At 39.4% G+C, this 72,089-nt stretch overlaps 1 protein-coding gene across 1 annotated transcript; it reads right to left on the bottom strand.

Moving 5' to 3' along the window:
• Positions 1–27,476: 27,476 nt before the first annotated feature.
• Positions 27,477–48,088, bottom strand: LOC145105086 (uncharacterized). The gene is made up of 2 exons (XM_079042224.1): positions 47,489–48,088; positions 27,477–27,866 (listed from the first exon to the last, which is right to left on the bottom strand). Exons 1-2 carry the CDS (start codon positions 48,086–48,088, stop codon positions 27,477–27,479), a joined length of 990 nt encoding a protein of 329 aa, XP_078898350.1.
• Between the last annotated feature and the right edge of the window lie 24,001 nt (positions 48,089–72,089).

Raw genomic sequence — 72,089 nt, 5'->3', positions numbered from 1 at the left:
AATGATATTACAAAGCATTCCATTGGAGATTGGTTACAAAAATAATTCCATGGAAATGAAGTCTTACCTTCAAAGAGCATTCCTTGAACATCCTTCTTGCATTAAAGTTACTAATCTTACACACTGATCTCAATAACCAACTCCCACTATGGAAATATTTCCATATTCCCATATGACTATCAATTTTGAACAAGAGTTACCTCCATTCATAACATGTCAATATGGTCCTTCCAAAATTATACTATACTTCCCACTGTCCACAAGTAACCAATCTTTGGTAAACCTCAGATTGTCCTTGACAGTTGTTTAACAACTTTAGTCATATCCGATTCTAGTCATTTTCCCTCTTAATTCCCTAGGCATGTGGAAAATCAGAACGAGTGAATATTATAGCATATGCGATCAATCCTATATCTGAAGCATATGGGATTTGATACATAATGTCTCACATAAAGACATGATACTTGATCAGTCTCTTGCTATAATATTTCCATATATTGAATTTCCTATGTTGAATCATTTCAACATGATATTCATATATGTTCATGACTAAGTTCTATTAGATCCTTCAATCTAAACTTTTAGATTTGAAATGAAGTATACGTGCTCTCTCCCCTATAACTTTCTATAGCGAAACAACTTCCAAACTTTGCAACTTGCAAATTTGTAACCTTTATTTCCTACAACCAACATTTCCTACTTGCAACACTTAGTATACTAATTATGCTCCCACTAGCATAACAACTATACTCTTTCTAACATAACAATTATGCTCCCACTAGCTTTGGCATGTACCCAGAAATCAGTTGGACTTCTAGAAATCAATACCTATTGACTTTCTTACCAAAGTTCAGATTTCTGATATGTGGTGCTTCGATAAGTATTTATCTAGACTTCTCAAGCTCATACACATTTCATTAGATAGCTTATGTGTGTGTCTAAACTTTCTCAGAACTTATAGCATCAAGTCCCGAATGTTCAAACTATTTGCCATTTCTGACAATTCGAACTATGAAAAGGGATGCCGTAATCATACTCGAATTTGAGAACGCAATTATCACAACTGCTAACTCTAATGATGTTAATCAATCCTTTAAAATCCATAAGTGAAAGCGTTTCCTCACAATCATTTCCATGAAGTAGAAAGAAACCTCTTTCCACTTAGATTTTATGGTGTATGTGTTCCTATCCATGTGAATTTGTCATTTCCAACCACTATCATAAGACAAGGTTTATGACAAATTGAAACTCATATGTACTGAACTTGCTTATCTTAATATCTTGCCATCCGGTAGCACAAGGGCCTACCAACGCTTCCAAGTTATTGATCACCTCACCCATACATATCAATGTACTTTCACTGATCAAGGTGCTTTGCCTTATGCAGTCAAATGAAAAACATAAAACTCATAAGCATTGCCAACTCAACTGGAATGGGCACAGAAACAAGAATGTGTCAACACGATAGTTATCAACCTCAGGTCGTGTGCTAGTGATTACTAAAAGGTTTATTCTCAATTATATATAGAAACTTTTCAAGATCAACAAGACTCCCACTGACTTCTTGACATATAAGATTCCCTGTCAAGGAACATTCCTCATCAAACAAATATTCAAGAGTTAGTGTGGGTTCTTATCAAGAAACACTTCATATAATTGGACTTAGTTGGTCTTTGTTTTAACCAAAACATCACACCTACCAAATTCAAATGTGTTGGAGTAAGAAACATTTCTACTCCACATTTCATGAGGTGTTATAAACCTACTTAGAACATATTACTCAAGGTACAACTTGGAGTAACTAGAGTATGACTCTAAAACTTGATTTTGGAATGAAGTATGACCCATCTTCTTGATTTAACCATTTCAACAATATCCGATTCCTCTTCTTAGTCATATAATTGAACTAAGGTATCCTTAGAGGATTAATTGTGACATGGTTCCATAATCATTAGGATGATCATAAAACATGATACTAAAGTACTCTCCTTTCCTTTCAGATTGGAGAAACCTTTATCTTTCTGCCCAATGGATTCTTCTTGATCGTTCTGCTATACCTTGAACCTTTTCAAGGTATCAGAATTATACTTAATCTTAAAAGCATAACCATATTTACTGAATAAACAGTAAATCATGACGAATAGTCTATATTGTCCTTTGTGGTAAATCTAACCACATCAATGTGTACTAGATCCTTTGGTCTTTCACTTGACTCACATATACATATGAACAAGGAATTAATCCTAATTTCCTAAGGATCAAGATTCTCATACATCACACAATTCAAATCGCACGACTCCAAGTTTCTTTCCAATTAAAACTTGGGTGATGAGAATCCTTCCTCACTTGGTAAATTATGACACTACCACAAGCGATATAACTAAGAATCAAATCCATTTTAAACATTGCTAATAATAGAAATATAAACACTAATTTTCATAAATTCCATTGCAAGTAATCATAAAGCAAATAAGATAAAACCAAAATTTACTTTATTGATAATGTGTGGAAAACTTGTCCTTACAAGTCAAATACATATGAAAACTATGTTTCTAGATATTCCTAAGCAATCTATCAATCTATCATAACTCCTAAGCAACAACTCAAACATCTGATCGTCGAACCATGCGACCGAAATCCATTTCTCACGATCAGACTCAAATTACTCCTCTTGTAAGCTTCATTCTTTCTCTTCGATCCTACAAAACATCAAAATGTGATTATCACATAATGTAATAAGAATCTATAAATAGGAACTTAATAGAGTTAGATAGTGGACGTACCCGAAATAGAGTCATATCATTTGATTTCACTTTCTCTAAGATCTCTCAGGTAGTCTGGGCAGCTTTGCTTCCAATGTCCCTTCAATTAGCAGTAGATGAAAATGGACTCTTCAGGAATGGGAATGGCACATGGGACTATCTCAGAACTATCTTTTCTCTTTACCATACGGTCAAACAGTTTGACCTCGGTCGATCCCTTTCTATTGGGAAGAAAAACCATTTCTGGACTACCAACGTTGCCATTGTTAAGGTCCATGGAAATTTGGGAGATTGATCCTTCAAGCACATTTGCTTGACCATTGCACTTTATCATTTCTGCTTCAGCATTAATAAGAAAATATGTCAGATCAATAAGGATCACGTCGTTGTCAGTCATATAGTAGTCTTTAACAAACTGACTATATGACTCAGGAAGCAAGTGAAGAACCAAGTCAACAGCCAGCTCCTCTGGGAAAACGACACCCAACATTCCTAATCTTTCAATGTGCAACTTTATGTTTAGTACACGTACACACACAAAATTTCCATCCAGGTGTTTGCATGCCAATAGGGCTTGAGTAATATCGAACTTTTCAATTTGACGAAAACGTGGGTCGGGGAGAATCACTCGAGGTGGTGGAGGAAGAGTTAGAGAAGTATGATTTCCAGTTCCACCATTTAAAGAAAGGGAACATTCTTCCACCTCGATCAACTTGTGGAAGATCATCTTCAGATTGAGAAGGAAAACTATTTCTAGAAGGATTAGGAAGACCATTGTTGTCTTGACTCGACATCTATAAAGGGAGAAAATTCAAGTTAGTTGATTTAGATCCTTAATACAACACCCAAATGAAATATTAAGGCTAGGACCCAACATAATAATTCACAATTCAGAAGAAGGATGCCATAATCTAGTTGTAAATTATTTGAAGCTAGGTAAATGACGATTTACCAATTTCACCACGAAAACGAAATTTAAAATTGAATTAGGTTTTGGATGAAATTCCTAGATCTTTTGAGATTCGTTGAACTATTAAATGGCATGTTTAATCTCGATTATGCTCTCACTTTGTGACTGGGATGCCGATGATCACACACAAGATGTGAATAACTATGCAAATTAGCTTGGTATTCTCGATGTCATCTATCACCCAATAAATGTGCCGGTTAACCACACACGCTCCATTGACTCAACGATAATTTACGATACACCCATTGCCAACAATATTGGTCCCATATTAGTGTGCCGGTTAACCACACACGCTACACTAATAACCAATAAGGTGCAATGTGAAATTTCATGGGTTAGCATCAAATTCACATTTTTCCTAAAGTAACTAAGATTTGGGAATTTTATAAAAGCGTTTAGTTACTTTATAATTCATTATACTTTTAATGAGAGTTTAATGTCCTATCCTACTCGTTCGGCTAACGACCCTCCACTAGTCAAGAGTGTGGTGGGTAAGTGTAACATCCCAAAATTCAAGACCAAAAATTTCATTTTTAAATAAGTTATTATAAAACCAACAGTATAAAAACATTCATATTAATATCTCATGTCAAAACCAAAGTGTCAATAATCAAAACATGTTATCATAGTGTGATGCGCTGCGATCAAGCCGACTCCTTTCCTTTGAAAACGAGTACCTGAAACAAAAACTGTAAACCGTAAGCACAAAGCTTAGTGAGTTCCCCCATCATACCACATACCATATAATCATATAACATACATATACTGTCAGGCATATCTGGGTGCCCGACCTACCCCTTCGGTCCTCTCGACCGGATACTACCTAGCATATCTGGGTGCTGGGCTCCCCTTCGGTCCTCTCGACCGGATACTGCCTAGCATATCTGGGTGCTGGGCTCCCCGTCGGTCCTCTCGACCGGATACTGGGGACTATTTCTTCCCCTACCACTACCACATAAAACCCTAGCATATAAACATAAATCACATACTGCCTAGTATATCTGGGTGTTGGTCTACCCCTTCGGTCCTGTCGACCGGTAACCGGGGACTATTTCACCCCCTACTACTACTACTACTACTACATAATATCATAGCATATAAACACAAATCACATACTGCCTAGCATATCTGGGTGCTGGCCTCCCCTTCGGTCCTCTCGACCGGATACTGGGGACTATCTCCCCTACTGCTAACATCATAACATACTAGCACATAACATATCAGGTAGTAGCAAACCTAGATGAATATCACAAAGACAATCATCTAACATACAACTCCTACTGGTGGGCCGGCATTGTGGCCGTAGACCCACCGCTACTGGAAGGTAACTCACCTCACACTGCTGAAGTCCCGTAGACACAATCCCACACTGCTGAAGTCCCGCAGACTCAACCCCAACTGCTGGATGACAGATTCTCGAACTGTCAATAACAAACATCACCCAATTAATAATTGGGTTCCACTACATAACCATAAGTACGTACTTGGGGTCATTACTACATTACCCCATGCTTGGCTTTATTCAAGCCCAAGGCCCAATCCATAGGCCCAAAAGTCAATTATGAGTCAAAGCCCATCATATGGCCCAATTTTCCAAATTGGGCCCAAACCCTTACAAGGTTTTACCATAAGGCCCAACCATTTAGTCCAGTCCAACATTCAACATTCTAATGGCCCATTATCACATAATCATAAAAGCCCAAACTATGACCACATCTATGGCCCAATTTTCCAAATTGGGCCCAACTCCTCACATGGGCCTTACCCTAGGCCCATTAAATTATTCTAGTCTAATTGCTTGACTTTGGATGGTCCATTAGTAACCCAATCATCAAGGCCCAATAAAGAGACCCAACAATAAACCCAAGTGAGATTAGGGTTAAGTTTCCTACTTAACCCATTAAGGACTTAATCCATTAAGTCCCATATTGCTTAGACTAATTTTTGCCAATGATTATTATTTAATATTTCAAGTTATTAAATAATTCTCGTGTGTATCCCGATTAATTCTCAAAATTAGGGTTTTATTGGCATTAGGGTTTTCCAAACCCTAATTAGGGTTTCCAACCCAAATACTAGCCCATTTATCATTTTTTTGGGCTTTTAGGTCAATTAGGGCTTTATTGGGCCTATTAGGCCCACTAGAATATCATTAAGCCCATTAGGGTTTTATTGGGTCAATTAGGGTCCATTAGGGCTTACAAGGCCCATTAGGGTTTCAAGCACCCTAAACGAATTGAACTCAACGAGGCAAGCACACCGCCACCCGACACGGCGGCCGGTGGCGGCAGGAGGCGGCAGCCACCACCCTAAGGTGGTGGTTTGATTTTTCTTTTTCATTATTCCAATTTATGATTACATTTTACAAACTCTAATCCCAAAATAAACACACTAAACAAACTAATCACACACATACAACCACCTTGTGGTGGCCGGCGGCGGCAGATGGTGGCAACCACCACCTCACGGTGGTGGCAGCGGGGTTTTCTTCCAATCTTCGACCATGAAACGATCCTCCAGACCTCACTAGTGAAACACACGTATACAATCATTGGATCACACTCACAGCCGCCCATACACGGCGGCATGTGGCGCTTGGATGACATGGAGGCATCGGAACAACGGCTGGAGCGGCAGTGGCGGCGTAGCAACAACACAGAATGGAGCAGAGAGGAGAGTAGATCCGTCACCGGGAGCAGTGGAGGAAGAACCAAACGACGGCGACAGCAGCCTCCGACTTCGTCATCGTCGGCGGCGGTTGAGCAAACGACACCAGCCACGATGTCGAGCTTCGATCCCTTCGTCGGAGTCGTGATGGCAGTCGCTCTTGGCTCACTGGAGTGTTACGAAGGCGACGCCGGAGGTGAGTGAAGGAAGGGTGGCGGCTGGTGTGGAGGGAGGCATAAGGGGTGACGGCTGGAAGGGTTTTGCTAGGTTTAGGGTTTCATATTCTATATATACCAAGGGGTGACGGGTTCCCACCTGGTGATGCATCTTCCCCATAATTACAACTTCGGTCCGTCCTTCCCCCTTCCTTTCAATATGAGACCAAATTTACCATTTAAACCCTGAATCCATAAATTTCTTTCATAATAAGTCCGGATTTACGAAACAACCCCTATCTTCTAAAATCTTTACAAAACTAATCCAGAATTTACAAAACCGCCCCTTGCTTGACAAATTCTTTTTAATTAAGGTCCAGAATTTACCCTTCAGCCCTCAACTTCTAAATTTACGACAATTAGCCCCTCGAGACCATCCTTTGATATATATAATTATATATTTTAAGGATACTATTCGTTCATTATTTTATTTATTTATTTAATAAATAAACGGGTGTTACAACTCTCCCCCACTTAAATTAGATTTCGTCCTCGAAATCACTCCTTACTTTTTCTTGTATGCCAAACCACTTCTAGTAACATGGTCATCCTTCTGGGCACACCCTAGCCTTCCCAGGGTAGCTGTGACCAATCTTCGCAAAGCCCTAATATCCTCATATGAACGAATTCCTCGCAACAGGATCACATCTACTTCGTCTGAATCTACTATCTCGAGATGGTCTGATTCCCTGACCGACCACTCATACTGAATCATCATCGACGAAACCAGTGTGTTTATCCCTCAACTGTCTACTCAACTTTTGATAGTTCGAGGTTCCCCATATAAAACTGAAATCACCGACCTGATTATCCCTGCGGGTCATTTAGCATAACCCAAGCAATCTGTTATTCCGTCCGTACTTGCGACCCAAAACACAATTACTAATACTGCCCAAACACTAAAACTGCTCAAACACTGAACTTCCTAAAACAGTATGTTGCCGCATGGTTGCTTTCAAAAATCTAATGAGACCTCCCTGGTCTCTATTCGTTCACCAATTATCTGAAATATCGGGTTCGTGCCCGGCTGCGGAGCCAATGAACTCCCACTTAGTCGCCTCACACGACTTCTGAACGAAATCCTTCTCTAGAACTAGTTTCCACAAGTTATCATGTCACTATGGCTTTTAATAACCTCCCGATCCAACCGATCGGGTTCGTGTGTCGAATCCTGACGTCGTCAAATCCAAGACTAAAAGTGGTTGCTACCTAACCAGTGGTAGCCTTATATCACAAACGACCTTAAGCAGTCCATTGCTTCCCTGATCTCATAACTGTAGTGACGTCCCTACAGTCTCATTACTGGCTTAACCAGATCTAATCCATTTGGGTAAATCTGAAATCCAATCCGTGGATTTTCCATATCCTCACTGCTACACCCGAACTGGTGGGTACTACTGTTCCTTTTGCGTCCTAACAACGCACTCATGCTATCTACCAACCTAGTGAACGCTACGGCTACACCCACAGACTTACAACACTCTATTGCTATCTGGCTGCTAATGAATGCTACGGCTACACCCGCAGACTTACAACACTCTAACACTATCTGGCTCCTAGTGAATGCTACGGCTACACCCGCAGACTTACAACACTCTAATACTATCTGACTGCTAGTGAATGCTATGGCTACACCCGCGGTCTTACAACACTTTCCAAACTATCTGAATGCTAGTGAATGCTACGGCTACCCCCATAGTCTTACAACACTTTCCAAACTGGGTCGAACATGCACTCGACCTAACACACAATTGAACTTGATTCCTAACCGGAACTCTAACCTGGTTCCCGAAACCTGCTATCACGTGACCCCATTGTATCAGTACCGCACCCATGCCCGTGATCAAAGCGTCACAGTAAACCACGAAATCATCTACACCCTCTGGCAGGGTGAGAATCGGTGCCTCGCACATCCGCTGTCTGAGAGTTTCGAAGGCTGCGTGCTGCTCAGGCCCCCAGTGAAAGGCCACCGACTTCTTGGTCAGTCGGGTCAAAGGAACCTCAATCTTGTAGAAGTCCCGTATAAATCTCCGGTAATAACCCGCTAGACCCAGGGAATTCCGAATCTCAGATGGAGACCTCGGAATTTCCCACTGCATCACGGCCTCTATCTTGACCGGATCAACTAGAATACCCTTCTGGTTGACAAGGTGCCCAAGATATTGCACCCCGCGCAACCAGAACTCACATTTGGAGAACTTTATAAAAAGTCTCTCCCCTACTTAGATTCGACTAAGTCTTCACAGCGCACGAGAATTGAAGGATTCCCAATCCTTCTCGCTTTCTAATATCCCACTGATGACAACCTGTGCCTGCCAATGCTAGCCTTTAATCACTGATTAAACCTTGAGATCTCCCATCCTCGGAAATCTTGATGAGTACTATTGAAATCTGATCCAGTCTGACACCTCAATCCATCTTACATGCTGTCAATTGAAGACCTTAATCTTCACTCTAGCTGACGAATCCTCGTTCCCACTCCCAATCTTGTAGTACCGCTGAACTCTAACCGAACACAACCCATGTGAAAACACAATTCTCTTGAACATCCGATGACCAATTACTTAAGCACCTAACACCCGCAACTGACACTGCCCTTTTCCTGTCACCAGCTCTGTCCTACCAACGGTAGTGCCTTGAACTCCAAAGTTCATCCATAGACAATTACCGACCATACCTGAACAATGATAGAATCCCTGAACGCTGACTTCACTGGAGAACTATCACTCCAACCCTGATCGAGTATCCTCTAAATAATACTCCTGCATGGATCCCGACAAGGATCCAGAATGATAACGGTACACGTGGAACCCGCTCCGCAAGGTACGTCCCTCTGTGTGTTCATCAAGGACCTTTCGGCATGCAGGATGGCATATATGATCCTTGATAATACAGACACTAGCAGAAAACCGACCCGAGGTCTCACTTATCCAAACTCACTCACAATTCCAAAGCGATGCGTATTCCCAACATCCATCTAGTAGCAGTAGAAGATGAGATACACGCAACATCTGGAGGAATACTAACCACCTTCTGCTGACATGACCAACCCCGCTACCCTGTAGTAGCCTAAACCCTTGGAGCGACAAACTCCCTTGTGCACTGTCCTGCACGCGTTGCACTGACTCTGGCCCTGCTGGCCCTTCACCCGATGATCAGAAGTCATGGGTCTCTTCCTGGGATCCTCTACTATACGCACCTGGCACAACCCTCTCTTTCCAGGGTGCTCCAAATTGATCTCGCATCTGCAACTTCTTGGAAATCATATCCTTCAGGGTCTGACACCCTGCCACGCTCACTATCTCGCTTGGCAATGGCTAAGCTACAACAACTGGAACATCCTCTGTCCCCAAACTGGGTCACGAACTCTTCCCTGAATCTTCTTAGATTCTCCAAGACTCTCACTGATTCGAGTATGGATCCTGTGATTTCAGTAGTACGAGCCCAATACTACCTTCCACACCTATCCATACTTCCCTCAGCAATCCTCCCGAATCCTCCAAGTCACTTCCTCAAACTGGTACACCCAAGTCTCACTGAACCTCACTACTAACCCACTGAACATATCCTAGGCTTTCCTAGGTTCCCGTACCCACCCAGTCCTCAGCTGCTAAAGATTCCCAGTAATGTCAACTAGCTACCTCATGAATATAGCCACATGCAATAGAGATCAGATAATCCTTCGAGTAAAAGACCCATCCCTAGAACGGTTGGACTCAAACAAGAGCTGCGCAATAGGGTCAAATCCATCACTCTGAGATTATCCAGCCTATGCCACATGTGACTTAGCATATTCACTTAATAGCTAGCTCACATTACTAAGAGTCCCACAAAGCACAAAGCAAGCAACATTCAGACAATGGAAACTCTAACCATCATATTGCAATCAAATCATTTTATCCTCTAATCAGGAATCTATACATGCAATTCAAAGGCTCATACAATCAGACATAACCTAAACAGGCTATCCTATTACTGACTGATCAGTACTAGCATGCAAATCTACAAGCACATACAATAGGCATATAAGGCATCCTCCTAGATCCTCAGCCCTAATCTAGCATGCAGTTCTCATAACGATATCATAACATAACATAACGTAACATGTAGGGGTATCTTGGGGAAAACTTACTTGAGCTCGGCTGATTGCACGCATCACAAACTTTGTTCTTTTCAAAGTTCTTCTCTCTTTTCAAATTCTTTTCAAACTTCTTTTTATAAAAGAGTTTTTACTTTTGAAAATTTTCATACCAAGTCCTTAGTTTGAGTCCAAACACACCCCAAAGTGTGCCCGAATCCCTAAACCAAGGCTCTGATACCAACTTGTAACATCCCAAAATTCAAGACCAAAAATTTCATTTTTAAATAAGTTATTATAAAACCAACAGTATAAAAACATTCATATTAATATCTCATGTCAAAACCAAAGTGTCAATAATCAAAACATATTATCATAAAACCATATCAGAGTGTAATCCCAAAGATCTCGTGTGTGGAAAACATAGTGTGATGCGCTGCGATCAAGCCGGCTCCTTTCCTTTGAAAACGAGTACCTGAAACCAAAACTGTAAACCGTAAGCACAAAGCTTAGTGAGTTCCCCCATCATACCACATACCATACAATCATATAACATACATATACTGTCAGGCATATCTGGGTGCCCGACCTACCCCTTCGGTCCTCTCGACCGGATACTGTCTAGCATATCTGGGTGCTGGGCTCCCCTTCGGTCCTCTCGACCGGATACTGCCTAGCATATCTAGGTGCTGGGCTCCCCTTCGGTCCTCTCGACCGGATACTGGGGACTATTTAACCCCCTACCACTACCACATAAAACCCTAGCATATAAACATAAATCACATACTGCCTAGTATATCTGGGTGCTGGTCTACCCCTTCGGTCCTGTCGACCGGTAACCGGTGACTATTTCACCCCCTACTACTACTACATAATATCATAGCATATAAACACAAATCACATACTGCCTAGCATATCTGGGTGCTGGCCTCCCCTTCGGTTCTCTCGACCGGATACTGGAGACTATCTCCCCCACTGCTAACATCATAGCATACTAGCACATTACATATCAGGTAGTAGCAAACCTAGATGAATATCACAACGACAATCATCTAACATACAACTCCTACTGGTGGGCCGGCATTGTGGCCGTAGACCCACCGCTATTGGAAGGTAACTCACCTCACACTGCTGAAGTCCCGTAGACACAATCCCACACTACTGAAGTCCCGCAAACTCAACCCCAACTGCTGGATGACAGATTCTCGAACTGTCAACAACAAACATCACCCAATTAATAATTGGGTTCCATTACATAACCATAAGTACGTACTTGGGGTCATTACTACATTACCCCATGCTTGGTTGTATTCAAGACCAAGGCCCAATCCATAGGCCCAAAAGTCAACTATGAGTCAAAGCCCATCATATGGCCTAATTTTCCAAATTGGGTCCAAACCCTTACAAGGTCTTACCATAAGGCCCAACCATTTAGTCCAGTCCAACATTCAACATTCTAATGGCCCATTATCACATAATCATAAAGGCCCAAACTATGACCCATCTATGGCCCAATTTTCCAAATTAAGCCCAACTCCTCACATGGGCCTTACCCTAGGCCCATTAAATTATTCTAGTCTAATTGCTTGACTTTGGATGGTCTATTAGTAACCCAATCATCAAGGCCCAATAAAGAGACCCAACAATAAACCCAAGTGAAATTAGGGTTTCACATAAAATGACGATTAGGGTTAAGTTTCCTACTTAACCCATTAAGGACTTAATCCATTAAGTCCCATATTGCTTAGATTAATTTTTGCCAATGATTATTATTTAATATTTCAAGTTATTAAATAATTCTCGTGTGTGTCCCGATTAATTATCAAAATTAGGGTTTTATTGGCATTAGGGTTTTCCAAACCCTAATTAGGGTTTCCAACCCAAATACTAGCCCATTTATCAATTTTTTGGGCTTTTAGGTCAATTAGGGCTTTATTGGGCCTATTAGGCCCACTAGAATATCGTTAAGCCCATTAGGGTTTTATTGGGTCAATTAGGGTCCATTAGGGCTTACAAGGCCCATTAGGGTTTCAAGCACCCTAAACCAATCGAACTCAACGAGGCAAACACACCGCCACCCAACACGGCGGCCGGTGGCGGCAGCCACCACCCTAAGGTGGTGGTTTGATTTTTCTTTTTCATTATTCCAATTTATGATTACATTTTACAAACTCTAATCCCAAAATAAACACACTAAACAAACTAATCACACACATACAGCCACTTTGTGGTGGCCGGCGGCGTCAGATGGTGGCAGCCACCACCTCATGGTGGTGGCAGCGGGGTTTTCTTCCAATCTTCGACCATGAAACGATCCTCGAGACCTCACTAGTGAAACACACGTATACAAACATTGGATCACACTCACAGCCGCCCATACACGGCGGCATGTGGCGCTTGGATGACATGGAGGCATCGGAACAACGGCTGGAGCGGAAGTGGCGGCGTAGCAACAACACAGAATGGAGCGGAGAGGAGAGGAGATCCGTCGCCGGGAGCAGTGGAGGAAGAACCAAACGACGGCGACAGCGGCCTCCGACTTCGTCGTCGTCGGCGGCGGTTGAGCAAACGACATCAGCCACGATGTCGAGCTTCGATCCCTTCGTCAGAGTCGTGATAGCAGTCGCTCTTGGCTCACTGGAGTGTTACGAAGGCGATGCTGGAGGTGAGTGAAGGAGGGGTGGCGGCTGGTGTGGAGGGAGGCATAAGGGGTGACGGCTGGAAGGGTTTTGCTAGGTTTAGGGTTTCATATTCTATATATACCAAGGGGTGACGGGTTCCCACCTGGTGATGCATCTTCCCCATAATTACAACTTCGGTCCTTCCTTCCCCCTTCCTTTCAATATGAGACCAATATTTACCATTTAAACCCTGAATCTATAAATTTCTTTCATAATAAGTCCGGATTTACTAAACAGCCCCTATCTTCTAAAATCTTTACAAAACTAATCCAGAATTTACAAAACCGCCCATTGCTTGACAAATTCTTTTTAATTAAGGTCCAGAATTTACCCTGCAGCCCTCAACTTCTAAATTTACGACAATTAGCCCCTTGAGACCATCCTTTGATATATATAATTATATATTTTAAGGCTACTATTCGTTCATTATTTTATTTATTTATTTAATAAATAAACGGGTGATACAGTAAGAATGGATACCCAATGGCGGTTATTTTATAGGCCGCTTCCTTAAACACCCTTATAGACCAACTTCGTGAATGAGGCCTACTAACGGTAAGACTGACTATTCTTATACATATATAATATTAGACTTTTAATTTTTTATAGTATAAGAGTGTATTTTAAACATTTAAAAGACTAAAGGTTTTAATCATTTAATAAATTAAACTTTTAATTTAATTAAATTTAAACAGCACATGGATTTATTAATTGTCTTTTAGTTAATCTTTTAATTAAATTATTAATAAAATCCACAAGGATATCTTCTAGCGTTTTCCATTTAAATTTACAAAATTAAACTTTTAATTCCAAATTTAAATTATAAAACCAAAAGGGTGTATTTTAAAACTTTTCAAAATACTAGGTTAAATTTTAAATAGGAAAATAATCTTATCATTATCCAAATTTAAGCAAATCCTTTAATTAAGATAAGGATATCATATTAACTTTCTGAAAATTCAGTTTTAGGCATGAAAAACGAATTAAGGCAATTATCCTAATCAAACGAAGATAGCAAAAACGAAAAATGGCAAGTCAACTCGTCGAGTTCAAGGCAGTGAACTCGTTGAGTAGGACCAACTCGTCGAGTTCATCATTGAACTCGTCGAGTTCCTAAAACAGACAACAAGAACAATTTGCTTCTTCTTTGGACAGTTCGCTATTGCATCAAATTCAATTGAAAAACATCCTAGGCTCTGATACCACTGAAGGGTTATGAGCATAACAACATCCTATGTGATCATGCAGCTCTAATTGCTTTGGATCTAAGTTTTTTCACTAATTAAACATGCAAATAGAATACCAAAGAAATAATCCTAGAAACTAGCATACAAATCGAAATTCATGTATAAATTAGGGTTAGAAGATTACCTTACTTTTTATGTAGTAATAACAAGAACAACCTTGAAGATCCTTAACTCTTGAAAGCTTAGTGCCCCAAATTTTGCACCTCTAGTGGTTCAGAAACACTCTATGTAAGAGGATGAGAGGAGAGTCTTAGAAAATCGGCTAGGGTTAGGAGCCATATGCTTAGGCCGAAATTCTAAGGGTCTGGGAGGCTTTATATAGGGCTAGGTTGATTAGTCTTAAAGCTAGACTTGAATAAGGAAACCCTAGTTCCCATCCAAAACCCTAAGCAATCCATGGACCTCTTAAGGAAGCCCTTGGACGAAATCTTATAGGGTCACCCTATAAATTTTGTCCACTCCTTTCCAAGGATCCTTTAAGCCCAGTTTCACAACTATCAATGATTTGCAAAACAGCCCCTCCATTATTAATCAATTCCTTTTAATCACAAAATTAATCCCAGATTAATTTCTGATTAATTACTAATTAATAATATGATTTCTAATTAATATATTATTTTCATAATACATTAATAAACCAATTATTCCAATTTATTATTCCATATAATAAATTCAACCTCTCTCTCCAAAAGTTATCCTGTCAAGTTGCATGAGTGAAGGCAACCCAAAAGGACCATGCTACTATCAAATCAAGTACATACCAATTATAGTTATGGGCTTAGACACCTAATCCAACACCTTCATCCGCTAAACACAGTGAGGAAACTCACCTCAATCCGTTGAGAATCAAATAACTGCTCGGGTCGCTGAACCGGATAACCTCACACCAACTTGAGAAGGTAGATCAAGATGCATAAAGGCTGGATCCAAAAGCTCCAACCAATCCCACACTTCTCCAAGAAGATCCTTCTTCTTCAATGATCACCAAAATGCATGAAAACACTCCAAAAGCTCAAGAACCACACCAATGGAGGCTAAGGTTTCGTTCCAGGGGTTAGAGGGAATGGAAACTGAAGATACTAGGGTTTGGTGTTGAGTAAAGGAGCTTAAATAGGGCCAAGACCCTAAATTAGGGTTTAGGTCTGGCTAGAATACGCCATGCGTAACTATGGTACGCCCAACGTACTCCAAGGAGCAACCGTGATCCTTCTCCCTAGTACGCCCAATGTACTCCCTTTGTACGCCCCGCGTACTAGGTTTGGCCTTAAACCCACCATCTTCCGAAGGCCATAACTTCTTCGTTCTAAATCCGTTTTCGACGATCCTTATATACACGGAAAGGTAACGAGAATTTCTACACTTCTATCAAGTCATCATTGCGTTAAAACTTTCCGAACTAAAATACAAAATTCATAAAAAGCCCCAACTGACACTTTACCGATATACCCTTTGGCTCCAAAACACAAACCGAACTTCCGGATCATCAAATCTACATTACCCACACCCACATGGATCTAAATCTCTCTTTCTTAAAGGCCCTAAGCCATATGATAACCGATCTTTGGGTCACATTCCCGAATTTGGAAACGATTCGGTACAGGGTGTTACAACTCTCCCCCACTTAAATTAGATTTTGTCCTGGAAATCACTCCTTACCACTCTCTTGGAAAACAAATCTCCGAACAAAACCTCCTAATGCTGAACAAGTTACTGATCCTTTAACTGTTGAACCAATACGTTACCGCTATAGTTCTGAAGCCCCACGACTTTCCTGACCTCCATACAGGTAGAACTATTCCGAAACACAATCACAAGGGCCTTTTTCTACCATGAAAACTAAAAACATCCTTTTGAACCTGAACCTTCCAACTAATATACTGGGCATACAGATTCCCTAATCCATAACTTGCTGAAGTGAAAATCTTGCATATACACACTAACGACTCCCAACTCGATTCTCGACCCGAAATCCAACTCAGTACATAACTCATAACCTGAGATCCAAGGATTTGCACTTGCATTTCACCTAAAATATTCTGATTCATGGCGACCTTTCACTAAACTGGGATATAAAAATCCCCAATCTACCGTTGAAACTGCCAGTCTCACACCTTGTCCAGCCACCAGGTACCTAAGAGTCCAACTGATAAGGCTACTCTAGCCTATGCATCACTATCATGTCACTCACTGATCACATAGTCATCCCACTTTAACCATGATCCAATACCTTGACCCAACCGGTCCCTACCAGGTGCCACCTGCACTGCCATAACTGAAGGGTTTTGAGCATATCTACATTCCTATGTGCACATGCAACCCTATTTGCTTTGGATCTAGGTTTTTCTCAAGTTATACATGCAAATTAATTTTCCAAAGCAAGAACCCTAGATCTACTATATAAAATCGAAATCTATACATGTTAGGCTTTAGAAGAATACCTTTATTGTTAGCTAGTAGTAATAAGTAATCATTCTTTAATTCCTTGACCTTCGAAAGCCTAGTGCCTCAAGTGTTGCACCTCTAATGGAGTCACAAACACCACAAGCAAGGAATAAGGGAGAAGGAGTAAGAAAGCGGCTAGGGTTTCTCTTAGGAATCAAGTGACTGATTTCTAGAGGCTAAGGGGTCTATATATACTTGTGACTGCTAAGGTTTAGGTGGAAACCCTAATCTAACTGCTTAAGCCTTAAGCAGTCCATGGAAACCTTCCACAAGGCCCCCTTGGACGAAATCTTTTATGGGCTTCCCATAGATTTCGTCCAACCCTTCCAAGGTGATCCAACAACCCATTTTGCAACTATCAATGATTTGCAAAACCAGTCCCCGTACTTTTAATCAGTTCCTTTAATCCCAAAATTAATTCCAAATTAATTTCTGATTAACACTAATTAAGTAATATGATTTCTCAATTAATATATTATTCTTATAATATACTAATAAACCATTAATTAACCTGTTTCTCCAAAACTCGTCATGTCCAGGTGTTATGGTGAAGGCACCCAAAAGGACCATGCTACAATCAAATCAAGTACAAACCAAATATAGTTATGGGCTTAGACACCTAGTCCAACAGTCTCCCACTTGGATAAGTCTAATAACTATAATTGCAAGTATGGATTCAACATCTGATCAACAATCGTAGCTTTCATAAGCCGTTGTCGAACTCTGACTCAATCAATGAGGTGTCCTTTAGATAAGGGATCATATAATCCTCCGTTCTGTAAGATATCGTGTGGACGAAGACATGGAATAAAGTCATACTCAATGTCCAACAGTTTGTTTTCCGATTTCTGATTTGTTTGACAACGAACTTAATTGAACACATCAATTCAGTCCTGACCGGGCCAGACACATAAGTCAACACAAAATCATCGAGGGGCCTAAGATATCGCTTTTACCTTTTTAGGTAAAAGGAACAGATAAACTTTGAATTATATGCTTGTACTTTTTGCTCATCAAATCGTACACAACAACATGTTTTATAACATCATGTTACTGATGCGTTTACGCATTATCAATGCACAACCAACTCACAAACAACAACTCATATATCTCGGTTTAATGATTATACGATATTATCGTCTCAAAATCACTCGTGATAAATTCCATGAAGTGATTCAAATGAGCATGGTTTTAATCCAATACTCAAATCCTATTTCCGGAGCACACATGAATGTTGCAGCAAACCTTTGCTATGTCTAAGCACTTAGACAATCTACAAGCCAATTCATGACAGTCTTCATTCAATACTTACTTCCAAAGTATGATCGACTGTGGATAGTTTGAATAATCTTATTATCCAGGAAGTAAAACATGCAAAAGTGAAACAATAGTAAACAATCGGCACAAGATAGAATACAATACTTATCTATAAATCTCCATTATATAATCACTAAATGTCAATTGCATTTATCTATTACAAGTTTTTAAACATCTATCTAATCACTAAAACTAATATCGTCCTTCAGACCAATGATCCTTGCATGTTGAACGTGCTTAGTCCTTCTCAGACCCTTTGTGAGGGGATCTGCAGGATTCTCTTCTGATGATACCCTTTTGACGACGAGGAGTCCTTCTGCTACCTGATTTCTAATGAAGTGGTATTTTCTGTCGATGTGTCTGGATCTACCATGATCCATTGGTTCCTTGATTAAGGCAACCGCCCCTTCATTATCACAGAAAATCTCCATGGGAACCTTTATGGTTGGTACAACTCCAAGGTATCCAATGAAGCTCTTTAACCATATAGCCTCCTTCGACGCTTCGATCGCTACTATGTACTCTGATTCGCATGTTGAATCAGCCACGGTCTCCTGCTTGGAACTTTTCCAAGTAACTGCTCCTCCATTCAGGGTAAATACCCAGCCCGACTGAGAGCGGAAGTTATCTATGTCGGTCTAAAAACCGGCGTCACTATAACCTGTCACTCTCAAGTCTTCACTTCCACCAAGTACAAGGACCTAGTCCTTAATCCTTTGCAGATACTTAAGAATGTTCTTAACTGCTGTCCAGTGAGCTCTAGCAGGGTTCCCTTGATATCGGCTAACCATGCTCAGCCTAAAAGCCACATTAGGCCGAGTACATGTCATAACATACATGATTGAGCCAACGACGAAAGCATATGGAACTCGACTCATTTCCGCCATCTCTGCATCGCTACTCGAACTCTGAGTCTTACTCAGTTTGGTATTGCTCTGGATAGGTAGCTCCCCTTTCTTGGAATTCTGCCTGCTAAACCGTTTTAGCAATCGAATCATTAGTCTTTTACTCCTATTTCTCAAGATCCTTATCCCCAGAATATAAGCAGCTTCCCCTAGATCCTTCATAGCGAAACACTACCCAAGCCAGGTCTTAACCTCCTTCAAAGTTGGGACGTCGTTTCCTATGAGTAGTATGTCATCAACATACAATACTAGAAAGCTAACTATACTCCCACTAGCTTTGACATACACACATGACTCATCCTCACTTCTAGAGAAGCCAAACTCTTTGACTTTCTCATCGAAGCAAAGATTCCATCTGCGAGATGCTTGCTTCAATTCATAAATGGATTTCTCAAGCTTGCACAATCTATTGGGGTATTTAGCATTTACAAAACCTTCTGGCTGACACATGTAAACATCTTCATCTAGCTTCCCATTAAGGAAAGCGGTTTTGACATCCATCTGCCAGATTTCATAATCATGAAACGCAGCGATAGCTAACATCACCCTAATAGACTTGATCTTGGCCACTGGTGGGAAGGTCTCATCATAGTCAACCCATGGGGTTTGAGTAAAGCCCTTCGTTACCAGTCATGCGTTGAATGTATGCACCTTTCCATCCATGTCGGTCTTCTTCTTGAAGATCCCTTTACACCCAGCTGTCTTTCGAGATGGTACATTGTCAACCAAGTTCCAAACTTGATTGTCATACATGGACTGGATCTTGCTGTCTATCGCCTCTTTCCATTTAGCAGAATCAGGGCCCACCATAGTTTCCTTGTAGTTATTAGGTTCATCCAACTTTATCAGTGTACTATCACTGATAAACGTATCCCCTTCTGTAGTTATATGGAAACCATACAATAAAGGTGGAACGCTAACTCTACTGGAACGCCTGAGAGGTAATGATTCGTCAACCGGTTCAACATGAATCTCTTCCTCAGGTTATTCGCTAGTGTTTGAGGTTCCTTCACCGCTTGATTCTTGAATCTCTTCAAGATCAATTTTCCTCTCATTGTCCTCTTGGCATATGAGTGCCCTCTCGCGGAAAACCCCCCTCCTCGCTACAAAGACCACGTTGTCACTAGGTCTGTAGAAAAGATATCCAAAGGATTTCTGTGGGTAGCCGATGAAAATACATCGCTCAATTCAAGGTTACAGCTTGTCGTGAGTCTCTCGTCTTACGAAAGCTTCACAACCCCAAACCTTGATATGTGCCAACGAAGGAGCCTTCCCTGTCCACATCTCGTGAGGTGTTTTGGCAACCTTCTTAGTTGGGACTAAATTAAGGATATGGGCGACAGTATCTAAGGCATACCCCCAGAATGAGATTAGTAGTGAAGCTCGATTCATAAAGGAACGAACCATGTCCAACAAGGTTCGATTGCGTCTCTCAGCCACACCATTAAGTTGTGGTGTCCTAGGAGGCGTTAACTGTGAAACAATTCCACATTCCTTAAGATAGTCGTGGAACTCGATGCTAAGATACTCACCACCCCTATCGGATCTGAACATCTTGATCTTCCTGCCCAATTAATTCTCCACTTCTTGCTTAAACTCTTTGAATTTTTCAAAGGTTTCTGACTTGTGCTTGATCAAGTAGATATATCCATATCTGCTATAATCATCGGTAAAAGTCACATATAAGCGGTTTGCATCCCTTGTGGTGGATATGAAGGGCCCACACACATCTGTGTGTATGAGATCCAACAATCCCTCATCTCTTTCACAAGTACCAGTGGAAGGTGATTTAGTCATCTTTCCAAGCAAACAAGATTCGCACGTGTCATCTGACTTTAGGTCAAATGATTCCAACACTCCATCCTTTTGGAGTTGGGCAATGCGCTTCTTGTTGACATGTCCAAGACGACAATGCCACAAGCATGCCTTGTTTAAATCATTAGATGAATCAATATGCAACACATTATTTCCTAAGTTATCTACAACCATCACAGTTTCATATACACCATTACAAGGAAATGCTTCAAAATAAAAAGTACCATTATAATAAGCATTAATAGAACCATTTTCATTGTTAAATGAATATCTAAAACCTTGTCTGTACAAACCATGAAAATAAATAATATTCCTCGTTATTTCTGACGAGTAGCAACAATCATTCAGATCTAATCCTAACCCACTATTAAGCACTAAAGAGTAAACTCCGATCTTGGTGACATGCGACAATTTCTTATTCCCTATTATCAGGTTCATCTTCCCATCCTCTACATCCCTACTTCTTCTTAGTCCCTGCAAATCAGAGCAAATGTGAAAACCACATCCTGTATCAAGGACCCAAGAACTAGCATGTGATGCGTTATTAGACAGAATAGTATAAATACCTACAAAGGAGGGCTTTATCTTCCCGTCCTTGATGTCCTGCAAGTACTTCGGGCAACTTCTCTTCCAATGCCCCTTCTCATGGTAGTAGAAGCACATTGCTTCTTTTGGATCGGAGGCGGGAGGGACAGAACCGGTTTTTGCTTTGTATCCACGTGAAGAAGATCCATCATTAGACTTTCCTTTCCATTTCTTCGAGGGAGCTTTCCTCTTTTTCCCTTTCCCATGTCCAATTGACAGGACTGGGGCAGCAGCAGGAGTGGAGTCGACAGCTTTTCCTTTCATTCCTATTTCAGCAGTTCTTAACAAACCTTGAAGTTTGCTCAAGGACACTTCCTCCTTGCTCAGATGATAATTCATCTTGAACTGATCATAGCAGGGAGGCAAAGAGTGTAGAACTATGTCTATAGCCAACTTTTCATGAAAGTTGACATTCAACTTGAGCAAACGGTCCACATACCTCTGCATCCTTTGCAGGTGGGTCGTGATGGACTCTCCATCCTTCATTTTGGTTGTTATGAACGAGGTGACTATCTCGTACTTCACTTGACGTGCTCTATGATGGTACTTTTCCATCAGGTCCTGGCACATCTCGTAAGGCCAGTAGTCCTCGTAGAAGCACTGGAGTTCTGGAGTTATAGTGTCCACGATAATGCACGACACTTTGGTCGCTTCTTTGCATTTGGCCCTATACTCAGCCACTTCTTGAGGAGTAGTAGTTTCTTCATTTACCTCGACGAGTTCCTTGTCGAGAATATCTTCCTTATCCTCGTATCGTAGAGATATTCTGATGTTTCTGATCCAATCATTAAAGTTGGATCCATCAAATGCGACCCTCCCACAAATGTTAAGGAGCGAGAGTGGGTTCGAGGAGTTGGAGTTTGAGCCAGAAGTGTTGTTTGGGCTAGACATCTGAAAAGAAGAACAAGTTTTAATTAGATATCAATTCCTTAATATAACACCCAAATGAAATATCAAGGCTAGGACCTAACACAATTGTAACATCCATTGTTTTAAATAAATAAATAGATAAAATTTAAATGAGTAGTAGCCCTAATGTGGAATAATTTAGCAAGGCGTTGGTCTTCGGGAGTTAAAGTCATAACTGGAAGTTTGGGGGTTAAAATGTAACTTTCAGATTAATTTGTAAAGATTTTGGAAGGTTGAGGGATGTTTAGTAAGTTAAGGGTCTATTTTGAAAAGGATTTCAGAAGTTAAGGTGGATTTGGTAAATTATGGACTTATTATGAAAGACTTTATGGAGGCAGGGGCTAAAGTGTAAGTTTTGGATTTAATTTGAAATGTTTTGGTGGAGGAGGGGCTGAACTCGAATAATATGAAAGAAGCTTGAAGGGTACTGGTGAACCCGTCACCCTAGTGTGAAGCCTCCATATTTAAACAATGCAAACCCTAACCCTAGCAGTCCCCCACCAGCCGCCACCCTTATGCCTCCCTCTTCCAGCCGCTGCCACCACCAACACTATCGAGTAGCCTTGTCACCGGCAACATCGAAGATCAGCGGGAAATGGGAGTGAAGCTGCACCGAATCCCCATTGAAACACCACCAGACATTGTGATCAGCCGAGAGAGAGAGAGAGAGAGAGAGAGAGAGAGATAACCGCCGGAGACCGGAGTCGGAACTATGATCGCGGATGCATGGTTTGAGAACGATGGGGGAGCTGTGGTCGTTGTACCGCTTCAGTGAGACGGAAACCGCCGCGGCGTCGCGACTCCAGCAATGTCGACTTCTCCTTTCTGCCAACAATGAAGACCGAGCGGGTGCCTTCTGCCACTGTTTCCGTCGCTCTCAGTTCCACCATTCTCCTCCTTCCACCAGTGATACGTTCCAGCCTTGAACACCGTCATGACCGCTGTTGCTGCCGCCGGACGCTGTGATTGATGTCGCTGCCGTTCGATGAACGCCACTAGGTGGGTGGCTGCTTTCGGATCTTGAGCGATGTGTGTGTGTGTTGTGTGTAGGGTTGTTGGCCAAAAAACCGAGAATAGCCACCACCACCACCGTGAGGTGGTGGCTGCCACCATGTGCCACCGCCGGCCACCATTAGGGTGGCTGTGTGTGTGTTTGTATTAGTGTGTGTGTGTGTTATTTGGGTTTTTGCTTTGTAATATTGTAACTGATGCTAGAATAATAAAAGAAACTCATAACCACCACCGTGAGGTGGTGGCCGCCGCTGTGAACCGCCGTTGACCACCACTACCCGAGGTGGTAGTGGGTGGTGCTCGACTAATGAAACCCTAATGGGACTTATGAGACCCTAGTGGGCCTAATGAACCCTAAATTGATCTATGGACTTAGTATTGGGCCTATTGGGCTATGATTGGGTTGGAAACCCTAATTAGGGTTTAGAAAACCCTAATATTGGATATATGGGTTTTGGACTGTCGGGACTCGCATTTTGGATGACCAGATTAGGATTATGTATTAAGCCCGACCACACTATATGATTGACCCAATATATTGATGGACTTAATGGATTAAGTCCTGAATTGGTTAAGTGAGAAACACTTAACCCTACTTGTCATTTTATGTGAAACCCTAATTTCACTTGGGCTTTGAGTTGGGCCTTCCTATTGGGCTAATAATGGGCCATCCAAGAACAAGCAAATGGACTAGAATAATTTAATGGGCTTTAGGGTAAGGCCCATGTGAGGGGTTTGGGCCCAATTTGGAAAATTAGGCAATAGATGGGCCATAATTGGGCCTCCATGATTATGAGATATTGGGCCATTAGAAATGCTAAATGTTGGACTCGACTAAATGGTTGGGCCTTAAGGTGAGACCATGTAGAGGTTTGGGCCCAATTTGGAAAATTAGGCCATATGTTGGGCTTTGATTCATAGTTTAAATTTTGGGCCTTTGGATTGGCCCTTGAGTTTGGATCAAGCTAAGACAGGGGTAAAGCAGTCTTTTACCTAAAGCATGGACTTGTGGTTAGGTGTTGGAACCCAATTATTAATTGGGTATTGTTTTGATATTGACAGTTCGGGAAGCTGTCATCCAGTAGCCAGGGTTTTGTCAGAGGGACTTCAGCAGTGTGAGGTGAGTTTTCTCCTGTAAGAACGAGTCTACGGCCACAATGCCGGCCTGTTTAGATGTTAGTAGTTCCGGACTATAGTCCGATGCCAGGGTGGTCCCGAGAAGCGTTTATGTATGCTTGATGTCTTTGTGATTCTTGCATGTTATGTGTTATGTGTTCTGGGCTACGGTCCGATGTCGGGGCGAGCCTGATGTATGTTAGTTTATATGTTATTTGTTATGAGTTCCGGGCTTCGGTCCGATGCCAGGGAAAGCCCGATGTGTGATAGCTTATATGTTATGTGTTATGCGTGCCGGACTTCGGTCCGATGCCGGGGCAATCCCGATGAATGGCTATATGCTTATGTTATGTTTTATGATATATTATAGGTTATATATATGTCGGGGAAAGCCCGATGTCGGACGGGGTCCGATGCCAGACGCGGTCTGATGCCGGGCAGGGCTCGATTCCGGGTAAGCCGATGCCGGGTTCGTCCCGATGCAGCTGGGCGGAGTCCCAAGTTATGTTTATGTTATGAGCATTGTTGATATGTTTATATTTTTACCGGATCTCGGTCTGATGCCGGGTGGGGCCCGATGTAGTGGGCTAGGCCCAAGTTATGTGATTATGTGTATGATATGTGGTAGTTTGAGGAGAGTCACTAAGCTTCGTGCTTATAGTTTTCAGTTTTGGTTTCAGGTACTTTGGTTTCAAAAGAGGAGCTCGAGATGATTGCAATGCACACACCATTTGTTCAGTCTGGGATGTTTTCACTCTGATATTTTGACACATGATTTTGATACAATATTTTGTTATGATGATTTGAGATACATGACTTATGATCTTTACTGTGATGTTTGATGAATTATGGTTTTCTTAAATGATTTTAAAACGAAAATTTTGGTTTGTATTTTAGGGATGTTTCAACAATAGTTCAAAATTAGAAGAGGGATGCCGTAATCAAATCATAAATTATTATGAAGGTAGGTAAATGATGATTTACCAATTCCACCACGAAAAACAAAATAACGAATTAGGTTTTAAATGAAATGAAATTCTTAGATTCTTTTGAGATTCATTGAACCTTTCAATGACATGTTTAATCTCGATTATGCCCTTCAAGTTTGTGACTGGGATACCGAGGATCACAAACAAGGTGTGAATAACCATGCAAATTAGCTTGACACTCTTGATGTCATTTACCAACTAATCAATGTGCCGGTTAACCACACACGCTTCATTGATCTATGATAATTCTCGAGCTACCCTTTGCTACCCTTGTTAGTCCAAGTTAGTGTGACGGTTAACCACACACGCTCCACTAACGACTTGGCAAGATGCAAAGTGTAATTTCATGGACTAGCATCATTTTCACATTTTCCCTAAAGTAACTAAGATTGGGAATTTATAAAACATTTAGTTACTTTATATTTTATCATTATACTTATCAATTTAATGTCCTATCCTACCCGTTCGGCTAACGAACCTCCACTAGTCAAGAGTACAGTGGGTAAGAGTAGATACCCAATGGCGGTCATTTTACAGGCCGCTTCCTTAAACACCCCTTATAGACCAGCTTCGTGAATGAGGCCTACTAACGGTAAGACTGAATCATCTTATACATATATACATATTAATCTCTTAATATTATAATAGTATAAGGGTTCTATTTTAAACTTTTAAAACACTAGGGTTTTAGAATTTAATATTTCAAAATTAAAACTTTTAATCAAATTTTAAATTCCAAAACTTGAGAGCAAATTTTGAAACTTTTCAAAAACTTCTAGATCAAATTTTAAACAATTAAACTAATCATATAATTTTGTAATTATCTTAAAATTTGACCTAATCCATCTTATTTGGTAAGGAAATTGGATTACCATTCAAAAAATTCAATTTATAGTGATAAAGACGATTTATGGTAATTATCCCAAACCAAACAAGATAAGGAAATCGAAAAATCAGCTATCTGATGAGTCAACTCGTCGAGTTCATCAGATAGATTGCAAAATCTGTTTTCTTCCAGCTTTGAACAAATTACAATTGCATCAAATATAACAGAATTATAGCGACAATCATTGATAAGAGGTTGTGGGTAGGAGTGTTGGCTAATTTCGATGTTCATATGGTGGAGAAGCGGTAAAGTCAGCCAACAATAAACCAAATGGGAGATTTTTGGGTCATATTTAAGTGGTTTATGTTGGGCTTATAGTTTATTATTGTATTTGGGCTTAGGAATGTGGGCTTATGGTGTTTTCGGTTATGGGGACCGAAATCGCTATGGTGATTTCGGTCAGTTTGGGATGGGCATGTTAAGGCTTTGTACTAGGTTACTATGTATTGCTTTTCAGCCGTTTAGGAGCTAGTTGTTGATCATTATTGTGGTATTCAACTGTTAAGAGTTTCCTTGTGTACCAGATGATTTCATCTAATAAATCGTGTGCATTAAGAGTTATTTGTGTGTTCTTGAATCACTATCTGATTTATATTCCACATTCTTTAGATAGTTTGATTGATATCATATTGATCTAAGTGTTTTGGGACTTACACGGGCCCTGGGGCTTTTGCATTGCCACAAGCCCACACCGCCGTTTTGATTTCTGATAAATTAATATGGGCTTCCAATAGAATTGCATCCATCATAGAGATGAACTTGAATCTTGAGCTTATTAGTTTGGGGCGAGAGGACCATTATTCCTTGAATTTCTTTTTGAAGAACTGTAAAACTTCACCCTTCACCTACGCCACATCTGAAGTCCATCTACCATTTATCATTTATCCTTGTATCTTATTATTCCTGTCTCTGCTATTGATATATCCATGAAATAACCGAGTATTTTCATCACCATCAATAGTCCATTTGATTTTGGATTTCTGTTTGAGGTCAAGAACTGCAAGTTTTTCCAATTCCACAATCTTTTGAAGTCCTTGTGCTCGAGTCGCCAATTCATTTGCAGTTAAGATTCTTGATTCAGCTTCCAATTCCAATTGTGCTTCACTGTTTTGACATCTTAAAATCTCCCGATGTTCTTTTTTCGATTTAGCATTCCTCCACTTCTTGATTTCTCCTTTCAGGTATCTAAGTTTCACAGCAATATAAGCATCATTGTTACCAAAGCCATTAAAATTAACCCAAGACTTGATGACCATTGAATCAAAGCCATCCTTTATTAACCAAGAATTAAATAATCTATGTAAGTCCCAAATCTGCTTGAGTATCAATCAGATCCGTTCGATGGTGCGGAATCCCAATCAAACGGATGATGCCAGATCTAAATGAAGAAGAAGGAGAAGAAGAAGAATATGAATCTATGATGTATTCAAGATTGGAATGATGAACAATACACAAGATTCACACACACACTTGCACCTTCTCTCCTTTCTCTCTCTAGAACACCTTAAAATACACACACTTAAGCTCCTCTAGCCGTACACTCCTCCAACACTCCTCACCCCTAAAACCTATATATATATATATATATATATATATATATATATATATATATATATATATATATATATATATATATATATATATATATATATATATATATATATATATATATACTTGGGGAACAAGGGCCGTAAAAGGGTTCACGGCCGTGAACCAGTTCACGGCCGTAAACACCCATTGGGCGGAAAACACACCCGTGAACACATCTAACCGCAATCACCAAGGATGTTTACGGTCCTAGACTAAAAAATACAATTGCCTAGAAAAGCAAAGTATAAACCATAATTTTAGACCCAACAATCTCCCCCTTGGTTTATAGCTTTCTTTTCTAACTGAACCAACAAACTCCCCCTAAAAAGGTAGCTGGCTTTTCTTGTTAATCTTCATTGGGATCTTGGCTTCAACGTGTCACACCCCAAAACCGAGAACGGCGGAATACGTTCTGGGGTGGAGGACGTCATGTACAGTATCATAACAAAGCATAATAGTAAAGACAAGCAACAACATCCATTGCATTAAGATAATAATTGTATTACAAACGTGTTTAGTACAAATGTTAGACACAAAAATACAATCAAAATAAAGTGGAGTCTTATATGTGCTCCGTCTTCTCAAAAGCTGCATCCATACCTGTCTACTGATGACCTGAGAATACAAGTTATTTTGAAAACGTTTATCAGCATAAAGCTGGTGAGTTCATAAGTATTTAGTGTCATTTCCTGTATAAAAATATTCACAATTATACATTGTAAAAGTAAGTTTCGGTGTTCGAAAATAGCATGGGCCCTAGAAAACCCTATGTTTTCCAGAAAAAGTAGTCTTCACCAAGACCCGATGGTTTGTTTGTTACTTTGATAATGTACAAGTTTTCCCAGTAGTTATTAGTTTGAAAATATAGTTTGACTTTATCCATGTATAGTAATGAGAAAAATGTTTTACCCCAACAGTATCACTGTCGGCCATATGTAATGAAATGCAGGCTCCAGGTAGTATTAAATGTACAATACTCCTCAGGGAGTCTGTTGCCTTTAATTTTTAAAGTATTAATTAAAGGTTTGAATGTGAACTCGTACGTAACCATGCTGATTGACGATCGAATCCCTTTGACCCTCCGAGTCATATGTAGATGTGACATTTTGTCACCCCTGGGCCTAGACGGGTCGGACTGTAGCTAGCAGTCGGGATGTGGGAGTGTCTGTCCCGTATAGATCTATACACATAATGCCCGCTCTCCCTCCAGGAGACTCTGGTTACGCGGTGATAGCACAAAGATGTGTCGTATCGAGAAATAGTATGTCACATTCTATTTTAGTAAGTTCTCTTGTATAGTATGTAGTGTTCTCTTTGTATAGTATATAATGTTCTCCTTGTATAGTATATAGTGTTCTCTTTGTATAGTATATAATGTTCTCCTTGTATAGTATATAGTGTTCTCTTGTATAGTACATAACATATATTGACTCACAACTGAACTGACTCTGGTAGTTGTCATGGCAATAGTAGCATTGAGTAGTATCCCTTAACTATACCTATTATAGTTAAATAGTATTGTTGGTTGCATGTCTTTGATATCCAAAGGCATTGAACTGATATGAAAACTTTTATATCTGACACAAATATACAAGATATATAACTAAGAATTCAACGAGAGTTGGACTAATAACAAAATACCCTAAGCCCACAATCAAACAAGAACAGGAAGTAAGGTGAGTTATTAGTCCTAAGTCCTTCAAGTCTTACTTATATAAATATATTGGTGTAGATATGGTTTGGGAATAAAAATAGTTTAAAAGAATTTTCGAAAATAGTTTTATAGTGATTTAACACGAAAATGAATTTGGTAAGCATTTGAAAACAGTTTAGTTGACAATTTAGTTGAAAATATAGAAAATCCCTTCTTGGTGGTAAAAACAGTTAATAGTGTAGAAAATCCTTTTGGTTGCAAGTTATAATTCACATGCGGTTGTTACTATAACTTATTTGGTTCAACTTGTATTCCCCCCCATAAAACAGTTAAAAACATTTAAAAAGGTTCATTTAGGGGTATGAACTCACCTGTAGTGAGTGAAGTGGATGGAAACGCCGGGTAGGATGCTAGGTGTCAAGTGAGGACTTGAACACACACACGGATCCTATGTAACATGTAGTGATGTATAAAGTATCTAATTAGTTGTGTAATCACTAATTAAATGAGTAAATGTACTTTAATGTATGCAAACACTTTGTTTCAAGTGTTAGAAGTGCTAAAGGTTGCATCTAAGGAGTGTATGGCCTCACTATGGAGTTTACACTTCACTTGGCCACACTTAAGTGTGTTTACGGTTGGGAGACCATTTCCCCCATGAGTTTACGACCGTAAACTCATGGAAATGGTGAGTTTGTGTGTCTAAAGGTCTCATGCATCACAAGGAAGGCTTTTAGGATCAATTCAAAGGCTTGGGAAGTGATTAGGGTTCAAATGGGTACTCCCTTGGAGTTTACGGTCCTTGGACCACTCCTTGGGAGTTTACGGTCGTAAACTCTAGGGTTTACGGCCGTAAACCCTTGACCACTTCAACCATTTCATGTTTTTGGGTCCTAAGCTCATCTACACTAGTTTCTAGTTCATCAAACAAGCTAAGGAAGGGTTTAGGGGCATCAAAACACCATTTGAGGTGTTTACGGTTTTTGGGTTTACGGTTTTTGAATGTTCAAGAACCGTAAACTCAAGTTTATGGCCAAAAAGTCATGATCTTGGGTTCCTTAGTCCATGCATGCAAGTATCTAAGCTTTAGAGAAGGTTTGGAAGTGTTTTGGGGCTTCGAAACCCTCATATAGGAGTTTACGGTTTTGGGAGGCTCCCCAAACCGTAAACGCATGCATGTTGGGGTATTTGGATGATCCAACTCGAAATAACATGAATACCAAGCTAGAAAATCAAGTTAGGAAGATTACCTTTGATTTTTGAGGCTTGAAAGTGGTGTTCTTGAGCCAAACCCGATTTTAGAGAGAGAAAGTAGAGAGAGAAAGCTCCAAGGTGGGGAAAAGGCTCTAAAGGTGGACACTCTTCCTTTATATATGGCTGCCTAGTGGGGACCCACCATACACTGTCGTTTAAACGGAGCTAAATGTTTTTACCGGGTAAACTAACCGTAACCCGACTTAGTTGTTTTTATTCCGTCATTATATATTATTAATTTTAATAACTCAAAATGAATTATTTTAATAAATAAAAGTTAACGGAAAATTTTAATAGAACTAACTTTTATTAACGGAAACGGGTTACAGTGACGGAGTAAATTTCGGGTTGTCACATCATCCCCCCGTTAGAGGGAATTTCGTCCCGAAATTCAGAATTCAAGTAGTTACGTTATTACAACACAACTAAGCAAAGAGATGAGGATAGTTAAGTTTCATTTGATCCTCGCGCTCCCAAGTGAACTCTGGTCCTCGTTTGGCGTTCCAACGAACCTTCACAATCGGGATGCGGCTTTGCTTCGTTCGTTTGACCTCTCGGTCCATGATCTCCATAGGTTCTTCCACGAAGTTGAGGCTCTCATTGATCTCGATTTCATCGAGTGGGATTATGAGAGTCTCTTCGGATAGACACTTTTTCAAGTTCGAGACGTGGAAGGTAGGATGCACATTACTAAGTTCGCGGGGTAGATTGAGTTTGTAAGCTACGGGGCCGATTCTAGCGAGAATCTCAAAAGGTCCTATGTATCTTGGATTCAGCTTTCCGCGCTTTCCGAAGCGTATCAAGCCTTTCCAGGGTGAGACTTTCAAAAGGACTCGGTCTCCCACCTGGAATTCCAAGGGTTTCCTCCGTTTGTCTGCGTAGCTTTTCTGTCGGTCCCTTGAGGCTTTAAGTCGTGCTCGGATTTGCACGATCTTTTCGGTGGTTTCGCGGATGATTTCTGGACCGGTGAGAGAGCTGTCAGGAACTCGTCCCTTAGCTAATTGAGTGTCGCCTACCTCGGCCCAGCATAGAGGGGATCTGCACTTCCGGCCGTATAGGGCTTCGAATGGGGCAGCTTTGATGCTTGTGTGATAACTGTTGTTGTAGGAAAACTCGACTAGGGGTAAGTGAGTATCCCACGCCTTACCGAAGTCGATTACACAGGCTCGCAGCATATCCTCCAAGGTTTGAATAGTTCTCTCACTTTGTCCATCGGTTTGAGGATGGTATGCTGTGCTCAAATCCAGCTTAGTTCCAAGAGCCTTCTGTAGTGACTGCCAGAACCTCGAGGTGAATCTGCTATCCCGATCGGAAATAATGGACACAGGTACACCGTGCAGTCAGACTACCTCTTGGATGTAAATTCGCGTAAGTTTCTCCATTTTGAAATTTTCCTTGATAGGAAGGAAGTGGGCGGATTTGGTTAGCCGGTCGACAATTACCCAAATGGTGTCGTACCCACTCGGAGATTTGGGCAATTTGGTAATGAAATCCATAGTAATTATCTCCCACTTCCATTCAGGTATCTCTGGCTGTTGGAGAAGACCCGAGGGTTTCTGGTATTCGACCTTGACCTTAGCGCAAGTAAGGCACTTATTCATGAAGGTAGCGATTTCCGCCTTCATGTTAGGCCACCAGTACGATTTCTTGAGATCCAGGTACATCTTATCTGAACCTGGGTGAATGGAATATCGAGTGTTGTGTGCTTCTTTCATGACCAAGTCTCTGAAGCCACCGTGTCGCGGTGTCCAGATCCGGTCCATGAGGTAATAAGCTCCGTTATCCTTGACTACCAGATTCTTATCCATTCCTCGCAGGGACTCTCCCGCCACATTTTCCGATTTCAAAGCTTCAAGCTGTGCTCCCTTAATTTGTGCGGGTAGATGCGGATGGATAGTCATGGTTAGGGACTTGACTCTTCGCCCAGAATATTCCTTCCGACTTAGGGCGTCTGCTACTACATTGGCTTTACCCGGGTGGTAACGAATTTCACATTCGTAGTCATTGAGTAGCTCGACCCACCGTCGTTGTCTCATGCTGAGCTCCTTCTGGTTGAAGATGTGCTGGAGTCTTTTGTGGTCAGTATAGATGGTGCTCTTTGTACCATACAGATAGTGTCTCCATATCTTTAGGGCGAACACGACCGCTCCTAGCTCGAGGTCGTGCGTGGTGTAGTTGACTTCGTGTGTCTTCAGCTGTCTTGAGGCGTAGGCGATGACCTTACCTCGTTGCATCAGAACACAGCCGAGCCCCTGATTGGATGCATCGCAATATACTACGAAGTCTTCTGTCCCTTCGGGGAGGGACAGTATCGGCGCGGTGCACAAGGCTCGTTTCAGGGTTCGGAATGCCTTCTCTTGTTTTTCTTCCCAGTCAAAGGCCACGCCTTTCTGGGTCAATGTCGTAAGAGGCTTCGCAATCCGAGAGAAATTCTGAATGAATCTTCGATAGTAGCCAGCGAGGCCTAGAAATTGGCGAATTTTTGTAGGCGTCTTCGGTGCTGACCAGTTCTCAATAGCTTTAATCTTGGATGGGTCCACGTGGATTCCTTCTTTGCTAACCACGTGTCCTAAGAATTCGACTCTTCGGATCCAAAATTCGCACTTTGAGAACTTTGCGTAAAGCTTCTCCGATCGTAGAGTTTCCAGGATCTGTCGCAGATGATCGCTATGCTCTTCCTCACTTCTAGAGTAGATAAGTATATCATCAATGAAGACGATGACGAACTGATCCAAGTAAGGACGGCATACTCTATTCATCAAGTCCATGAAGACTGCGGGCGCATTGGTCAGTCCGAACGGCATCACTACGAACTCGTAGTGCCCGTAACGAGTTCGGAAGGCTGTCTTCAGAACATCCTCCTCGAGCACTCGCAACTGGTGATACCCGGACCTTAGATCAATTTTGGAAAAGTAACTCGCCCCTTGCAGTTGATCAAATAAATCGTCTATACGAGGAAGGGGATAACGGTTCTTGATTGTCAGTCTGTTGAGTTCTCTGTAGTCGATGCACATGCGGAACGATCCGTCTTTCTTCTTTACGAACAAGACTGGTGCTCCCCAGGGTGAGAAGCTTGGTCTTATAAAGCCCTTGCTGAGCAGTTCGTTAAGTTGGCCGGATAGTTCTTGCATCTCAGCAGGCGCTAGACGATAGGGCGATTTAGCTACGGGGGTAGCTTAAATCGATTCTGAACTCAACTTGACGTTTGGGAGGTAGGCCTGGCAGTTCCTCTGGAAAGATGTCAGGGAAGTCGCACACGACGGGGAAATCTTTTAGTTCTTTCGTTTTCCGGCTCGTGTCGACAACGTGTGCAAGGAATGCGCGATATTCCTTGCGCAAGTATTTCTGGGCTTGAATGCTCGAGATGATGCGAAGGCTCGTACTGGGTTTGTCTCCGTAGATCATCAATGTTTCATTGTTGGGCAAGTTCAACCGGATGGCTTTGTCGAAACACAGGATGTCGGTATGATGGAGACTCAACCAGTCCATGCCTATGATGACATCAAAGCTCTTGATCGCTACCGGTATGAGATCGATAGGAAACGAATGACTATCTAGCGTGAGGGTACAACCTATGTAGATTTCGTTAGAACTTTCCGTCTTGCCGTTAGCCATTTCTACGACGAAGGTTTCTTTCAGTGATTGCGGTGATTGTTTGAGTAAGTGTTTAAAGTTTTGATTTATGAAACTTCTTTCTGCCCCACTATCGAATAGAATACAAGCATAATAGTTATCAAGAAGGAACGTACCCGTGACTACGGTGGGGTCTGCTACAGCCTCATTATGGCCAATAGCAAGTAGTCTACCTGCTCCTCCCGCGTTGCCAGCCTTTGGACAGTCCCTTTTGAAATGTCCGACTTCGCCACAGCCATAGCAGGCCTGGCTTGCTCCCGAACTGGGAACTTGGGAAATAGGTTTGGGAGGTGCTCTGCAGAACCGGATGGTGTGGCCCTTCCGGTCGCAATTGGTGCAGTGCATTTCACGGCATGGGCCGTTATGATGGAAGGCGCACTTATCGCACTTGGGTAGATTCCCCGCATATGTTTTGGCGGGCACAGGGGCAGTAGGAGTAGTGGCAGCATGGACAGCCACTATTTGCTGGTTACTGGAAGAGGATTTGACTGATTTCCCCTTCTTTCGATCTCCCCGTTTTCTCTTGTTGTCGGAGGTGTGAGTTGGAGCAGTAGTGATGGTTGTGGTTGTAGATGGAGCACGGGGAACTTCATGATCGATGAGCATTTGGGCCAACTCCTTGGCACTTTCGAAGGTCGTTGGTCTTGATGATAGAACGTTCCCTCGATATGGAGGCACTAGGCCCCCGATGTAACGCTCAATCTTCTTGGCTTCCGAGGGGATCATGTTAGGGCATAGGGCTACCAGCTCGCAGTACCGGGTTGTGTAAGCTACTATATCGGAACCCTGCATTTTGAGATTCCAGAGTTCCTCCTCCAATTTCTGAATTTCTCCCTTTGGGCAGTACTCTGTCATCATTAGGTCTTTCAGTGTATCCCAACCCATGGCGTTAGCTGCTACCAGGGAGAGGGCTTTGACATGGCCATTCCACCATGTTAGGGCCCTTTGGGTAAGGGTACAAGTAGCAAACTTTATCTTGCTCCCTTCGGGGCAGGAGCACATTTCGAATACTGCTTCGGTTCTTTCGAACCATTGGGTTAGGGCGAGGATTCCCCCGGTCCCGTTGAAGTAGGTAGGCTTGCAACTGATGAAATCTTTGTAGGTGCATTCCCGAGCACGGGGGTGGGTTTCACCCTGGCTAGAGTTAGTCCCCAATCCACCTCCACTGGCACCACCAGAATTGACTTGCGCCAGAGCGGCGGTCACGGCTGCAGTCACGGCTGTTTGGAACAACACCGGGTCGAACTGCGGAGGAACCGGCGGTGTAGGTGGTGGTGGTGGAGCTTGAGTTGCGGGAGTTCTCCTGGTTGGACGCTTGCGAGGCGGCATCCTGTATTGAAAGGTTACGAAAACGGTGACAATAGTAAGAATCGATTTGTAAACATGATAAGAGTGTTTCTTGGACTAACTCTCTATAGTCTAACAAACAAAGGGGAATGTACTACTAGGTTAGGGACACCCAAAAGCACAACTTCCCCATCGATTAGATACTGCCAATATTACTGGTATTACTGATGTATAATGAGTTCGGGAAAAGAAATGACCTAGCAGGAGGTCTTACATCAAACCATCAAGGAAAATGTTGGCAGTTTAGTAGTCTAGCTAGAGTACTTCCAAAGTTAGGAATGTTTACAGGCATGCACTCTATTGACTATAGAAAGATGGCTATTCCTCAATCAAAAGAGAGGGATGAGTTGACATCTTTTACTGGCGACGGGGATCCTTTGGGGCAAACCCTAAGATCAGTCAGTTGGCGCACAACTCCTTGAAGATGTCGCTCGTGCGTCCTCTGACGTGCTCAAAGTTTCATGACTTCCGCTCGGGATGCGGTTATGCCATTTACGCGAGAGTGGGGAAAGAAAATTGATAGGCGCTAATCTATGATACTTATAAGATGATCGTCATTAGTCGACCCAACATTTGCATAGTGCATACCAATTATATGTAATCGAAGCAGAATAGACCTTCGAATAAGTGACCCTAACTCCAAGCCCACAATCAAACAAGAACAGGAAATGAAGCAAAGGTCACAGATTCTAAGTCTATAACGCCTTAGTCACATGTAACCGTGGTGTATCCACTTAGCAACTATTGCCCTACTAGTAACGACCCTTTTAGTTCTCACATATGTTGTAACTAGAATGCAGAATACTCCTATAGTATTCTTGTTCTGATGTTCTTGTAGCAGTATTGGTAAGTTTTAGACTTGTTGCAACACCACAACCATTCTTAGGCACATGCTAGCCACTCCTAGGAAAATGTAGTTGATCAGGCTACATCCGCCTAGTTTTGGCCATATGTCTCTAAGCCTAACTGTGCTGTTCAACAATCTTAATACTTTTGTTCTGTTCTAGTATGATACTGACCCTTTGTATGAATGAATGTATATATATACTTAGTTAAATATTTTATTATTTAAAAGTATATATTCTTGTTCAGAGTGTTTTAGTCCCGATGTGTTTATAGTTTGTATATCTTTTATGGGTTGATATACTTGATTCACTATAAACAGTGCTCTGATACCAATCTGTCACACCCCAAAACCGAGAACGGTGGAATACGTTCTGAGGTGGAGGACGTCATGTACAATATCATAACAAAGCATAATAGTAAAGACAAGCAACAACATCCATTGCATTAAGATAATAATTGTATTACAAACGTGTTCAGTACAAATGTTAGACACAAAAATACAATCAAAATAAAGTGGAGTCTTATATGTGCTCCGTCTTCTCAAAAGCTGCATCCATACCTGTCTACTGATGACCTGAGAATACAAGTTATTTTGAAAACGTTTATCAGCATAAAGCTGGTGAGTTCATAAGTATTTAGTGTCATTTCCTGTATAAAAATATTCACAATTATACATTGTAAAAGTAAGTTTCGGTGTTCGAAAATAGCATGGGCCCTAGAAAACCCTATGTTTTCCAGAAAAAGTAGTCTTCACCAAGACCCGATGGTTTGTTTGTTCCTTTGATAATGTACAAGTTTTCCCAGTAGTTATTAGTTTGAAAATATAGTTTGACTTTATCCATGTATAGTAATGAGAAAAATGTTTTACCCCAACAGTATCACTGTCGGCCATATGTAATGAAATGCAGGCTCCAGGTAGTATTAAATGTACAATACTCCTCAGGGAGTCTGTTGCCTTTAATTTTTAAAGTATTAATTAAAGGTTTGAATGTGAACTCGTACGTAACCATGCTGATTGACGATCGAATCCCTTTGACCCTCCGAGTCATATGTAGATGTGACATTTTGTCACCCCTGGGCCTAGACGGGTCGGACTGTAGCTAGCAGTCGGGATGTGGGAGTGTCTGTCCCGTATAGATCTATACACATAATGCCCGCTCTCCCTCCAGGAGACTCTGGTTACGCGGTGATAGCACAAAGATGTGTCGTATCGAGAAATAGTATGTCACATTCTATTTTAGTAAGTTCTCTTGTATAGTATGTAGTGTTCTCTTTGTATAGTATATAATGTTCTCCTTGTATAGTATATAGTGTTCTCTTTGTATAGTATATAATGTTCTCCTTGTATAGTATATAGTGTTCTCTTGTATAGTACATAACATATATTGACTCACAACTGAACTGACTCTGGTAGTTGTCATGGCAATAGTAGCATTGAGTAGTATCCCTTAACTATACCTATTATAGTTAAATAGTATTGTTGGTTGCATGTCTTTGATATCCAAAGGCATTGAACTGATATGAAAACTTTTATATCTGACACAAATATACAAGATATATAACTAAGAATTCAACGAGAGTTGGACTAATAACAAAATACCCTAAGCCCACAATCAAACAAGAACAGGAAGTAAGGTGAGTTATTAGTCCTAAGTCCTTCAAGTCTTACTTATATAAATATATTGGTGTAGATATGGTTTGGGAATAAAAATAGTTTAAAAGAATTTTCGAAAATAGTTTTATAGTGATTTAACACGAAAATGAATTTGGTAAGCATTTGAAAACAGTTTAGTTGACAATTTAGTTGAAAATATAGAAAATCCCTTCTTGGTGGTAAAAACAGTTAATAGTGTAGAAAATCCTTTTGGTTGCAAGTTATAATTCACATGCGGTTGTTACTATAACTTATTTGGTTCAACTTGTATTCCCCCCCATAAAACAGTTAAAAACATTTAAAAAGGTTCATTTAGGGGTATGAACTCACCTGTAGTGAGTGAAGTGGATGGAAACGCCGGGTAGGATGCTAGGTGTCAAGTGAGGACTTGAACACACACACGGATCCTATGTAACATGTAGTGATGTATAAAGTATCTAATTAGTTGTGTAATCACTAATTAAATGAGTAAAGGTACTTTAATGTATGCAAACACTTTGTTTCAAGTGTTAGAAGTGCTAAAGGTTGCATCTAAGGAGTGTATGGCCTCACTATGGAGTTTACACTTCACTTGGCCACACTTAAGTGTGTTTACGGTTGGGAGACCATTTCCCCCATGAGTTTACGACCGTAAACTCATGGAAATGGTGAGTTTGTGTGTCTAAAGGTCTCATGCATCACAAGGAAGGCTTCTAGGATCAATTCAAAGGCTTGGGAAGTGATTAGGGTTCAAATGGGTACTCCCTTGGAGTTTACGGTCCTTGGACCACTCCTTGGGAGTTTACGGTCGTAAACTCTAGGGTTTACGGCCGTAAACCCTTGACCACTTCAACCATTTCATGTTTTTGGGTCCTAAGCTCATCTACACTAGTTTCTAGTTCATCAAACAAGCTAAGGAAGGGTTTAGGGGCATCAAAACACCATTTGAGGTGTTTACGGTTTTTGGGTTTACGGTTTTTGAATGTTCAAGAACCGTAAACTCAAGTTTATGGCCAAAAAGTCATGATCTTGGGTTCCTTAGTCCATGCATGCAAGTATCTAAGCTTTAGAGAAGGTTTGGAAGTGTTTTAGGGCTTCGAAACCCTCATATAGGAGTTTACGGTTTTGGGAGGCTCCCCAAACCGTAAACGCATGCATGTTGGGGTATTTGGATGATCCAACTCGAAATAACATGAATACCAAGCTAGAAAATCAAGTTAGGAAGATTACCTTTGATTTTTGAGGCTTGAAAGTGGTGTTCTTGAGCCAAACCCAATTTTAGAGAGAGAAAGTAGAGAGAGAAAGCTCCAAGGTGGGGAAAAGGCTCTAAAGGTGGACACTCTTCCTTTATATATGGCTGCCTAGTGGGGACCCACCATACACTGTCGTTTAAACGGAGCTAAATGTTTTTACCGGGTAAACTAACCGTAACCCGACTTAGTTGTTTTTATTCCGTCATTATATATTATTAATTTTAATAACTCAAAATGAATTATTTTAATAAATAAAAGTTAACGGAAAATTTTAATAGAACTAACTTTTATTAACGGAAACGGGTTACAGTGACGGAGTAAATTTCGGGTTGTCACACAACGTTTATCTTCGATTTCTTCACAGCTTCAAGATGAACTTGATGAATCTTAAATGAATGACTTCATCTTGAGCAGTTGGGCTTTTCTTCAGAATTTGACTCTGAACGCACGTTGGGTGAGGAGGCTTCTTGATAAGATTCTTGAAAATTAGCGCTTTCAGCTTGAGAATCTTCAGAGAGAACAATAGAGAGATCTAATCTTCTAGATCACTTCAGCAGGTACATAGATAGCAGCAAATTGATTGAGGAGGCTTCAATGCAATCTGTCACATAAACTTCAAGTGCAGCTTCACCTTGCTTCTGGGGTTGAAGGATTGAATGTTGAAAGAATAGTCTTCATTTCTTGCTCCTTCGAATGAGAATTCTTCGATGATCACGGATGAAGCTTTGGCTCAGAAATTTCGATACAGTCTCCATGAATCTCATCTACACCTGAATTCACTTTTCAAGACAAAACAAAACTAAAAGAAAACTTAGCACACAATATTTTTGGATTTTTTTTGAAAAAAATAAAACAGAGTATAACACTATTTTTGGATTTTGAATTTTCTAATTTTTTGTTTGATTTTTGAATTTTTTTTTTAAATTTTCCCCCTAAATTTGTGCATAGAGGAAAACTATGAACAAATTTAACAAAAACAAAAATATTTGGGATCAAAGTTGTGAGACAGTCTTAACTTTGTTTATCAATACCTTCACCTTCATGAATAGATCTGGTCAATTGCAGGTATTGTGGTCCACTTAAACACGAAGGATATCGACAAAATTTTCCAAATATACCATTTAGCTGACGACGACTACAGGTATTGTTGTCCACTTAAATTGAGCAGCGAGATCTACAGACAACCTCTAAATGGTTCGATTTTAGTTGCACTAGAACGTGTTCCCCACTTCCCGATATACCCTGATTATCAAGAACTTCCAAAGAACTCCTTACTTTAGGTGAATAGACAATTATTAAGGACGAAGACAGATTTAGAGATAGGTGCATATGTTGTGTCCCAGGTCGAATCTCTTTCAATCACGCAGAGGGGACAACATATGACTAACAGAGATAGAGGGATTGAGAGGTAGAATGTTGCATATGCTGTGTCCTAGGTCAGATCTTCGGATCACGCAGAGGGGACAACATATGGCTAACAGATAGAAAGAATTTCATAGATAAGGAGGTGCGTAGAATTAGAGTTGCATATGTTGCAATCCAGGCCGGATCTCTTCCAATCACGCAGAGGAAGCAACATATGACTGACAGATAGAAAGCAAGAAAATAATTTCCTACATACCTACTTTATCAGAACCCCCCAGTCGCCATATCAGAACCATAATTAAGTACATAAGTCCATACATCAAGGAAAATTTGAGCCATAGTTCTAGATGCGTATTAATTTAGTGTATCCCGTGCTTATCTCACTGCTCAATCTACCCGAGCGTCGTATGGCCAGCCCAAACGATCCTATCTAATTCCACATTGTCAAATCCTTCGTGCCTACCAGCACATTGAACACAGAGTCTAGACAATTCAGATTCAGTCCCTTACACATGTTTTAGACTGCCCGTTATCACTTTATCTTGATATCACTTCCCTACAAACATATAAAAAAATAAAAATTGTCTAAAAAACGAATCAGTTTAAGATAAACTCAGGAGTATAGAGAAGAAAACTCAAACCATAAGTCACCGATTGAATTTGCATCCAGAAGGTCTGAGAACAGCACGCATAATCTCAGAACAGATCCAAAAATTCTTCACATCGTTAAGCACAAAACCCATGAGTGATCCCTTCCTTTCTTTCTTTCCCGCAAAGGACACATACTCTCAAACTAAATTCTGAGTGTTGTACAGTTGTGAGATGCCTCTTATCATAAGCCTGGAACAACCACTACCAACAAACCGAAGTCTGATGATATGCCTCCATAGCTGCTCCAGCACAGAGCGGGATCAGTTGGTCTTTGGAACCCAGTCCATTTTGAAACTGGGTCGACCTTTGTCATCTTTGCAAGGAACTCTCTCCCATGACATATCCTGCTTATCACAAACAGAAGATGTAAAAATATTAGAGTCATTAGGTGATTTGGGAGAGTGAACCTTCGGAACCCATCTGTAGTCGCGTTTAACCCATTTCTTGTTCGATCTGATGGGTGCCCCGACACTTGATTTTGAACTCGAAGCCAATCGCCGAGATGACTTTGAACTAATCGGTCTTGGTTTCACTGGAGCATCTCTTGGATTGGACTTCTTGGCTGGCATTCCCTTCTTGCCTTTGGGATTTGGATTCTTGGCCTTGGGAGTTGAACTCTTGCCCTTCGTGGCATTCCAGTCGCCATTGTCCGAACTTGACCTTGAGGGGTTTCTTTTGGAAAATCTCCCTCTTGGCGCGTTCTGCCACCCTTGTGCATAGTAGGGAACGTATGCGCGATTAGGATAATTTCTGGCAATGTGTACAGGTGTTCCACAGTGAAAGCAAGTCTTTTTCTTCACTGGGAAGTTGTTTCTTCCTGCCCCTGGTGGCGTATCCTTGCCTTGTCGCTGATTGTTCCCACAAGCACACTTGCAGCAGGCCATCTGTTTCACTTGCTTTGGTGGCCTGTATTTCTTAACAACAGGTTTATCAGAAGTAACTGAGTTAGAAGCAACAGATTCAGAGTTTAAGGAGACATTGGTTTGTTCAAAAGTGTTCTCCTTGTTCACTTCTTCCACTACTTTACCTGCACAAGAAGTAGAAACATCAGTATTTTTCATCTCAGCACCCTCAGTTGGCCCTGATTGTTCAGCCTTAACTTGTAACACCCGGGTTTCAGGGCTAAGCATTAATAGATGATGTAATAGTCTAGGTCAACTATTGTAACTCTTTTTGAAGTAATAAAAATGAATTATTTGAGTATTATGTGAATTATGTGAATTTATGTGTTTTATACTTAATTATAAAGGTATAATTAATAAAGAATAAAAATAAGCGTAAAAATTAAAGTGTGAGATAAACCCGATATCTTTACATAAAGTGGTGGTGTTCGAAACAAGGATTCCGGGGATATAAAGAATGCCCAAATCTGACTTTGTATGAGGAAGTTATGATTTTTCTAAGATTTGGCATAACAGTGCACGGCCCGAAACTCGAATTTTAGTTCGAGCGATTTTTGGCTTACGCGACCTAAATGAGAGTTGAATATATCATTAATAGGAACTCAACGACAAAAAGACAAGACGAAAACGGAGTCCGTATGTAAAATTTATGAATTTTACACGGACATTTAACTTTGTAATCACATCCTACTGTTAAATTTAAGATCGGTCGGGAATTAGCCGACAGAGTAAAAAGGAAAGTTGTAGATTTTGTTTTTACCAACGCGTGGATATAAATAACGTCAAAAACGGAGCTCGTATGCGAACGTTATGGACAAAGCTTAGTCTCTACTTTTCGAGCGTGGCAAATTCAATACAGTTTTATAAATCCGAGATAGAATGAGAATTAGCCAACGGGGTCTAAATGAAAGTTGTAGTGCACGGCCCGAAACTCGAATTTTAGTTCGAGCGGTTTTTGGCTTACACGACCTAAATGAGAGGTGAATATCTCATTAATAGGAACTCAACGACAAAAAGACAGACGAAAACGGAGTCCGTATGTAAAATTTATGAATTTTACGCGGAAATTTAACTGTGTAATCACATCCTACTGTTAAATTTAAGATCGGTCGTGAATTAGCCGACAGAGTAAAAAGGAAAGTTGTAGATTTTGTTTTTACCAACACGTGGATATAAATAACGTCAAAAATGGAGCTTGTATGCGAACGTTATGGACAAAGCTTAGTCTCTACTTTTCGAGCGTGGCAAATTCAATACAGTTTTGTAAATCCGAGAGAGAATGAGAATTAGCCAACGGGGTCTAAATGAAAATTGTAGTACTCGTAAATACCAACGCGTGGATATAAATAACGTCGGAAATGAAGCTCGTATGCGAAATATATGGACGAAGCTTAGTCGCTACTCTTCGTGCGCGATAAATACGATACAGTTTTTGTAAATCTGAGATAGAAGGAGAATTAGCCGACGGGGACTAAATGAAAGTTGTAGTACTCGTAAATACCAACGCGTGGATATAAAGAATGTAGAAAATGGAGCTCGTACGCGGAAGATACAGACGAAACTTAGGGGCTACTTTACTATAAAATCCCTATAAATAAAGGGTGAACTCTTCATATTTTCTTCACACCATAAGCCTTTCTTTCTCTCTCTAACTTCTCTCTAGCCTCCCTAAACCCCTCCCAAGTCTAGGGAACCTCCCTAGCACGAGAAGGAAGCCCCGGAGTGCCCGACGGCTCCGAGAAGAAAAGCTTTCGGCTCGGAAACGCTGCTCCAGCGAAGCCCGATATTTAATAAAAACCCGTTGTTTTGTCGAGGAAAATTGTTTTAAGAGTAACGAAGCGTTGTCCGAGTGCAGAGTCACCACCTTTTCAGGTGAGTGCATAGTCATTTTTATCTTACACATAGATATGAAGTATTTAATATAAACTACGTGCTATGTGTGCATATTGTCTGAATACTTGCTGTCTATGTTGATGAAAGATTTTTATACATGTTTTAAATGATTTAAACTGTATATGTATTTTATATCTATAAAATGTTGGGGTAAAACATGGGTAGATGTAATAGACGATGTGTGATAAAATGATGAGAGGCCTCGATGTTGTTGTTGTTCATTATGTCATCTAGCGGAGTATGGATGACAACCACAGACTCTTCTAGACAGTCCAATGGAACGCTAGCAGGCTCGCAACCTGTACGTGTTTGTGAACGATGTGTTTACCGGTGTACTCCATCCCCCTCATGGTTTCCTTTAGGACATTTATTGTTGAGGAACCCCCTTAGCAGTAGTGTCCATCCTGATGATGATCCTTAGGCTAGGTCCCTTATGATAGGTGTTTAGGGACGTAAAGTGAGGATAACGGGAACGGGTAATATGGTTATTGTTGGTTGATGAAATTAATAAACTTATTTATTGTGGGTTGAAAACCCTATGTGCTCACCAGGCTCCCAAGCCTGACCCACTTAGTTTCTTGTATTACAGGTAGTGGTGCACGAGCATAGATGTGATGTTTGGGATGAGAGATTACGGATATAGGCCTGTAGATATGAATAAATGTAGTAAGGCTTATATTGTACTGTTTATGCTTTTGATCTGTATCGAACATGACATCCCGAGGTTTTTAATGAAATACATTTCTACGGAAATGCTTTGATAAATCTTTATCATATTTTATTTTGGGAACAAATTCCGCAACACTTTTATTTAAAATGTTACTCTGATTTTTAAACAAAGCATAAACAAAATCGGTATTTTCTGGCCGTGAAAATGGGGATATCACATAACTGAAGCTGAAGCAGGGGGTTGGCCATACTTAAGGTGTGATTCATTTTCAATTTCTTCCTTAGTCAGAGGGGTGAAAGTGTAGTGATCATTGAAAGGAGGTGGAACATCATGATACCCTAGACCCTTGTTTTGATTATCTTTAAATGTTAATTGTTTTTCTATCTTGGATACAACTACCTCACTTGACACATCAAATTTCTTAAAGTTGAATTCAACATCTTTATATTTGGATTTTAATGCATCAAGTTCGGCAGTCATAGCATCAAAATCTTTCTTAAGATATCTATAATGAACACACTTGTCACTGTATTCTACCTGTAATTTCTTATAATAATTTGTTTTGGCCTCTAATTGATCTTTCAATGGTTTCTGGCCTTTCCTAAGTTGGTACCCTTCGTATTTTAGTTCCTCGTTCTCTCTTCGTAGTAATTCATAGTGTTCACGTAAATTCTCCAAGGAAAGTTCATTGACTTTGATGTTTGAAGAACTCATTGTTTACCAAAAATGCCCTTTGACTTGAAACCTCAAAAGTCAAATTTAAAAGGTCAAACTTAAAAGTCAAACCGAAAAATTAAATTTGAAAATTTGAAAGTTAAACGAAAAAGTCAAAGTTTAAAGTCAAAGGTCAAACTTGAAAGTCAAAGTCAAAATTAAAAGTCAAAAATTAAAACTAAAATTTTGGGTTGAAAATGGAAATTTTAAAATAAAAGGAAATTGATTTTTGGGCTAAAAGTGACAATTTTGTGAAAATAGGATCGAGACAGGGACGCCTTATGAATTAAATCTGGAAGGCGTATAGCATCTAGCAAGCTAGATCAGTTGGAAAGGCGCCTGGTTTATGAGTCAGGGGACCCGAGTTCGATCCCCGGCAACCCCAAAATCCGTCCCCCCTTATCGAGATTGTTGATAAAGAAGGAAGTTGTTGAACGAGCAAGTGGGCCGAGAACTCCTGCTGGGCCGCAAACGATTTGGCCGTGAACTCCTGCTGGGCTGAAGAACCGAGGACTGTAAACGAGTTGGGCCGACTTCGGAAGCCCAAAACACCGAGGAACCCTAATCCGAGATTACGGCCGCCGTCGAGAAACCCTAGCAGTAAACGCGATTTCGGCCGTAAACGGGTTTACGGTCGTAAACCCTTCAATGGCCGTAAACCGTTGATTTTCAAAGGCCGTAAACCCTTCAATGGTCGTGAACACTGCTTCAGCTGACATGAAAAACAGCGTTTTTACCTCTTTTTGCTCCAAAACTCGTTTTTATCAAAAACACGAAGAAAAAACCCCCCTATTTTTCAAAGATCTATCCAAAAACGAAAAAATCCTTCAAAAATAAGATCAAATACGCTCCAGATCTGAAAAAATTGATTGATACAATCCAAGCTCTGATACCACTTGTAAGTCCCAAATTTGCTTGAGTATCAATCAGATCCGTTTGATGGTGCAGAATCTCAATCAAACGGATGATGCCAGATCTAAATGTAGAAGAAAGAGAAGAAGAATAATATGAATCTATGATGTATTCAAGATTGGAATGATGAACAATACACAAGATTCACACACACTTGCACATTCTCTCATTTCTCTCTCTAGAACACCTTAAAATACACACACTTAAGCTCCTCTAGCCGTACACTCCTCCAACACTCCTCGCCCCTAACACCTATATATATACTTGGGGAGCATGGGCCGTAAATGGGTTCACGGCCGTGAACCAGTTCACTGCCGTAAACACCCATTGGGCCGAAAAGACACCCGTGAACACATCTAACCGCAAACACCAATGATGTTTACGGTCCTAGACTAAAAAATACAATTTCCTAGAAAAGCAAAGTATAAACCATAATTTTAGACCCAACAATCTAAAAGGGGATGGATCGTAATTATTCACAGAAGACATCAGAGCAACTAGCGAGTGGTCTGAGATCTCATGGGGGTGATCCGTAATAGATAGAGAGGAAAAAGACGAGAGGAAGTCCGAGCAGACGAGAAATCTGTCTAGTTTACTTAACTTGGCATCAAAAGGGATCATGTAGGTGTAACGTTCTCCCCCCATGTTGAAGTCATGCAATTCAGCATCTTGAATAAACCTGTTGAACGCAACTGCACTAGAAGGGCAAAATTGAGAATTGAATCTTTCATCATGTCGTCTGACCACATTAAAGTCTCCGAAAACCACCCATTTCCCAGTTTTCACTCTTTTGATGGATATCAGTTCTTTCCATAAGTTGTTCTTGTCGACAATAGCTTGAGGTCCATATATATTTGCAAATATTGTGTTACCATCAATACCCACCCAATTACCAATGATAATGAGGTAGTTTGTGGATTTAATAACCTCTAAGTTTTTAAAACAATTAGTGTTCCCAATCAATAATAATTCTCCTGACCTGCCACAAGAGTCCACCCCTTCCCAATCAAAATCCGATGAGCCCCAACATCTATTGACATCTATACTAGAATAATCGATTAAATGTGTTTCTTGAATACTGATGAAATTGGCATTACGTAATCTTTTTAAACGATGAAACCACTTGATTTTAACCTCCTCACTAATACCTCTACCGTTCAACAAGATGCAATTCATTGGACACAAGCTTGTACACCAATTTCACCAACAATATTCGCAGTTATCAAATTATCTGAGCTGATTTGGAATCCAATCTCAGCTCCAATCTTAGTCGTCTGTAGTCGTTTACACGAATTAGAGTCATCGAGATGTACTTCGTTAGCTGCATAATTGGGTTTTCCGTTCCGATCCAGATGAGAAGGTATAGGGTTGATGATTGATTGTACTGGTTGATGTGGAGCAAGAGAGTCGGTGAAGAAGGTAATGGACAAAGACCATGCACCATGTTTATCCCTTTTCCTTTTCTTGACCTTGGGTCTATCGCTGTTAGAATCCAAATGTGAGTTGGATTTTTGGACTGTTTCATTTTGGGCTATTGGGGAGGTGAATATAGGGGGTAATTATTTGGGAAAGGCCCAAAGCACCCAAATGGGATTAAGTGTTTTGCCGACCCACAATCACCAAATTTAGGGATAACATTTTTGGTTTTTATGTGAACCGGTTCCTGGGATGTGTCAAACGAATTAAATTCCCCCATTTTATTCCCAAGGTCCACACACATGTGTAGAGGGATTATAAAGTTTTGTGGAACATAAACCGCCACAACTTCCTCCATTCGAGGATCATTAATGTTTGTATTCGCTTTGATACTAGAACCAACGGAGTTTGGTACCCGAGGCTCGCCGACTTCTTCACCGTTGTTTTCTTCCGTCATCGGTGGTTCTGGGTTGATGATGGAATCAGTAAAAATTGGAGCTGTTTTATTGATTACCGGTTGGTCTTCTGACCGAAATTCCCCTTCCTCTTCTTTGTTATCTTCTTCCTGCATCCATGTGTCCAATACCCCTTCATCATCGTCACTTTCATCTTCAGAATCTTCCTCTAATTTGTCAAATGGAACGAGCTTAAATGGAGACCAATCATCGGTATATTCCACAACACCAATTTGATACGTTCTTCCATCGGGTTTAATGGTGATTTGTTCATTGATCCATCGTCTCTTAGAAGTTAATACGTCCACCTTCCCCATTGAGTAATCTCTTCTATTGTTGATATTATCGAACGGATTGATAACCTTTCCAAATCTATTAGCAATCTGGGAAAAGTTTTCTTAAGCCCATAAATTTAAAGGAACCCCCATTATTTTAAGCCATGTTGTTCTTTCATATTTTATATCTTGTTGGTCACCACGAACTAGCCACTTGATCCAATCTTTCCACCTGTTTCTGTCTTCTAGATATTCTTTAGCATCAACTGAGCATCCAAATCTAATGGCAATGTTGAGACCCCATAGGTATTTGGTACCTTCACTCGCTAGTATCGATGCATGTAGGTTTGAGATGTGGTCGAAGGAGCATGCCTCCCCAATAAGGACACTCTTGCCCAACCATAGGCTCATTTGGGTGTTTGATTCGAGTTCTATTGGAATTTCAGGAGTGTGTGAATGTTTATTACGATTACCTGTGATAACTTGGGCAAAGGTTCTTGTGTCTCTTTCTCCAAAAGTCTGAGGGGGAATCGGTTGAGGACCGGCATGCCTTGATGTCCGATGACTTTGCGTTCGGGGAGGCAAATTAGTTTTTTTCCTTCGGTGTTTTGATATGTTCACCTGGAGTATCATATCCCTGCATTTTATTCCTTGAAGAGAGTCTTCCAGAGCTTTGGCATCGATTAAATCGAAGAATCTCACAAAAGCGAAATTCATCCGATGATAGTCCTTCCTTCCTCCAAGATACACGTCTACCACCATTCCAAATCTAGTGAAAGGTTTGCGTAACTCATCCTTCCTGCCTTCCTGGTCCCATTGTGAAATCTTGCTACATAGAAGTGAGTTAGATCTTCTCCTTCATAAGTTTTGCTGGCCGGTTTCCTTCTTCTGACTGCCTCTCAGTCACCGGCAGGTGAGGGGTGACCTCTCATATTCTTTCTTTGTTTATGACAGGAAGGGGTCCGGAAATTACCATATTAATTAATGATAGTAGTATTTTTATATGGATTACCCAAATGAGTTTTTAAAAAAGTAAGAGAAATTAAATATCTTTCTACTTTTTCTTCATATCCTACTATTCATATGAAATAATGACAAGTAGATTAAATTATTATTAATTTCATTAAATGTATGATTAAATGTGACAGATGTTAACATTTAATGTGGTAGGAGAATAAATAAAAAGAAAATATAAGAGGATATGTAATTTCTCATAAACTATAAATAATACTATTAAATTTGTTTTCGTATAGGAGTAAATTGCATTCTAAGGGGCATTACCCAAGGGAGGTCTTATGTTGTGACATGATAAGGTCATCTTTACATTATCCGGGTGGCCAATCTTTTATCTTTGATTGTTTGGATTATTTCACGTTTACATGTTTACATTTTTATTCGTCATAATTATAATATCATATGCTAATTTTATACATGAACTTCATGATATAAATATCATAACATGTTATGTTACGATATAAACTCAATTCCTGCTATAAGTACTATGTAACATGAGAAACGTTGATAAAATAAAGTGGGCAACTACATGGGGCGCAAATTTTTTTTATTATATATTATATATGTATTTACTTAAAAATAAAAAACTTATAATAGCTATAAGAACATTTTTTTTCTGGCTCATCCTGAGCATTTGAGAATATTAAATTTTCAAAACCGGCTCTGCTATGTAATACAACGCTATAAGTACTAGGTTTTTAATATATAATATGATGTTTCAAAAAATGCCTTTGAAAGAAATCCTAATCACTCTATTTTCTTGTATTAGGAAAATATTCCAAAGGACACGTAGTATTTTGAACTAATATGGATTATTTATAAGGGAAAATTTACGAGGGTAACAAAATACAAAAGAATATATAAAAAACACCATTAAATTTTTCTTTATATACATATTATCAACAAATTATAACATTTGTATATGACAATTAGAATTTATTTTTTATATAATGATTAACACATGAGTAAATATATTTTTTTTAAATACCAAAAAACACTAATAACTAATGAAAATACTAGTTTGTATCGTTTGTATTGATAATTTATTTGAAAAATATTATAATGTGACGTCATAACTAGGGGTGTTTGGAAGTGCTTATCAAAATGACTTATTAACTTATTGATTTTCAAAAAGTAAACACCGACTTTTCAATGTAAAAAATGACTATTCAAAAAGTCAAGAATTCTTAGTTTTTCCAAAAAACCAATAAGTTATTTGAAAATGATGCTCCCTTTTAAGTTATACTAAGTAGTTTTCTCCATTTTAACGAATCCACTAGGTCAGAGCCGATATTTGTTGAGTTAGAATGAAAAAAATCAGATGAAACATTTTTCACTTTTTTTCTTTGGAAAATTAGATGTAAAAATTATATAATCTGATTAATATTATCTAAAAATAATTTCAAAATCAATATTTAATGCTATAAAGATATAAAATAATATTTTATTCATTTATAACTATATATCATAAGTGATAATCTTTAGATGTTTATTACTTATAAAAAAAGAAACAATCGGCTGCAAATGACGCGTATACTACGTAGTATGTACTACATATTACATAGTTCCCAGAAAAAGACTAGGTTTACACGTTAAGGCTATCCGAAGTAGTAGAGAAAGAGATGTGTGAACGTCTATGTGGCAGACCAGGTTACGCGTGAACACAACCCCGATGTCCGGTGGCTTGACTGTGAAGTGCTTGTGAAGACGGGCTAAGACGACCAATAGGATTTGAGTTTGTATATTTGACCGTTTCTTTCTTTCTTGTAGCTGTTGGAAGGAATAAAAAGAATATTTCAAATTTAAAATTAATCTCTCCATATATACATACATTGTACATATATTTTTACATCCGACAAACACACACTTTCAATAAAATGGATAACTTTTTAGTAATTTATGTTTTAAATTTTTTTTTAATATTTTTTAAGCAATGTAATGTTTTATTTGGTATGTTTTATGTTTTTTTAGTAATTTCGGTTTTATTTTTATTTTTTTTATGTTTTTAAGTAATTTAGGATTTAAATTTGTGTTTTTGTAATTAATGTAAAATATTTATTTAAGTTTTAAATTATGTTTTTTTACTTAATATAATGTGAAAAATAAAATAAAATAAAAATAAAAATAAAAAGATAAATATTGTGGAGTTGTAACCATTTCCAAAGGCTAGAGGTTTGGTATTGAGCTTGTAGTGGAACTGACGTGGCTGCTGAGTTGACAACACTTTTCTAGTGGGTTGGTGGTGACCACTCCCCTTATGCTATGGGGAGTGGTAACATTCCTAGCACATTGTCACATCAGATTTTTAAGTGACACACCATTTTTCTCTTTTAGCACCTAATTCTTAGCATTTGGTAGAGAGTAGTAAAACTCTTTGGTAATTTTTATTATTATTTAAATCAAGGTTGTAAAAATCGCTCGGCGGTAGCTTGGCGGTTGACTGACGATAAGCGATTAATCAGACTCGGCGGGGATTAATCGGCGATTAACCGGGGACCCTAAATTATTAATAAAATTATTTAAAAAATTAATATTTCCTAAAAAATTAAGTATTTGGAAATTTTAAATTTTAAAATTTTGAAATTTTAAAAATTTTAGTATAATATTTTAAAATTTGAAAGCTTAAAAATTTTGGTGTAATATTTTAAAATTATTTTTTTTTTGAATTTTTTAAATATTTCTCGCCTATGACCGCCGAGGACCGCCAAGGCCGCCAAGGACCGCCAAGCCCGAGTTTGACCGATTTTGACCAATTTCCGCCAAGCATCCTAATCGTAATCGGTTCGAGGCCGCCAAACGATTAATCGCCGATTTATCGGCCGCCAAGGCCGATTTCTGCAACACTGATTTAAATCAAAGTGGAGGATTGCAATCTGGTCAAACCATTGAGCACCAATCAACTTCTCCCTTTTCATTCTCTCTCATCTCGCCAAGGAGGTAACGCGTGCAACATAGCGAGCCCCTAATGACCGCTAGGAGACGATGTTCTCCTTCCCTTAACGAGCCTAGTGAGTGCTTTGGCACCTCCAATCCATTCACCCTTAGCCTAAAAGCCATCAATCACTTGCTTTGACTTATGACTAATAGGTAGGAGACTTTGACATTTGTTGGTGTTGAACTCACAATTTGAATTCTCTTTTTCTTTGCATAATTGATTGTTTATTTATCTAACGTATCATTTTCATAGTACTACATTAGACTAAAGGATTGTATACGAAAATTAACAATATGCTATAACATCATGTTTTTAATTTTGTTGTTACGTCATTGTATTCCAAAAGAGTTTTATATTCTACCAAAGTCATCAAAATATAAAAATGAATTTATAATTTAATAAAATTTTATATAATTTTATGAGAAATCAAATATTCTCTTATTTTTCTTCCTATTTATCTTCCTATACAATTAAATAATGACATGTGTCTTAAAATATTATTAATTTTATCAAAATATGACACTTGTCAATATTTCATATGAATAGAAAGATATGTAGTAAGAAAAGATAGGAAAATATTTAATTTCTTTAATTTTATATATAAAAAAATGACAGTACAGTTCGATTCTTTTAAATATAATATTTTAATAAAGAAAAGCTAAAAATATGATGTAATATTAACGAAACCTTAGGATTTAAATCATATGACCGACATAAATTATGATAGCTCTCGGTCACCGTAGTTAGCTTTTAGGCTCGACGGAGTGGGTTCGGCGAGGACTCGGCACAATTCGGCGAACACCGGCCCATGGCTTCGGCGAGCTCGGCTCGACGAGGCAACTCGATAAGTTTCTGCGTATGAGAGAGAATGAGATTTGTCCATTTTTTACCATTTATTCCATTTTCTCATTTCCAAAAACTAACCAATTTTTTTAAAAAAACCCCATTTTCAAACTATAACCCTTTTTTTAACTTTCAAAGTTTAAACTTTCTATCTTTTACTATAAATAACAAGATTAATCATCATTCTTCACTACATTCAAAACTTTTCCATTCTATTCTCCTAACAATTTATTTTTCATTTTCTTCAAAACCTCCTCACTCAAAATGGCTCGTGTTTGGTCACCTAAAGAAAAGATCTTACCATCTGGTTCATGGGTTGATGTAACAAAATGAAAAATCAACATTAACCCCCATTCAACTACTTTTTGGAGGAGATTCACCGAAGAATATAACCGCCAAGCCAATGTACCTCGAAATAATGAGCAACTCTTCTCCAAATGGAGACATGAAAACGTGATACATGAAGCCGATGTTGGTGAAAACGAAAAGTACTTTGCTAGTGAATTCTCTTGAGGTTTACCGTGTAGAAATTGACAAAAATTTCCGGTTTGTTTAGTTTTGGCAAATTATGAGGCAGCGCCGCAAATAGCGTCAAATTTAAGTTCGTTGTCTTCTAATTTCTAATTGGATGTGTGTTTAAATTTCTAGTGTTGTGTGGTAATTTAATTTCAAGTGTGTAAATTCCTTTCAATGTAACGACCCAAAATTCATAAGTAAAATTTTCATTTTTAAATTCATCAACCCAAACATCGCATGTCTTGAAATCATCCAAAATACAAACTATAACAAATTATCAGAGTAAAAGAGATCATAAATGCGGAAATGATGAGGGGGAGGATGTTGTGTCATCATGCCAGGTCCTTCCCTTTTATACCGAAAGTACCTGAAACCAAAAACATATATGTAAGTACAATGCTTAGTGAGCTTTCCCAAAATAGCACCACATAAATATAACAACATGTGACTGTTTCAGGTCCGTGACAACCCCCGAGTCTGTATCAACCCCATGGAACAACAAATAGCTGTGTCGGGTCCGTATCAACCCCGAGTCCATATCAACCCGAGTCTATAATGACCCTGAGCCCAGATTGGCTCCATACATATATCATACAATCACATAAGTAATATTTATATAATTTCATACATTCTACACATACGAATCAGTGGACCGACATTGGTGCCTTCAACCCACTAGTGTGGTAAGAAGACTCACCTCTAGCTGAAGGTAACTGAATCTTACTCTCAAGCTACTGCTAACACGACTACTCACACTAATCAAAACCCATAGACAATCCTAATTAAAATAAGGATTTAACCCATAATCCAAATAGTACTTTATCATATTAAGGGAAAAAGACCATTTTTCCCTTCCCATACATAACCCAACTAATCAAAGTCCAAAACTCCTAATAACCCAAGGCCTAAAAACAGCCCATTAGGTTTTTTGGTAGTACACTTGACGTTCCCACATTACGCCTAGTGTACATCACGATCTTGTAAAGGATTTACAGGGCCTCAACCCATTATGCTCAGTGTACGCCACGCCTAATGCCCTGGAGCTCAAACTCTCTTTTATTGTCTTAATGCATTAAGACTAAACGTTCAAACTTCAGATCTAAGCCTAATAAACATCTAAATCCATAAAGTTGCAACCTTTATTCCTTTTCACGACTACAAGGAGCCCAAAACCAAAACCCGAATTCATTTAACCATCTAAAACTCCATAACTCTTGCATGGAAGAAAACCAAGGCCCAAGCTTTCATTTTTATGACACTAAACACTCTAAAATGCCTGAAAGGACAACTCATAATCTCTGGAGTATTCCATACTCACAAAAAATCAAGGTTTTGGGACAAAAAGAACATAAAACTAAGCTTAAACAAGATCTATCAAAGCCATCATCAAGATTTGAACCTTATTGTTGGGTCTAAAAATATGGTTTATACTTTACTTTTCTAGGCTTTAATAGTTTTTGGTCTAGAACCGAAAACAACCTTGGGTTTACGGTTCATGTGGTGTTTGTGGTTGAGTGTGTTTGCGGCTGCAAACTCGTTTGCGGCTGTAAACACGTTTACGGCTGTAAACGTGTTTGCAGCCACTGTTCCCTATATATATAGTGTCAGTAGAGTCATAAGTGAAGGGGGGGCTAAGTGTGTGTAAATCAAGGTGTTCTAGAGAGAGAAAGTGAGAGAGAAGAAGAGTGTGTGTGTGTGTGTGTGTGAATCTCATATGTATGGAGCATCATTCATATTATTGAATACATCATAGATTCATCTTCATCTTCTTCTCCTTTTTCCATATTTGATCTTGCATCATCCACTTGATTGGGATTCCACACCATCAAGTGGATCTGATTGATACATCAAGCAAAATTTGGGACTTACAGTTGGTATCAGAGCTTGGATTGTATCAATCATTTTGGCAAGATCTAGAGCGTTTTTGCACTTTTTCTTAAAGGATTTTGCGTTTTTGGATAGTTTTTGACAAAATATTGGGGGTTTGTTCTTCGAGTTTTTCATAAAATTGGCTTTTTGATCGAGTTTTGGAGCTAAAAGTGAAAAAACATTGTTTTTGGTCTTAACCAGCGACGGGGTGGCGGCGTTTGCGGTTAGCAGCTAGGGTTTCCGAAGCGTATACAGCCGGAAACGATTTGCGGTCAGCAGGGTTTTCGGTCCGAGGTGTTTACAGTCGCAAACGGTTTTCGACTTCGGTGGAGCGGTGTGAGGGTTCTCGGATGAAAACGCATTCTCGGCGGCAATCTGTTCTCGCCTCGGACGTTTTCGGCCCAACACGTGTTCGGCTGTCCTCGTGTTTGGTCCTCGCGCGCGTAGTTCTCGCAGATTCTCGTTCAGCAGCTTATTTTCAAAAATTCTGGAGTGGAGGAGGATCGGACCCAGGTCTCTCCCACACTCACCCCACCAACTAACCAATTGGTCTAGGATGCTACACGGTTAACATCTTCCCGATTTAATTCAAATAGCGTCTTTTCTTCGGTCCAGTTTTGCAATTGTGACATTTTTGGCCCAAAATTCATTTTTTTAATTTTAAAGTTTCATTTTCAACCCAAAGCTTTGACTTTAAATTTTTGACTTCCTAAATTTGACTTTTGACCTTAAAAATTTGACTTTGACTTTCAAGTTTGACCTTTGACTTTAAACTTTGACTTTCTTGTTTAACCTTCAAAAATTTTCTTTTAGCTTTTCGGTTTGACTTCTAAGTTTGACTTTTCAAGTTTGACCTTTAAGTTTGACTTTTTAAGCTTGACTTTTAAGATTGACTTTTGAGGTTTTAAGTCAAAGGGATTTTTTTTAAAACAATGATTTCCTCAAACATCCCAGTCAATGAAGTTTCATGTTCTAAATCTTGTGAAGCTACAATTAAATTTCTCCGTGAACAAAATAATTTACTAAAAAGGGAAAATGAGGACCTTAAATATGAATGATATACTCTTAGGAAGGCCCAAAAACCATTAAAAACACAACTAGAGGCCAAAACTAGGGATTTTCGAAAACTTCAAGAGGAATATAACAAAAAATGTGAAAACTATGACTATGTTAAGAGACAGCTTGCCGAATTAACTGCCGAACTTGATGCAATGAAAGCTAAATATAATGATGCTGAATTCACGATTAAGAAATTTGATGTGTCAAGTGAGGTAGTTGTTTCTATGATAGAAAAACAACTAAAATTTAAAGATAATCAAAATAAGGGTCTGGGGTATAATAGTGTTCCACCTCCCTTTAATGACAACTATAACCCACCCCTTGAGATCAACGAGGAAGAAATGCCTGCTCAGAGCTTCAGTTAAGACTGAATCATTTGGGCCAACCGAGAATATTAAGGTGAACGTTTTTTATGATTCTACTTCTTGTGCAGGTAAAGTAGTGGAAGATGAGAACAAGGAGAACACTATTGAACAAACCAATGACTCCTTGAACTCTGAATCTGTTGCTTCTAATTCAGTTACTTCTAAACCTGCTGTTGCTAAATACAGGCGACCAAAACAAGCGAAACAAAGTGCCTGCTATAAGTGTGCTTGTGGGAACAATCAGAGACAAGGCAAGGTAGTTCTACCGGTGGCAAGCAGAAACAATTCATACATGAAGAAAAAGACATGTTTTCACTGTGGAACACCTGGACACATTGCCAGAAATTGTCCAAATCGCGCATACGTTCCCTACTATGCACAAGGCTGGCAGAACACTCAAAGAGGGAGCTTTTCCAAAAGAAAAGCTTCGAGGCCACGTTCAAGCAATGGTGACTGGAACGCACAGAAGACCAAGAATCAAAATCCCAAAGTCAGGAAGGGAATGCCGGCCAAGAAGTCCAATCCAAGAGATGCACCAGTGAAACCTAGATCAGTTAGATCAAAGTCATCTCGACGGCCGACTACAAGTTCAAAAGCAAGTACTGAGCCACCCATCCGATCGAACAAGAAATGGGTTAAACCCAACTACAGATGGGTACCAAAGGTTCAATCTCCCAAATCGTCTAATGATTCTAACATTTCTTCATCTTTTGTTTGTGATAAGCAGGATATGTCATGGGAGAGAGTACCTTGCAAGGATGACAAAGGTCGACCCAGTTTCAAAATGGACTGGGTTCCAAAGATCAACTGATCCCGTTTTGTGCTGGAGCAGCTATGGAGGCATATCATCAGACTTCGGTTTGTTGATAGTGGCTGTTCCTAGCACATGATAGGGAATATCTCTCAACTTCACAAAACTCAGATTTTAAATTGAGGGTATGTGTCCTTTGCGAGAAAGAAATGAAGTAAGGAGAGGATCACACATGGGGTTTGTGCTTAACGATGTGAAGAATTTTTGGCTCTATTCTGAGATTGAAATATGTGTGCTGTTCTCAGACCTTCTGGATGCAAATTCAATTGATGACTTACAGTTTGAGTTTTCTTCTCGATACCCCTGAGTTTTTCTTACAATGATTCGTTTTGAAGATAATCTTTTATTTTCTTATAGTCTTTCATTAGTAGGTGTTGTTTGGTAAGTGATATGAAGTCTAGTGCTAAAGGGAAACCTGATATTCGTGTAATGCACTAAAGCCGAATTGTTTAGACTCTGTGTTCAATGTGATGGTAGGCATGTAGGGTTCAAAAGAACTAGACTTAGATTGACAATGAAAGGACTAGAAAATATGAACTTAGATTGTTTCATTTGGACTGACCATACGACGCTCGGGTATATTGAGCAGTGAGATAAACATGGGAACCTGCGAGATACACTAAAAGTTATTATCTAGAACTATGGCTCAACATTTCCTTGATGTATGGACTCATGTCCTTAATTCCGGTATTGATAGGGCGACTGGTGGTTTTGATAAAGTAGGTCTGTAGGAAATTATTTTCTTGCTTTCTATCTGTTAGTCATATGTTGCTTCCTCTGCGTGATTGGAAGAGATCCGACCTGGAATGAAACATATGCAACTCTATTTCTATGCATCTCCTTATATATGCAATTCTTTCTATCTGTTAGTCATATGATGTCTCCTCTGCGTGATTGGAAGAGATCCGACCTGGAACACAGCATATGCATCATTCTACTTCTCAATCCCTCTATATTAGTTAGCCATATGTTGTCCCCTCTGTGTTATTGGAAGAGATCCGACCTGGGTCACAACATATGCACCTATCTCTAAATCTGACTTCCCTCTTAATGATTGTCTACTCACCTAAAGTAAAGAGTTATTTGGAAGTTCTTGATTACCGGGGTATATCGGGAAGTGGGGAACACGTTCTAGTACATCTAAAATTGAACCATTTAATAGGTTGTCTGTAGATCTCACTGCTGAATTTAAGTGGACAACAATATCCTTGGTCGTCGTCAGCTAAATGTCTATTTAAGTATATAGGTACAACTGTCTTGTCACTTATAACTTGTCCAATTTGTCAAGATCCTTTGTGTTTAAGTGGGCCACAATATCAGTGATTGACCAGATCCAGACATGCAGGCGTGTGCTGATAATGGAGATTGAATTGCTTGACAACTTTGATCCCAAATAATTTTGTTTTTATTAAATTTGTTCATAGTTTTCCTCTATGCACAAATTTAGGGGTGGAATTAAAAATTTTAAAAACCAAACAAAAATCAGAAAACCAAAAATCCAAAAATATTGTTATTTCTGTTTTATTTCTTTTTCAGAAAAATATAAAAAATCCAAAAAATATTTTTTGTTTCTGTTTTATTTTTTTTAGAAAATATGAAAAAATACAAAAATATTTTGTGTTGAGTTTGTTTTTAGTTTTGTCTTGAAAAGTGAATTCAGATGTAGATAAGACTCATGGAGACTGTATCAAGATTTTCTGAGCTAAGGCTTCATCCGTGATTGTCGAAAAATTTTCATTTGAAGGAACAAGAAATGAAGATTATTCTTTCAACATTCAATCTTTCACCCCAGAAGCAAGGTGAAATTGCACTTGAAGATTATGTGACAGATTGCATTGAAGCCTCCTCAATCAATTTGCTGCTATCTATGTACCTGCTGAAGTGATCCAGAAGATTCGTTCTCTGATATTCTCTCTGAAGATTCTCAAGCTGAAAGCGCCAATTTTCAAGAATCTCTACATGAAACCTCCTCACCCAACGTGCGTTCAAAGTCAAATTTTGAAGAAAATGCCCAACTGTTCAAGATGATGTCACTCACTTAGAAGACTCATATGCTCATCTTGAAGTTGTGAAGAAATAGAAGACAAAATGCTGAAGCCAAGCTCCAAATGAAGATTGACAAGAAAAGCCAGCTACATTTTTAGGGGGAGTTTGTTGGGTCAAAGAAAAGAAAGCTATAAACCAAGGGGGAGATTGTTGGGTCTAAAAATATGGTTTATACTTTACTTTTATAGGCTTTAATAGTTTTTGGTCTAGAACTGAAAACAGCCTTGGGTTTACGGTTCATGTGGTGTTTGCGGTTGGGTGTGTTTGCGACTGTAAACACGTTTACGGCTGTAAACGTGTTTGCAGCCACTGTTCCCTATATATATAGTGTCAGTAGAGTCATAAGTGAAGGGGGGCTAAGTGTGTGTATATCAAGGTGTTCTAGAGAGAGAAAGTGAGAGAGAAGAAGAGTATGCGTGTGTGAATCTCATATGTATGGAGTATCATTCATATTATTGAATACATCATAGATTCATCTTCTTCTTCTTCTCCTTCTTCCATATTTGATCTTGCATCATCCACTTGATTGGGATTCCGCACCATCAAGTGGATCTGATTGATACATCAAGCAAAATTTGGGACTTGCACTTATACCTCCTGAAGATGCACAAAGATGAGTTAAATTTGGATCCAAAGGCTTGAGAGCAACACCACAACTCCAAAGGTTTTCTTTCATCACCAAGAGCACCAAAAAGTCACTCTAAAGCTTCAAAACTCACACACAAGGATTAGGGTTTCAAGATGAAAGCTAAGAGAGATGGAGGTTGGATGTAAGAAAGGGTTTAAGGCCATAAAGGTCTTTAAATAGGGTACAAAACCAAAAAATTAAGGTTTTCCCTCTGCATGAGTACGCCCAACGTATACATGCGTACGCCCAGTGTACACAAGGGAATCCGCGTCCAACTTTAAGGACCGACACCCAGTGTACCTATCTTGAACGCCCAACGTAGGGACTAATTTTCCAATCTTTTTAAGGAATCAATGCTAAAAATGAAAATACTTGGAACACTGGAATTTCAAATCACCCCCACTTGAATCAGACTTCATCCTCTAAGTCTGCTACTACAAACAAGTCTGAGTAGTGCTCCCTCATCTTATCCTCAGGCTTCCATGTCCGCTCCAATCCCTTCCAGTGCTGTTGTTGCACCTTAACCAAGTTCACCACCTTATTACACAGAGTTTTGGTCTTTCTATTGAGAATCTCAATCGGCCTCTCGACATAGTTTAGGCGCTCATCGACTTGAACGTCATCCAAAAAATCACCACCGAATCATCGGCTACACACTTCTGCAACTGAGAGACATGGAAGGTGTTGTGGATCTGACTGAACTCATCGAGTATGCAACCTTGTCCACCCGGACGAAAATCCTGAATTGAACAATAAAACGGGGGCTCAGTTTGCCCCGTTTCCGAAACAGGATGACACATTTCCAAGGTGACACCTTCAGAAGCACCAAGTCCCCCACCTGAAACTCGAGGTTCGAACGTCGCCGATCAGCATAACTTCTTCTGCTGGCTGGGCGTGACTCTCAACTTATCACGTACTTGTTGAATCAACTCAGTTGTCTTAAGCACCACTTCGATACTCCTCCAAAATTTAGCACGTACACCCAAAGCATATCTTCGAGCACCTGAATCGTCCGCTCGCTCTGTCCATCGGTATGGGGGGTGGTATGCTATACTGAAATACAACTCAGTGTCCAAATCCTCATGAAACTTCCCCTAAAACCTGGAGGTGAAACGAACATCTCGGTCTGAAACCACCGATACTGGCACTTCGTGCCAAACCACCACCTCCCGAATGTAAATGCCAGCCAGCTTCTCATCATATATACTCTCAAAAATAGTAATGAAATGTCGTTAATCTATCAAGAATGACGTAGATAGAATCAACTACATGTTTCGTCCTTGGTAGTTTTGTGATAAAATCCATGGTGATCTCCTCCCATTTCCACATGGGAATAGGTAACGACTGCATCTTGTCGTGGGGTCTCTGATGTTCGGCCTTGACTTTTCGACAACTCTGGCACCACTCTACAAAACACACACCACACTCTTCATACAGGGCCACCAATAGCTCAACTTTAAATCCATGTACATCTTTGTGGCCCCTGGATGGATCAAAACTTTAACTTATGAGCCTCTTCTAGAACTGTCTGTCTCACCCCACCAGTAGTCGGAACCCAAACCCTACCACAATGACACAACAAACCCTGACTATCTCTGACGAATAAAGGAATCTGCCCCCTCATCCGCTCCGCCTTCCAATTCTCCTTTTTCAATCCCTCCATCCAAGCCTTCTTAATCAAATCTAACAAAGGAGAAATGACAACCATCCTCAGACACATATCCTCTATAGGTGCGCTCATAGCCTTATGACTCAGAGCATCAGACACCACATTGGCCTTCCCAGGTTGGTCATGATCTCACAATCATAATCCTTTACCACATCCAACCATCTCTATTGCCGCATATTCAAATTCGGCTGATCCATCAGGTACCTCAAGCTCTTGTGGTCAGTGTAGATAATACACCTAAACCCATATAGATTGTGTCTCCAAAATCTTGAGGAGAAAAACTAAAAACCCAACTCCAAATCATGTGTAGGGTAATTCGCCTCATAAGGCTTTAGCTGCCTTGAAGCGTAAGCAATCACATGTCTTATCTACATAAGGGCAACTCCCAAACCTGATATAGAGGCATCACAATAAACAACAAAATCATCCATACCCTTGGGAAGCACGAGAATTGGGGCCTCACACAATCTCTGCTCAGTGTCTCAAAAGCCAACTGTTGATCGCACCCCCACCGAAAAGTAACATTCTTCTTTGTCAAACGGGTCAAAGGTACAACAATCTTGGAGAAATTTTGGATAAATCTCCAATAATATCCTGCAAGGCCTAGGAAGCTCCGAATCTCCCATCGCATCACGGCCTCGATCTTGGCCGGATCGACCAATATACCCTTATGGTTGACAATGTGCCCCAAGAACTGCACCTCGCGCAACCAAAACTCACATTTAGAGAACTTGGCATACAACCTCTCCCTTTTCAGGGCCTCCAACACCTCCCGTAAATGATCCACATGCTACTCCTTGGTCTTGGAGTAGACCATATGTAACGCCCGAAAAATCGGGCTAGACATTTAAGATATATTACAAGTTTCGTATTAAGGAAAAATAGGAAAAATCAACCGAATTGTCTGTTAGTCGTAAAAATAAGTGCGCCAAAACACACACACACACACACACACACACACACACACATATATATATATATATATATATATATATATATATATATATATATATATATGTATATATATATATATATATATATATATATATATATATATATATATATATATATATATATATATATATAGAAACTACACGTCGTCTTGATCCCGAAAATATAAATTTCGTAGAAAGCCCACTCCGTATGAATTAGATATGATTTTTATAAAGATATAGTCAATCGCGCACAAGGAATGTGTGACATCAAAAGGTACGAAGAGAATGGTTGACGTTTGGGAAAAGTCACCAAAATGAAAGTCGTAGTACTCCTTAATATAATAATTTTGGAAACATGAACACCAAAATCGGAGTTCGTACAAGAGAGTTATGATTTTTGCAAAATCATTAAATCTTATAAAAATAGGGACAAAAAATAAAGTCGGTATTAGCTGATGGAGTCAAAAGGAAAGTTGTAGATCTCTTCTAGAGCTTTCCGGAGATATAAATAACGTTGAAAACGGAGTCTGTATGAAGAAGTTATGGAATTGACAAAATCTGTATTTTGCGCCCTGCGTAATACGTCAGGTGCGCGTCGCACGCTTCTAGAAGGTGAAATTGTGAACCACGGAGAGCCTGACACGTGACACAAAGTGGCTTGGGAGATGTAGCCTTAAAATGCACGACGTGCACATATTTTGCACGCTGTGCATCCCAAATTTGGCTATAAATACCTCATTTGTGATCCTTTCCTTCCACACACATCTCCACAACTCCCTCTCTCGATTTCCTTCAGTTTTAGCCCATTTTCTCTTCGTTTTATCCTTCGGAGAATCCATGTAATCCCTGAAGTAGTAATAGCTAGCAAGTAGACGCTCTTCTAGCACAATTTTCAGACTTTTGTCCAAGAAATCTCTGTCATTGAAAGTGCTAAGGTGAGGTTCTGCCTAAATTCTACGACATCCACTTTTATCAGGCGAGTAAATAGTCCCTTTTATGAACATGATTTTAATACAAGTCTTAATTAAAGTATAAAATATATGTTAGTAAGTTTATGTGCGAGCTATATGCTTATTTTCTGGTTTATGTGTTAGAAATGTATTTAAGGATATATGACATGCGAACCAGATATGGTTCTATATATGATAAAAAGGTATATGTCTATTTTCGCATGATAACAATAACAAAAGTATCATTAGGGAAATAAACAAAAGTATATTAATACTTAAAATACTCCACACTAAATATATATATAGTAAGATAAGATAGTGTTATCTAGACAGAGTTGGTATTAATGGTTTGGTAGCTATGCTCGTTAATAATATAAGACTAATTCAATTAAGTTTGATATCGGGTAGTCTCATTCAAGACGTGTGTGTGTAAGTTAGGAATAGAGAGTAGAATTTTGTTCCTTGACACTTTCATGTATTGATGTACGGTAGCTCCGTATGGGAGTACGATATAGTATTCCCCTTGGGATGACCAGATATGGTGGGTCCTGATCAGACAACTGTAATGGTATGTCTGCATATTTTTGGATAACCAAAAATAAGAGGTCCTCCTCAGATAACCGTAGGTATGTCTGCATATTTCTAAACGGTTCATCATGCATGATAATTCCTCCTGATAATCGTAGACTAGGATCTGTGAGGATCGATTGGGTGCAGGTAGGATTAGGTATGAGGGTATGTTGATATCCAAATCGGATGCACATCTATATTGTTTGGTAATAATTGTTTTTACAATATTATATATATATATATATATATATATATATATATATATCAAGGTTGCAGAAATCGCTCGACGTAGGCTAATCGGTTGACTAGGGTCAAAGGATTAATCGGCTAGGCGGGGATTAATCGGGGACCATTAATTATTAAAAATATTATTAAAATTTTAATAAATATAACATTAATCATAAAAATATAAGTAAATAAGAACAATTCAACTACATGGTTTGACTCTTTTTCTATTATTCTTGTGAAACAAAGTCAATTCAAATACATGATACAATTCAACACACTCCAACATCCACACAAATTCTTGAATATACAAGTTTTGAATTAAAGAACTTGTTAAAAATTTATTAAACCCTACAATCAGATTTGGAAAATGTGAACCCTCTCCACTTAAATCAGAATGAATATTCTATTTCTTTATGTTTTGAATGCCTCATTATGTGATGGAGGACCATCTGTTTCCCTCCCATGATCCTGCTTCTCTTTACAAACCCATCAATAACATGGTATATGAAACAACATCGCACTCATGTATTTCATCGAGCAGGTGGACTGCTCTAGTAATTTTTCCATTTCTCATCAAACCACAATTCGAATTCTATTCTTGCTACTGATAATCGAGACACTAACCTGCAATTCCAATCCAAAATCATAACTAATAAGCACTATCGACATCAACAATTCATAATGTCTGTGAATTCAATTCGAAATCACAAAACATCTACTGATTACCACATCGAGATGCAAATTGCAGTTTTTAAAATCGATTAAAGGTTTATACACAAATGAAAAGAAAAGTGAATTAGAGGGATATCGATTAAAGGAATACCAGTGAAGGAGCCGATGATCGCTTGAGATGCCGATAATAGAGCTGCGGGGTAGTCGGCGCTGAAAGAGATGTTAGTGATCGCTTCAGGAATTAGAGTCGAGCAGGGTAGGAGCACCAACCTGTGACTAATCTGATTCACTTGAGTCATCGTCGTCGTCCCCTTATATTTCACCCAAATGGCATAGAGAACTGGTGGAGAAGTGATGAATGGATAATCAAATCTGTCATCTAATATGTGTATGTATAGAACTAAAGAGTGTTCGATGGAGCTGTGACAAAAACTAAAGAGTTATAAGTTTCCCACATCGCTGGTGCGATAAGAGATGAAGGCAAAACTTATTCTACAAAAAGGGAAGTCAGCTCCTTTGAGAATCAAACCTAACTAAGTTTGGGCTAGTCGGCTCCTTTGTGCTGGTGGGTATTATAGAGTTAGCTAAGCTGACTTGGTCCGAGTTGAGTCCGAGTTGGAACGAATTAGTCCGATTTGGACCGTCTTTGACCGATATTGACCAAGGCCAATTAGCTTACCCGATAATGCTTATTCATAAGCAGCTGGAGTCCGCCAAGCGTCTAGGCGCCGATTAATCGGCCGCCTAGACAGATTTCTACAACCATGATATATATATATATATATATATATATATATATATATATATATATATATATATATAAATAATAATAATAATAATAATAATAATAATAATAATAATAGTAATAATAATAATAATAATAATAATAATAATAATAACAACAACATTGTGGGATTAAAATCCCTATGTACTCAGCAAGTTTCCCAACCTGACCCACTTAGTTTATTTGAATCACAGGTTATTAAATAAAGGTACCCGGATAATGATATATAAGAGGTTCACGTGTAGACCGTTATTCTATTGAGACATTATAAGTCTCCATTTATGCTTATGTTTCTGTATTGATGATGACATCTCGAGTTTCATAATTAAAACACATTTCTTTGAAAATGTTTTGATAATATTATTATCATGTTTTTGGGACAAATTCTGCATAATAAATCTTTTTAATAGAATACTCTGATTTAATAAGCATAAACAAATCTGTCTTTTCTGGCCGTAAAAATGGGGATGTCACACCAGAGTATGATCGATAAACACAATCACCGACCGATCCAGCATCAGCCTGCATTCCCGGTTCATGAGATCCATGAACGCTGTTGGCGTGTTGGTGAGCCCAAAAGACATCACCACGAACTCGTAATGACCATAACAAGTTTTGAAGGTCGTTTTCCACACATCCTCATCTCTAACCCTCACCTGATGGTAACCTGATTGCAAATCAATATTGGAAAATCAAGATGCAACATGAAGATGGTCAAATAAGTCTTCGATCCTCGGAAGTGGGTAACGATTCTTCACCATTAGCTTATTCAACTCCCGATAGTCAATGCACATCCTGTGCGAACCGTCCTTCTTCTTCACGGACAGGATCAGTTCTCTCCAAGGTGAGCTACTCCGCCGAATAAATCCCTTGTCTAGTAGCTCTAGAAGCTACACGTACACAACTTCTGCATCTCTAGTGGTGTCAAGTGATACGGTGCATTGGCTATTGGGGCCACACCAGGAACAAGATCAATTTGGAACTCGACCTTCCTCTTGGGAGGCACTCCTAGAAAACCCTTAGGAAACACATCGAGGAAATCCCGAATAATGGACACCTCACTCAACGCCGTCTTTCCCTCAACCCGAGTATCCACCATATAAGCCAAAAACCCAGAACAACCCTATTGAAGACATCTCCTGGCCCTCGCAGCTGAACAGAGAGTCGGCTCATGAGAAGCTCCCTCACAAGGAATAACCAGTTCTCCCCCACTTGGGGTTCGAAATCTCAATAGTTGGCGCACACAGTCACTCATGGCCCCATTGGGACACAACCAGTCCATCCCGATAATAACATTTGACCCTCGCAGAGGAATCGGTATCAAATCAATAGAGTATATCTCGTTGAATAGGTTCAAGACACACCAACGATGAACCTTGGAAGCATTCATAGAACGATCATCAACAATCTAGACCTCCAGTGGATAATCCAGAATCCCAGGAGCATCACTAAAATTTTCATATAAAGTTAAATTATTGATGTGTAAATGAGTTGTCTTTCCTATAAATAGGGAGAAATTTATATGGAAATTCGAACTTGAATTTTTCATATTACGCGGATTTGAAGACCAAAGTGACCTTGATTCTTGAAGCTTACGAAATGATGCAATTGGAATTTCGAAAATGATTTATTTTCGAAATGGGTTTGGTTTTATTGAAGATTTTTGGGGCGTGTTTTTATGCTAAACTTTTGGTGATCAATTTGGAGTTTGAGAAGCTCGTGATCATTCGTTGATGCTCGGTTTGTATGGTCTCATATCCTAGAGCCCAAATTGAAGAATCATGGAAGAATTGAAGATTGAAGTTCGTTTCGACATGTGTCACCCTTGAGGCTCGGATTGCGTAGTTGCTCGATTTTGGAAGATTTGAAGTGGGTCATTCATTCCTAACTTTAAGGGGGAGAATGTTGGGGTACAAAGTTTTCCTTGAATGACTTTGTAATGTTTGATTTTTGTAAAACCCACTTGCATGTGGAGTATTAGCCTTGTGACACATGAGAGATAGAGAGTGAGAGAGAGACATGTAAACACCTCTATATAAGGTGGGTTTAGTCCACTTGTAGAGGTGTGCTTGAGAGATGTAAAAGTGAGTGTGTAAGCATGTGTTATTTATGTAGTCTAGATCTAGATCCTTTTTGTGCAACACCATATACAATCAATACATCTCTTGAACACCCAAATCAGAATGTTCATTGTGCAAACTTTAATTCCGCATGCCAAACCATGTTCTTATTTCTCTACAATTGGTATCAGAGCGGGTCTTCAAGATCAAGGTGATTTTTGAAGAACGATTCTCGGTTTGGCAACATTTGTCACAATTGGAGAAATTTTTGGTGAGTCTCTCTCTATGATCTCTCTTAATCTCATTGAATCGTGCGTTGCGTTCTTGATTCATGATCGTTTGACTCGTTGGATCAAATTTTTCTTGAAAAACCCCATTGTTGTGATCCAATAATTTTTCATTGATCAGATTCCAATTCAATCCTACTTGTTTGTTTGATTCAATTTTCAAATTGTATTTGTTCCAAAATTACTTTGTGATCTAAGATTTTCGAATTTTGTACTGTACATAAATCATTTGAGCCCAAAAAGGGTTGACCATTACTGTTTATGAAATATTTTCAAGCCCAATCTTCAAATGCGATAGATACTGTTCAATTGATTTTAATCGGATATGAAGTGTTTCTCTTATTCATATTAAGTCGCTTAAAAGACTTGTACTATTCAGCGTTCTTGATTGTTAATACGAATATGATTTCTTCGTGTCTTTCATATCGATTGTTGATTATAAAATCTATCTTGTGAATCGATTCTTTCTGATTTGTATAAACTCAAAATCGATTTTAAGCAAGCAATGAATAATCGATTTAATTGAAGAGTCAAACTTAGTAGAAAGTCAAATTCGAGATTTAAAGTAATGAATTGATGAATTGGATGTCGAAATCGTTTGTTGCAAGATGGATATGGGCTATTGATGTCGACATCATAGTTAATTTGGGATTTAATTTCGAAAATTTGATGTGTTCATGTTCGTGTGTAAAGGGCTGTGACGTTAAACAGCCTTCGATTGTTGATCTTGGATAGTCAAAAGTCACTGAAGTCGAGTTGATCTTGACTGAAAAGTGAAGATTTGGGAACAATGTCAATTTTGAATGGTATCGAGTTCGTGTATTGATGTCGATTTTGAATGATTCGCTTTTGTGTTGATACACCGATAATGAACAGGTTTGATGGGTTATTAAATGATTTGGGATCTAATGGTTGAACTGGAAAAGCGAAGGCATGATATTAATTGGGTTGATGTTTTCGTTTTTGAAATCGATGATTCAAAGTCGATTTTTGTCGATGTGGTGTACTGTGATGATAACGAAAACTGGGTTAATTGTTATAAAAGAAGAACAGGAACAATTTTGGGGAAGAAGAACTTGAATTAACGATGATTTGGGAATTGATGTTGGCTAATGAAGTTTGTTGTTGATGAAAAACGAAGAGTTGTCGATGTTTGCAAAAGAAAGGATTTTGGGTTTGGTGAACTGGAAAACGAACGAAAAACGAAGACCATAAGAACGATTATTGATTTTGGGTTGACGATTTTCAACTGTGAACTGGGTTTGGAGTCGATTTTCGAATGTTTGATGACGATTCTTGAATGAAAAGCAAAGTTAATGTTGGAGTCGATCAATCGAAGCCTTGGTTATATGATCGATGGGTTGGAGTTGGTTGTTTTGATGTCCAGGGCTTTACATGATTCAGGAACGAAGGGATAAAACGAGCAGAGAGTAGTAATGTGCGAAGACTTGATGTTAAGTTGTTGTTGAACGAACGAAAATTTTCGATTCAGTGAATGAATGATTAAGATGTTACTGTTCACTGGATAGGCTTCGTATGCTTCGTATGCTGTGAATTTTCGTATGATTGGGGATGATAAAGTTTCATACGAAGAGGGTAATCTGGGTTTATTGAACGAAGGATTGCTGTGTTTGTGAATGTTCGAAGGGTATATTTGTGAATTACATACGAAGGGGGTATTTTGGATTTGTAAGCACGGGTGTTTGGGATTTTGTACGAAAAAATAAAGGATGGATTCGTACGAATTAAAGAAGAAGGCAAAGTTTCATAAATGGTCCTTGAAGTTTCGACTGTTTGACAACTTTTCAAACCTCTTCGTATGATAGCCAAACCCTTCGTATGTTTTGTCAAAAATGCTTCGTATGATTTGAACAAATGAACAATTTTCGAATTCAGCCCCTAAACTTTCGAATATTTGGTAACCTCAACAATTAATTGAAGTTTCGAATGTTTGACACTTTTCACCCAAATTCGAAAATTTTCTGAAGCTTCGAATGTTTGGGACAACTCTTCGTATGTTTGGTGCACAAAGACAGAATTTTCGAAAATAGTCCCTGAGGCTTCGAATGTTTGGCGGTTCATACCCAAATTCGAAAAAGGACTGTTTTTGCTAAAAATTGAAAAAAATGCATTTTAAACCCCTGCAGTTTGTGCAAATTGACGCTTTCTACCCTGCTTTGGAAAAGGGGGAGAGTTTTGCATATTTTGCTATTTTGGGCGCACCGGGTCACTGCAGAAATTTGAAATTGACAATTTCTACCCATTTTTGAGAAATTTTGTCAAAGGCGATCCGTGAACGAAGCTAAAAATTGAATATTTTTTGGGTTTTCCGGATTAAAGCACAAAGTTTATGCCACATGTTAAGGGGAAGTTTTGACACGAAAAATTCCGAATAGAGCACGTTCTCTTTCCTTGAAGGTTTTATAATCAAATTTCGATTATAAAAAGGGGGAGAAATTTATATGGAAATTCGAACTTGAATTTTTCATATTACGCGAATTTGAAGACCGAAGTGACCTTGAATTTTTGAAGCTTTCGAAATGATGAAATTGGAAGATCGGAAGTGATGTATTCGAAATGGGTTTGGTTTTATTGAAGATTTTTGGGGTGTGCTTTATGCTCAACTTTTGGTGATCAATTTGGAGTTTGAGAAGCTCATGATCATTCGTTGATGCTTGGTTTGTATGGTCTCACATCCTAGAGCCCAAATTGAAGAATCATGGAAGAATTGAAGATTGAAGTTCGTTTCGACATGTGTCACCCTTGAGGCTCGGATCGCGTAGTTGCTCG

This window comes from Lactuca virosa, chromosome 4 (assembly GCF_052849685.1).
Source record: "Lactuca virosa cultivar CGN04683 chromosome 4, Lactuca_virosa_CGN04683_v6, whole genome shotgun sequence".
Classification (NCBI taxonomy): Eukaryota; Viridiplantae; Streptophyta; class Magnoliopsida; order Asterales; family Asteraceae; genus Lactuca; species Lactuca virosa.
This window is presented reverse-complemented; position numbering and strand designations above follow the sequence as displayed.

Coding starts and splice junctions, on each gene's coding strand:
- LOC145105086 (XM_079042224.1), bottom strand. CDS start 48,088: ATGAATTGCATCTTGTTGAACGGTAGAGGTATTAGTGAGGAGGTTAAA. Junction 27,867..47,488: donor GTAAACTAGACAGATTTCTC/GTCTGCTCGGAC, acceptor TGGTTAATAAAG/GATGGCTTTGATTCAATGGT.